This window comes from Lepidochelys kempii, chromosome 6, assembly GCF_965140265.1.
Source record: "Lepidochelys kempii isolate rLepKem1 chromosome 6, rLepKem1.hap2, whole genome shotgun sequence".
In the NCBI taxonomy this organism is placed as follows: domain Eukaryota; kingdom Metazoa; phylum Chordata; order Testudines; family Cheloniidae; genus Lepidochelys; species Lepidochelys kempii.
Genome location: NC_133261.1, coordinates 14625644 through 14696813, shown reverse-complemented (window position 1 = coordinate 14696813; position 71170 = coordinate 14625644). Strand labels below are relative to the sequence as shown.

General features: G+C 50.0%; 1 protein-coding gene and 1 pseudogene across 2 annotated transcripts; one reads left to right on the top strand and one right to left on the bottom strand.

Moving 5' to 3' along the window:
* The first annotated feature begins 14042 nt into the window (after positions 1-14042).
* POLD4 (DNA polymerase delta 4, accessory subunit) lies at positions 14043-20818 on the top strand. 2 transcript variants are annotated; one of them, XM_073346843.1, is made up of 5 exons: positions 14043-14183; positions 15863-16067; positions 17651-17758; positions 19379-19490; positions 20537-20818. In XM_073346843.1, the coding sequence occupies exons 2-5, from the start codon at positions 15872-15874 to the stop codon at positions 20559-20561; spliced, it is 441 nt and encodes a 146-aa protein (XP_073202944.1). In that variant the 5' UTR covers positions 14043-14183; positions 15863-15871; the 3' UTR covers positions 20562-20818. The 2 variants fall into 2 exon arrangements, with proteins under 2 accessions (XP_073202944.1, XP_073202943.1); XM_073346842.1 differs by lacking the exon at positions 14043-14183 and having other exon boundaries at positions 15700-16067.
* A 2387-nt stretch (positions 20819-23205) lies between these two features.
* Positions 23206-70759, bottom strand: LOC140912441 (MLX-interacting protein-like; annotated as a pseudogene).
* Positions 70760-71170: the final 411 nt, after the last annotated feature.

Here is a 71170-nt window from a genome sequence, read left to right as displayed (position 1 = left end):
GCCACTTTCTGTACTCTGCTATTGTGTCCCTCCACACAGTCTGCTGAGCTCTGTCAGTGCCGGACTACTGCATGAGCTCAGAGAACATGTCATCGCGCGTGCGTTTTTTTTTGCCAGCTTATCTGAGATAGCCTTTGGGATGGAGGAGGGAGGCTTGAAACATTTGCAGCTGCTGGAGGAAAAAAGGGAGTGAAGTATTTAAAAAGATACATTTTACAGAACAATGGCTATACTCTTTCACGGCGAACAACACTATTCACATTACATAGCACATGTGAATTTGGTACAAGGTCTCATTTTGCATCTTATATTGAATGCCTGCGGCTTTGGTGTTAGAGATCACACACGCAGTGCCGGGCAACAAAATTCGGCTTGCAGGCGGCCATGGTAAGCCATAGTCTTTCGGCTTCTGCAACCTTCATAACAGCAGCGCCCTCCTCTCCCCTACCAAGCAAAGCACATTGAGTTGGCCATTTAGTGCTGCAGTTTTCCTGTTAATGTGCAGCAGCAAAAACCAAACTAACCCCCCCCATCCAATTCTCTGGGATGATTGCTTTACCCCTCACACCACCGCGTGGCTGGTATCAGGGAAGATCCCTGCTAGCCAAACGCGAACAGCTCAGCACCAATGGCCTCCCCCCCACACCGCGTGGCCAACTGCAGGGAACATTTCTGTTCAGCCACAGGCAAACAGCCCAGTAGGAACGGGCACCTCTGAATGGCCCCTTAATTAAATTCCCCTATTTCAACCAGGTTACCATGAACGATATCACTCTCCTGAGGATAACACAGAGAGATAAAGAACGGATGTTGCTTGAATGCCAGCAAACACCGGGACCATACGCTACCAGGCTTTGTCATGCAATGATACCAGCTTACTTGCTACTAGCATGGCGTGATAAAGTGTCCTACCATGAAGGACAGAATAAGGCTGCTCTCCCCAGAAACCTTATGCAAAGGCTTTTAGAGTACCTCCAGGGAGGTACTCTAAAAACCCAAGAGGATTTCCGCTCCATCCCCAGACATAGACTTATAGAATCATAGAATCATAGAATATCAGGGTTGGAAGGGACCTCAGGAGGTCATCTAGTCCAACCCCCTGCTCAAAGCAGGACAATCCCCGACAAAATCATCCCAGCCAGGGCTTTGTCAAGCCTGACCTTAAAAACCTCTAAGGGGCTGGTGATGCGCCCCCCCCTCCAATATATTTGAGGCCTGGAGCCATGAAGGGAGGCAGAGCTACCCAGCTCCCTGACTGGCTGCCATGGCGGAGCTTGCTGGCTACGTTGAGTGAGCAGCAGAAATTTGCTGGGTTTGACTTTGGGAGACAGGAGATGCGAGTGGAAAGGGGGCGGCTGGGAGAGCAGCCAGCACCTGGGGGGAGGAGCCTGTCCCCCCAGCCAGCCCTTGACCCAGAGATTGGGGATTTCCCCCAGCCAGCCCAATCTCCACCCCATCACCTTGGGGAGAGAGAACTTTCTGCTCTGCTCCCATCCCCATGCCAGGAAGTGGCAAGTGGGAAAAAAGATGGGTCCATGTCACTGGCAATGTATTGGGCAGGGCCCTCCATAGTGTCCCCTCCAGCAGCCGCAGCTTGGAGGAGCAGCTCAGGATCAGCATCTCTGGTGGGGATGGGCCCTCGGCAAATTCCAGCCAGGATGGTACGGGATGCCCTGTGTGAGAGAGACCTATCAGTTCCTGTGACCTTCCCCCCTACACTCCCTCTGCACACACCTTCCCGGTGACACAAGGGATGTCTGCAACATTCCAGCCCTGCCAAAATAACAAATGCTGTGGTTAGACCCTACAATAACAAACCAGTCTGGTTACAACACCTGTGCCCACCAGAGACCTCAATAACAAACCCAACATGTATACATGTTGTTCGTGCTATGGCACCAATGGCTGTATTCTCAGTGTAGCATTTCCTGTGGATTTTCCTCTCCCGCTAAGTATCAGCATTTCCTTGCAGTTTTGATGAGAATTTGCACAATTGGTGCTTAGATATTCCCAGAGCACAAGGAGTTGCAGGTCAGGACCTCAACTAAGTCTAATTTCTCTTGTGAGGGGCAACAAATCTTCACAACACGTTTTCCCCACAATTTGCTAAGCTGTGTTTGTGAGTCAAGATCCTACAATAACAAACTAGTCTGGGTGCAGCCTCTGTGATCACTACAGACCCTACAGTAACAATCTCTGTTTGTGGCCCCAGCTATGCCAGGGCTGGCATGTACAGGGCGAACGCGGTCCCAGTAGCTCCCACATACCTGGGCAGTCTCTGCTGGGATAATGGGCATCCCCAGAGAAGTTGGAGGGACGTGGTGCCCTTGGGGCAGTGAGGTCCCTGGCTGGTAGCAGCTAGTCCTGTCCCCGGGTCTCTCCCTTGTAGGCAGCTCCAGCCTCTTATCCCTGAGTGAATGAGCCATTAACAGAATCTGTGCCTGGCCAGGAGCTGGGAGAGCCACATCCCTGCAGTTGCAAGGCATGATCGAGCTCCTTCTGTGGGCAGGGAGGGGTGAGAGCATTGGGTTTAAGCGGAGTGGGACTAACACACACAGGGCAATACACACCAGGATATGCCAGTCCCAGCCTCTGCCAGCAGGGGGCGCTGTAGGGAACAGGACAGGAGCCCTCCATTTCTGTTTCAGCTGCTGAAGCATTCTGTTGTCACACAGGATGACATGAAGCTGCTTCCAAGCAGAGTGCCCTGGAACATCCCTCTGTGGTGAAAGTATTTGTGGACTCCCAGCATCCTGCAGACAGGCCTGAGCCAGCAAAGAATAAACACCAACTCGGCTTGAGCATAGGCAGCTAGGGAACTCATGCCCCAAACACAGAAAAACATTCTATTCCCAGCTTTGCTTCTAACCTACCATGTGACTGTGGACATGTCCCTGGTCTCCTTCTACTTCAGTTTCTCCACGCACCCTGTGTCTGGCTTGTATATCTCCAATGTGACTGCTTTAGGGTGGGGAGTGTCCCTCCTCCCTGGACGGGGAGAACTGGGACCTTTGCACTGAGATGGATAAATCAAGGGTATACAAGGTGAGTGAGCTAGTATCTTTGATTGAACAACTTCTGTTGGGGAGACAAGCTTGCAAGCGCCACGGAGCTCTTCTTCCAATCTGGGAAAGGTCCACAGAGCATCCCAGGCACATATAGGGTGGAGTGAGCACATTGCAAGCGACCGGTCACGGTAAAGTTGGCAGTTAACAGGTCTGCAGGACACAGGAGGCTTGGTAGTTTCCAGATTGTTGTAATGAGCCATAAATCCAGTGTCTCTGTTCAGTCCATGAGTCTCCGTGTCTAGCAGCATTATGACTCTAAGCTCCCAGGCTTGCCTTCGGAAGGCATCGTGCAGGTTTCCTTTGAGGATGAGGACTGAGAGGCCAGATACGGAGTTTCAGAGTAACAGCCGTGTTAGTCTGTATTCGCAAAAAGAAAAGGAGTACTTGTGGCACCTTAGAGACTAACCAATTTATTTGAGCATGAGCTTTCATGAGCTACAGCTCACTTCATCAGATGCATCGGGATTTGAATGGTACAATTTAGATAGGGGCAGACTTGGCGCTACCAAGAGGGCAAAGGGGACATTTCTCCCACCCTCCAATTATCTTCAGGGAGCCTCACCTGCAAAGACAAATACAGGCCAACTTCCCACTGATAACCAGTGGAAGTGACAATGACAAAATACTGACACAGGAGCCTCATTGTACCTTTTTAAACTAAAAATCCGAGATTTCCCAGGGGTCAAACTAAGCCCTGGGAGATTTCTTGGTTGTTTAATAAATAGCAACATCCAGGGACCCCAATATACCCCTTTCCCCCAATAACGGGACGCTAGCACTGGCTTAATTATAAGCAACAGGCACTAATTTTTAAAATATGCACAGTTATTACCTACATACACAACTATAAATTTATTTGCAAATGGATTTATAGAATAATGGTTCTCGTTATTTTTAAATTGTAGATTTTTGGGGGACTTGGGGCTTTTGAAGTGCAGGGCAAAGTAACTTCCCACTCCCCTCCTGGTGTTACTACCCAAAACCTTGCTTTTTAAAAATATATATTTAGTAGGGCTGTCGATTAATCACAGTTAACTCACGTGATTAACTCAAAAGTTAATCATGATTAAAAAATGAATCGCGATTAATTGCAGTTTTAGTCTCACTGTTAAACAATTGAAATTTATTAAATATTTTTGGATGTTTTGCTACATTTTCAAATATATTGATTTCAATTACAACACAGAATACGAAGTACTGTGCTCACTTTATATTACTATTTTTGTTACAAATATTTGCACTGTAAAAATGATAAACAAAAGAAATAATATTTTTCAATTCACCTGATACAAGTACTGTAGTGCAATCTCTTTATCATGAAAGTGCAACTTACAAATGTAGATTTGTTTTGTTACATAACTGCACTCAAAAACAAAACAGTGTAAAACTTTAGAGCCTACAAGTCCACTCGGTCCTACTTCTTTTACAGCCAACCACTAAGACAAACAAGTGTGTTTACATTTACGGGAAATAATACTGCCCGCTTCTTATTTACAATGTCACCTGAAAGTGAGAACAGGCGTCAGCATGGCACTTTTGTAGCTGGCATTGCAAGGTATTTACGTGACAGATCTGCTAAACATTCATATGCCCCTTCATGCTTCGGCCACCATTCCAGAGGACATGCTTCCATACTGAAGTCACTTGTTAAAAAAATGTGTTAACTACATTTGTGACTGAACTCCTTGGGGGAGAATTGTATGTCTCCTGTTCTGTTTTACCCACATTCTGCCATATATTTCATGTTGTAGCAGTCTCGGATGATGACCCAGCACATGTTGTTCATTTTAAGAACACTTTTGCTACAGATTTAACAAAATGCAAAGAAGATACCAATGTGAGATTTCTAAAGATAGATACAACACTCAAACCTAGGTTTAAGAATCTGAATTGCCTTCCAAAATCTGAGGGGGACGAGGTGTGGAGCATGCGTTCAGATGTCTTAAAAGAGCAATACTCAGATGCGGAAACTACAGAACCCAAACCACCAAAAATGAAAATCAGCCTTCTGCTGGTGGCATCTGACTCAGATGATGAAAATGAACACGCGTTGGTCTGCACTGCTTTGGATCGTTATTCAGTAGAACCAGTCATCAGCATGGATGCATGTCCTCTGGAATGGTGGTTTAAGCATGAAGGGACATATGAATCTTTAGCACAACTGGCATGTAAATATCTTGCAACGACAACTACAACAGTGCCCTGTGAATGTCTGTTCTCACTTTCAGGTGACATTGTAAACAAGAAGCAGGCAGCATTATCTCCTGCAAATTGTAACCAAACTTGTTTGTCTGAGTGATTGGTTGAAGTAGGACTGAGTGGACTTGTAGGCTCTAAAGTTTTACATTGTTTTATTTTTGAGTGCATAATTCTACATTTGTAAGTTCAACTTTCATGATAAAGAGATTGCACTACAGTACTTGTATTAGGTAAATTGAAATATAATATTTCTTTTGTTTTTTACAGGGCAAATATTTGTAATCAAAAATATAAAGTGAGCACTGTACACTTTATATTCTGTGTTGTAACTGAAATCAATATTTTTGAAAATGTAGAAAACATCCAAAAATATTTAAATAAATGATATCCTATTATCATTTAACAGTGCGATTAATCATGATTACATTTTTAATTGTGCAACTAATCACGATTAATTTTTTAATTGCTTGACAGCATTAGTATTTTTTATTAACAACATGAAATCCGCTCTTGGAAAGTCTGGAGGGGTGAGGGAGGTGGCGGCATTCATTTTGTCCCAGTGACGAAACATGCTGAGAAAACATTGACAGCATTGTTTCCTGCTTCCTGGGGTTTTCCAATTCACTTTTTATTTTTTTTTTGCATTGTTTATTTTACATTTCACAATTATTCATGAATTGTTTCCCCGTGCTGCAGATGTATTTCTGACTTATATTACCAGAGGAATAGGCCTGTGACTTGAATGCCAGTGAAACAGCACACAGGTGTGCATTATTTTTAATATTTGCACTATTAATAATTTGAAATACAAAGCACAACAAAACTTTTTCCCTTCCTACGTAGTGGGAGGTACTAATATACATTTAAACAACAGCACTAACTTAGACTCATTTGAATCCAAGTAGATTTTTACCAAACTGGGGGCTTTGGAGCTTTTAACTGTGCTTCAAGCACCTATTCGGTGTTTAGCAAATTTATTAATTTTGGATTGCTTGGGGTTTGATTATTTTACTAGGACCCCTTGGCTTAAGAGCCTATTGTGGTGTGGTTTGTTTGGTTTTTTGGAGGGGAGAGGCTGACTTGCCTTTTTTAATACCTGTACTGCTTCTGGGGTTGGACATAAGGGGCACCTGACTCTACCAATAAATTGTATTTTAACACCTCTTCTTTAAATCTTACATAAACTCTGAACCTTTCCCACCCATCGGTGTCCAAATGTGCCACTATTGGACAAACGAGAGGTGCCCAGCCTCCCTATAGGGAGACAATGGGTGGCGCACTCAGACTCGGGGTTTCCTTCGTGCCCCGTCAACTTTCACAGGAAGTTTGGGGAGGCAGCCCATTTCTTTATTTTGTTAGCTCTTACCCTCCAGTGTTTTTTTGCAATTACAAGAACTTCTATTTAGGCCACTTCAGTTCTTCAGATGCCTTAAGGGCTGTGAGCCAAAATCTCCACCAGTTCTCAGGGTGTGTCGGGAGCATCTTCCATAGAACCCTGTCAGTGAAGTCAATCAGCACTTTCAATTCTTTTAAAGCATTAATTTTTAAGATTCCTACTTGGACAGCATAAAGGGAGCCTGCAAAGTCCTTTGCTTAATGACAGGTTTCAGAGTAGCAGCCGTGTTAGTCTGTATCCGCAAAAAGAAAAGGAGTACTTGTGGCATGTTAGAGACTAACAAATTTATTTGAGCATAAGCTTTTGTGAGCTACAGCTCACTTCATTGGATGAATGTAGTGGAAAATACAGTGGGAAGATTTTATATACGCAGAGAACATAAAACAATGGGTGTTACCATACACACTGTAACGAGAGTGATCAGGTAAGGTGAGCTATTACTAGCAGGAAAGCGGGGGCCGGGGGGGAGTGGGAAACTTTTGTAGTTATAATCAAGGTGGGCCATTTCCAGCAGTTGACAAGAACGTGTGAGGAACTGTTGGGGGGGGGAATAAATATGGGGAAATAGTTTTACTATGTGTAACGACCCATCCACTCCCAGTCTTTATTCAAGCCTAAGTTAATTGTATCCAGTTTGCAAATTAATTCCAATTCAGCAGTCTCTCGTTGGAGTCTGTTTTTGAAGTTTTTTTGTTGAAGAATTGCCACTTTTAGGTCTGTAATCAAGTGGCTAGAGAGATTGAAGTGTTCTCCTACTGGTTTTTGAATGTTATAATTCTTGACGTCTTATTTGTGTCCATTTATTCTTTTACGTAGAGACTGTCCAGTTTGGCCAATATACGTGGCAGAGGGGCATTGCTGGCCCATGATGGCATATATCACATTGGTAGATGCGCAGGTGAATGAGCCTCTGATAGTGTGGCTGATGTGATTAGGCCCTATGATGGTGTCCCCTGAATAGATATGTGGACACAGTTGGCAACGGGCTTTGTTGCAAGGATAGGTTCCTGGGTTAGTGGTTCTGTTGTGTGGTGTGTGGTTGCTGGTGAGTATTTGCTTCAGGTTGGGGGGCTGTCTGTAAGCAAGGACTGGCCTGCCTCCCAAGATCTGTGAGAATGATGGGTCGTCCTTCAGGATACGTTGTAGATCCTTGATGATGCGTTGGAGAGGTTTTAGTTGGGGGCTGAAGGTGATGGCTAGTGGCGTTCTGTTATTTTCTTTGTTGGGCCTGTCCTGTAGTAGGTAACTTCTGGGTACTCTTCTGGCTCTGTCGATCTGTTTCTTCACTTCAGCAGGTGGGTATTGTAGTTGAAGAATGCTTAACAGAGATCTTGTAGGTGTTTGTCTCTGTCTGAGGGGTTGGAGCAAATTCGGTTGTATTGTAAGAGCTTGGCTGTAGACAATAGATCGTGTGGTGTGATCTGGATGAAAGCTGGAGGCATGTAGGTAAGCATAGCGGTCAGTAGGTTGCCGGTATAGGGTGGTGTTTATGTGACCATCGCTTATTAGCACCGTAGTGTCCAGGAAGTGGATCTCTTGTGTGGACTGGTCCAGACTGCGATTGATGGTGGGATGGAAATTGTTGAAATCATGGTGGAACCTCAAGGGCTTCTTTTCCAGATGATGAAGATGTCATCAATGTAGCGCAAGTAGAGTAGGGGCATTTGGGGACGAGAGCTGAGGAAGAGTTGTTCTAAGTCAGCCATAAAAATGTTGGCATACTGTGGGGCCATGCGGGTCCCCATGTTTATTTCCCCCCCCCCCAACTGTTCCTACACGTTCTTGTCCACTACTGGAAATGGCCCACCTTGATTATCACTACAAAAGGTCCCCCCCCTGGCTCTCCTGCTGCTCACCTTACCTTATCACTCTCGTTACAGTATGTATGGTAACACACATTGTTTTATGTTCTCTGTGTATATAAAATCTCCCCACTGTATTTTCCACAACATGCATCCGATGAAGTGAGCTGTAACTCACAAAAGCTTATGCTCAGATAAATTTTTTAGTCTCTAAGGTGCCACAAGTACTCCTTTTCTTTTTGCAAAGTCCTTGTGGGTCATACATTTTCTGGTCAAGGCCACTACATCTGCCAGAGTGAGACGGGGGGTATCAGCTATCCTCATCAGCTATCCCAAGGTTGTACTCTGGTTTGGCAGACCTACCCATTTTCCCTGTGGCCCTAACTTGGTCAGGGGAGAAAGGCCTGATCTTTACCCTTTCCTTTCATCCTTGGCTACACTCTTGGGGACCAGTTTTGCTGACTGTGGTGTTTACTATTGGGGTTATGGGCAGGGGCTTCCGCAGCCTTCTAGTATCTGGAGCAAAGGGCCATATGGGTACTGCCCAAAAGGGCCCAGGGGCAAATCATTAATCTTCCCTTTCATAGTTATAACAAAGAAGATACAAATCAGGGTCCCCCCGCCCTATTTCCCCCCAGACTATGAGCCCCCTTTATCACAGCCACTATTCCCCTTTGCCTCCCAACTCTGCTTTAAGGGCACAACTGTGTCTCTTGCATTCCCCATGGTCTGCCTGAGTCTTATTATGGGAGTCCTTTAATAAGGCTGTAACCACTGCCTCGCTTTCCTCTGTCTGCCTTTTCAATTCATATACTTCCCGCTCCAGCCTTTCACTCACTTTTTTTACTACTACACATTTCCTTCTGCATTGCCACTCTCTGTGCTGCCTGACTCAGAGTCATAGCTCTAAGGGTATCTGACTGCCTTTAGGCTATCTGCTTTCTTTTCTAACTCCTTTACTTTTGCCTTTAACTGATCTAGTTTTTTATTTACTATTATTGCAACCATTTGCTTACAGAGCTGCAGGAATGCCCCAGGGCTGGTGAAGGCTCCAGGCTTCCAAAGACTATTACTGTTTTCCTATACAAAATTTGTCAAGCTGTTACCCAAAATTATTTCCAACGTTTCCATTTTTTCAGATGTTCCCTTTTCTTCTGAAATATTTTTTTAATAGATCAGGCTACCAGCTTGTGTCCTAGTAATGGATTGTAGTCTGTGAGTCAATTTACAGATACAACATGGGAATTACAGGTTGGGACCCTGTCCCACCATCCTCTAGTCCCTGTTGCAACAAACTTTGTACCAATCGTCCCCTTCCTCTCCACCATTCCTGGCTGGCTCACCAAATTTGTTATTAGGACTTATTTGAACATGATACTCTGGTAACTAATTTTTGTCTTCCAAACAGTTTCAGGAATTAAATCAATGGGGACACAGAACCTCCCTCTGATAAATGATTGGTACAAACAAGAGTGCTTTCACTTAAAGCTCCTTTTTTATTAAGGCTCAAGCACACACACATATGCAACAGCAATAGTCTAGAGCACCCCAGATATCGTTACCCAGAGTCTGATGTGGTATCAAGTGTTCAGCGGCAGGTTTCCAGTGACCAGCCATCCTTCCAGCTGCTGGGGAGTAAGATGTCAGTCTGCTAGGTCTTAGAAATCTTCCTTGAATTGCTCCAGATTGCACACTTTTCAACTAATGTTTTTAAGTTACTCAAAACAAAGTACATATTTATAACTTATAGTAACCTCTACTAGGCTAACATTTTCCTAGCAACAGCAAAAAACAAAACAAAAAACCCACTCCACACCTCATAATGTTATTTATCAGCAAAGTAACTCCTAGTCATAACAGTAAGATACACAGATCCAAGGTAAGTTATTTACACTCTTTAAAAAAAATTAAATAAATTTGTACAAAGGTGCAACTGTACAGCTATTTGTCTGCTTTACTTAGGCAACAACCACATTATTTCTAACTATGTAGTGTTCTCATTTTTAACTAATCATAGCTGAGTACACAAAATGGCTGCGGTTGTATCAAGTACAGGTTACTTGAAGTCCACATTCTTGTAACAGCAGAACTTGTCCCAGCTGAGAGTTCCTTAAGTGGAGAGAGATGTTGGTGACGCCACGATCTTTCCATGCTTTTCTAACAGTTCCAGATTGTATTTCCTCTCCCTCTTCGGTTCACTTCTGGGCTTCAATTTCTTGATGCTTTGGCTCCATGGCACTCCTATGGGAGGCTTCTTCAGCTTACCATGCAGCAGCTGCCTCTGTCTCCTTCAGCTTCTTTCCAACTGCTTCTTTCAGTCTCCTTTCTACCTGCCACTTTTGGAATTTGTGTTCTCTCTCTCTTCTGCCTTCAATCTGGCCAGATCTAACTTTGCAGTTGTTTCACTGGTGTTAATTTTTATGCTTTCCTGTTTCTATTTCCCTCACCCCAAATAAGCAAATAGAAAACAACAAACAGCAACTTCTCTTTGACGGTTTCCAGCCACCATACTTGAGATGCTCTTAAAATCACTGTACCAGTGCTTAACGTATACACTTCATTTAAAATAATGATCTGTGCATATATCCTGCCAACTATACCATTATGACATTGTAGTGGGGCAGTTGCCCCACTTTGGCAGAGGAGGGGTTAAAGCAGGCTGGTGAGATCCTATGCTGAACCTGGCCAATCAGAGAAGGACAGAAAGGCAGCCAATTAGGGCCAGGCTGGGCCCTATATAAAGACTGCAAGGCAGACGAGATAGCAGTCTCTCTCTGATAAGCAAGGAAGGAGGACTGGCTTCTAGGGATAGCACCTTAGCTAGAGCAATGCTGGGTAGGCTCAGGGGAGCAGAGCAAAAGCTCCAGCCTGATACCTGCCAGGCTGAAACCCCTGAAAGAAAGGGCTGAGAAGGTGCAAGGGCCAAAGGGAAGTGGCCCAGGGAGCATGAGCAGTAGATGGGAGAGAAGAAAGGCAGGACATGGCCGGGACCCAGAGTAGTGGGTGGGCCTGTGTCATGTCCTCCCCAACACACACACCTTATACTGCACCTGGCTGTGGCCTGATACAGACTGTGGCTGGCCCCTGTGGCAAAGGGCTAGACTTTGGGGCTGCAGTTGGCCACGAGGGCAGGTGCAGACTGAAGGGTGCTGATACCCCCATTTAGTTCTCTCTCCTTCTGGGGCACGGCCGGAGGGCTGTGTCCAGAAGAGGATGCCGCAAGCCAGGGAGCAACGCGAGTTCCAGACAGCACAGCAGGGCAGACAATGGGTGAGACACCACCTGCAGAGGGTGCTCCACAGCTGGACAGAGCCAATTCTCAGCGCAACGAGCAGGAAGCGCTGCAGTGGTGAGTGTGTGCTCCGTTACAGACATTATGAAGGGTACTGATGTACAGCTGTGTCCCCTGAATTCTCTAGCCTGAGGTGCCTTTTACGCTGCTTTGCTGTGAGAGCAACCACTCCTGGACTGCTCTCACACAGCCTCCAACATGTAAATCACTCCCACCTATACTACATGAGTGGTATAGCTAGTAATTTACAAATTACACAACAGGGCAACATCATCAAACTCCCAGTCCCGGACATGTGCCCAGCACCCTCCTGGACAAAACAAGCTCATATAAAGTCCATTTATGAATAGAAAATGATGTGCACAAATCTTGTTATCCCGACACTTCAATCCAAACACACTGATCTAGATAAAACAACAAAACATCTTAACTACAGAAAGATGTATTTTAAGTGACTACAAGTAATGAGGCATAAAAGTCAGAATTTGTTACTTGTGTTTTGCCTTTTATTTTGTTGTAACAGCTAACTTAACAAACGAAGTGAATACAAAGCAAAGGTATCTCTCACAACAGGTTCCAGCAGTCTTACTGGACAAAACCTTTCAGTCAGGATCTTCCCCCCACCGACCCGAGTCCACTGCTGCTTCTTTTGCTCTTCTGGTGTTGATGAGGCTGTGGGTAGAGAGTAAGGGAGAGATGATTTGGGGCATCTGCCCTTTCCCTTGCACAGTAATTATCTCGAGCTGATGTTCAGGAGTCAGAGTCTGTGTGGCCAGGAACCTGAAGCTGCTTCTTTGTTAAAATGTTTCTTGACTTTAGCAAAGCTTTTGACACGGTCTCCCATAGTATTCTTGTCAGCAAGTTAAGGAAGTATGGGCTGGATGAATGCACTATAAGGTGGGTAGAAAGCTGGCTAAATTGTCGGGCTCAACGGGTAGTGATCAATGGCTCCATGTCTAGTTGGCAGCCGGTATCAAGTGGAGTGCCCCAAGGGTCGGTCCTGGGGCCGGTTTTATTCAATATCTTCATAAATGATCTGGAGGATGGTGTGGATTGCACTCTCAGCAAATTTGCGGATGATACTAAACTGGGAGGAGTGGTAGATACGCTGGAGGGGAGGGATAGGATACAGAAGGACCTAGACCAATTGGAAGATTGGGCCAAAAGGAATCTGATGAGGTTCAATAAGGATAAGTGCAGGGTCCTGCACTTAGGACGGAAGAACCCAATGCACAGCTACAGACTAGGGACCGAATGGCTAGGCAGCAGTTCTGCAGAAAAGGACCTAGGGGTGACAGTGGACGAGAAGCTGGATATGAGTCAGCAGTGTGCCCTTGTTGCCAAGAAGGCCAATGGCATTTTGGGATGTATAAGTAGGGGCATAGCGAGCAGATCGAGGGACGTGATCATCCCCCTCTATTCGACATTGGTGAGGCCTCATCTGGAGTACTGTGTCCAGTTTTGGGCCCCACACTTCAAGAAGGATGTGGATAAATTGGAGAGAGTCCAGCGAAGGGCAACAAAAATGATTAGGGGACTGGAACACATGAGTTATGAGGAGAGGCTGAGGGAGCTGGGATTGTTTAGCCTGCAGAAGAGAAGAATGAGGGGGGATTTGATAGCTGCTTTCAACTACCTGAAAGGGGGTTCCAAAGAGGATGGCTCTAGACTGTTCTCAATGGTAGCAGATGACAGAACGAGGAGTAATGGTCTCAAGTTGCAGTGGGGGAGTGCTTGAAGCAGGACCAATTCCCAGTTAAATCATCCCAGCCAGGGCTTTGTCAAGCCTGACCTTAAAAACCTCTAAGGAAGGAGATTCTACCACCTCCCTAGGTAACGCATTCCAGTGTTTCACCACCCTCTTAGTGAAAAAGTTTTTCCTAATATCCAATCTAAACCTCCCCCACTGCAACTTGAACATGAGTCCCTCTCCCCTCTTATCCAGAGGGGATTGCTTGGGATCCGTTCCCTGCCTCGAGATGGGGGAGAGGGAAGGTCATGCCCACCCTGCCCTATGCCCCTATCCCTGCTGTGTTCACCCCCACCCCTTCCCCCCATCCCTGCGGTGTGAGCCCCCACAACTCCCTATCCCTGCTGTGTGTGCCCCCACGTTCCCCATCCCTTCCCCCCTCTGCTCCCAGCCCTGCTGTGTGCGTGCCCTATGTCCCCCACCCGTGCTGTGTGCCCGCGTCTTTTCAGACCGGCCACCCCTACCCCGTGCCCGCAGCTCCGCCACTTCCCCCCCTCTCTCCCTCCCCGCGCGGCGCTGTGCTCGCCCTTTTAAGGCGAAGGGAAAGCAGCGGCCCCATTGGCTGCCGGTCTGGAAGGCGGGCCCCCTGGGGGCGCGGGGCCTCAGGACCCCCGCTGGGCTCTCGGGTGGCGGGTCCTGTCGCCGATCGCAGCCGCTGCCCGGGAAGGCGGCCACGGTATCGTATCGTCCCGTCCCCGCTCCCCAGAGCTGGGAGCGCAGGAAGGGGAGCCCCCAGCCCCTCCCTGCGGACGGAGGGGGCGGGGCTCTGGTTTGAGACTGGCCTGGCCGGACTCCTGGGTTCTCTCCTGGCTCTGGGAGGGGAGTGGGATCTAGGGGTTACAGGGGAGGGGGCTGGCCTGGCCTGGCCGGACTCCTGGGTTCTCTCCTGGCTCTGGGAGGGGAGTGGGATCTAGGGGTTACAGGGGAGGGGGCTGGCCTGGCCTGGCCGGACTCCTGGGTTCTCTCCTGGCTCTGGGAGGGGAGTGGGATCTAGGGGTTACAGGGGAGGGGGCTGGCCTGGCCTGGCCTGGCCGGACTCCTGGGTTCTCTCCTGGCTCTGGGAGGGGAGTGGGATCTAGGGGTTACAGGGGAGGGGGCTGGCCTGGCCTGGCCTGGCCGGACTCCTGGGTTCTCTCCTGGCTCTGGGAGGGGAGTGGGATCTAGGGGTTACAGGGGAGGGGGCTGGCCTGGCCTGGCCGGACTCCTGGGTTCTCTCCTGGCTCTGGGAGGGGAGTGGGATCTAGGGGTTACAGGGGAGGGGGCTGGCCTGGCCTGGCCTGGCCGGACTCCTGGGTTCTCTCCTGGCTCTGGGAGGGGAGTGGGATCTAGGGGTTATAGGGGAGGGGGCTGGCCTGGCCTGGCCTGGCCGGACTCCTGGGTTCTCTCCTGGCTCTGGGAGGGGAGTGGGATCTAGGGGTTACAGGGGAGGGGGCTGGCCTGGCCTGGCCTGGCCGGACTCCTGGGTTCTCTCCTGGCTCTGGGAGGGGAGTGGGATCTAGGGGTTACAGGGGAGGGGGCTGGCCTGGCCTGGCCGGACTCCTGGGTTCTCTCCTGGCTCTGGGAGGGGAGTGGGATCTAGGGGTTACAGGGGAGGGGGCTGGCCTGGCCTGGCCGGACTCCTGGGTTCTCTCCTGGCTCTGGGAGGGGAGTGGGATCTAGGGGTTATAGGGGAGGGGGCTGGCCTGGCCTGGCCTGGCCGGACTCCTGGGTTCTCTCCTGGCTCTGGGAGGGGAGTGGGATCTAGGGGTTACAGGGGAGGGGGCTGGCCTGGCCTGGCCGGACTCCTGGGTTCTCTCCTGGCTCTGGGAGGGGAGTGGGGTCTAGGGGTTACAGGGGAGGGGGCTGGCCTGGCCTGGCCGGACTCCTGGGTTCTCTCCTGGCTCTGGGAGGGGAGTGGGATCTAGGGGTTATAGGGGAGGGGGCTGGCCTGGCCTGGCCTGGCCGGACTCCTGGGTTCTCTCCTGGCTCTGGGAGGGGAGTGGGATCTAGGGGTTACAGGGGAGGGGGCTGGCCTGGCCTGGCCGGACTCCTGGGTTCTCTCCTGGCTCTGGGAGGGGAGTGGGGTCTAGGGGTTACAGGGGAGGGGGCTGGCCTGGCCTGGCCGGACTCCTGGGTTCTCTCCTGGCTCTGGGAGGGGAGTGGGGTCTAGGGGTTACAGGGGAGGGGGCTGGCCTGGCCTGGCCGGACTCCTGGGTTCTCTCCTGGCTCTGGGAGGGGAGTGGGGTCTAGGGGTAGTTAAGTGTAATGGTCATTAGTTTTGCCACCATGGGGCATCTCCCTCAGGCTTTTCTTGGGAGCTGCCCCAGGGCCCAGCCCTCTTTCTCCACTGACCAACCTTCCCCCTCCTCCCTGCAGCTGGGAGCCATGGGCAGGAAGCGGCTTATCACCGACTCCTTTCAGGTGGTGAAGAGGCAGCAGCGGGACCCTGACACCAAGGAGGGGACCCTACAGCCAAGTGAATGCCTGGCCCATGGAGGGGCAGGGCCCCCAGAAGATGGGCTCATACCCCAGCCTGGCAAAGCTGGGGCCCTGGATGGCACAGCCGGATCTCAGGATGCAGGTAGAGCAGGGATTGGAAGCGGCTTGGGGGTGGGTGTGGAGCCGTCTCAAGCTGGGGGATGCAGAACTAGGGTTTGCCAACTGTCCACTTGCACAAAACCAAACGAACTTGCCCCGCCCCTCCTTCGAGGCCCCGCCCCTGCTCACTCCATCCCCCTCTCCCCACCCTCACTGACTCATTTTCACTGGACTGGCTCAGGGGGGTGAGGGCTCAGGGTGGGGCCAGAAATGAGTTGAGGGTGTGGGAGGGGGCTCCAGGCTGAGGCAGTGGGTTGGCATGCAAGAGGGGGTTAGGGCTCCAGTTGGGGGGTGTGGGCTCTGGGGTGGGGCCAGGGATGAGGGGTTTGGGGTGCAGGAGAGGGCTGGGGGGTGGAGCCGAGGGGTTTGGAGTATGGGAGGGGGCTCCAGGTTGGGGCAGGAGGTTGGGGTACACAGGGTGAGGGTTCCGGCTGGTGATGTGGGCTTTGGGGTGGGGCTGGGGATGAAGGATTTGGTATGCAGGGGGTGCTCTGGGCTGGGACCGAGGGGTTCAGAGGATCGGGGTGGGGTAGGAAGTTGGGGCCCAGAAGGGGGTCAGAGGTGCAGGTTCTGGGCAGTGCTCACCTCAAGCAGCTTCTGGAAGCAGCAGCAGCATGTTTCCCCTCTGGCTCCTATACAGAGGCAAGGCCAGGTGTCTCTGCACGCTGCCCTTTCCTCAGGCACCACCCCCACAGCTCCCATTGGCTGCAGTTCCCAACCAAAGGGAGCTGTGGGGGTGGCACTCAGCACAGGGACAGTGTGCAGAGCCCCCTGGTTGCCCCTACATGTAGGAGTTGGAGGTGGCGACATGCTGCTGCTTCCGGGAGCCACATGGCACAGAGGCTAACAGGAAGCTTGCCAGCCCCGTTACATAGCGCCACCAACCAGACAGTTAATGGCCTGGTCAGTGGTGCTGACTGGAGCTGCCAGGACTCCTTTTCAACTCAGTGTTCCAGTCGAGAACTGGACACCTGGTTACCCTCAGCAGAACCGCTTCAATAGCTGCAGGGTATTGGGGGGGGGGCGGAGCTGTTTTGGGAGGTGCAAAGGAGTGGAGCTGTCTCGGGCTGGAGGAGTGCAGGGGACAGAGCTGTCTCAGGGTACATTGCGGGGGTACAGGAGCGGAGCAGTCTCCAGGGGTGCAGACTGGAGCCTGTTTCAGCCTTCCAGCTTGGGGCTGCTCAGTGACTCAGACCGAGTGGGCTGTGCTCTCAGAGCCGGGGCTGGGTTCAGTCCTGGGGAGGGGCGACGTCGCTGCAACATACCCCACCATCCGGGTTGTGGGAGAGCCAAGCATCTGGGTGGGGGAGATGGACAGACCTGGAGCCATGGACAGACCCATAATAACCATTGCCACTCCATCTCCCCCTGGCCACTGGGAGCTGGGCCAGCTGCAGTTACTGGCCTGTGTTCTCAAGCCATGACCCCTCTGACTCGGCCCTGGGGGGAACTGCTGGGCCCGGGGTTTCCTGGCTTGCACTGTGTTGTGGGGGGGGAGGGGGTGCTGGTGGGCCTGGGCCTATTTCCACAGCAATGCTGATCTGTCTGTCCCCATCTGCTGTTCAGAGGCAGTGCCGGTCCCAGCTGATGTCCCCCCAGGTGGCTCCCTGCACCCAGCCCAGCTGGAGATGCTCAAACAGTTCGACCTCAGCTGGGAGTATGGACCCTGCACTGGTGAGAGCCCCGCCCCCTCCATCCTGAACCAGTGAGAGCCCCGCCCCCTTCCCCCCCCACACCAGTGACAACCCCACCCCCTGAACTGGTGAGAGCCCCACCCCTTCCATCCTGTACTGATGAGCCCCACCCCACTCCATCCTGAACCGATGTGTGTCCCTACCCTTTCCCCTCCACAACGACAGCCCTGCCCCTTTTCCCCCCCACATGGATGATAGCCCGACCTCCTTCCCTCCCTCCACACACTCATGATTGCTTGGTCCCCTATCCCTGCACTGACAGAGCTGTGCCCTGACCCCACTGCAGTGTGGACCACACAGGGCCTCCCCATAAGGCCAGCCAGCTCCTGCTGAGGGGTTGCCTCGCCAGCTCACTGCTTGGCCCCTTTTGGGGCAGCATGGGGGGAAGCCCCTGGATTATCCTAGTCACCCTGTGCCTTGCCCACTGGGGCTGCTTCCTTCCCCATCCCCAGGTGGCCAACGAGGCCATATGCTGGGAGACGTGGTGATGGGAGCCTGGGCCAGTGGGAAATGAATGCCACGCCACCTGGCCCACTGCTGCTAAACAGCACTGGAGGCCTGAATTCTGGGGTTGGGCTGGATTGGAGCTGGTGTCCTATTCTCTGCCCTCCTGAGCCAACCAGCCCTCCAGCCTGAACAGAGCCAGCACCCCCTATAGGAGAAGGCCCCACATCCCTTCTGTCACAGATCCACAGGGTGAGCACTACAGCCCAGCTTTGAAATAGTCTGTTGGAGGACCCCTGTCAATGTGCCTGACCCCCAAGGGGTCCCAAGCTTCCTCAAGGCCTTAGCGCCTCCGAGATGCTGGGTTCTGGACTCCTGCTTTGCACCATGAACTCTGCCCAGCAAGTCCAACTGAGCCAGATGCCTGGTCAGAGATTGTCCCCCTCTCCAGGGCCCCAGGACATGCCAGTGACATGGGGCAGCTTTTCCAACTAGGGCAGGGTTTGTTAACCTGCTGGCATGCGGCACGGGGAGTCCTCAGTGCAGCACAGAGAAGCAAAGGTCACAGAGCTGAGCGCCCAGTCAAGCTGTGGTGGAATCCCGTTTGGCTCTGGCTCTTAGCCCAGCTGCCTGGCCCATCAGTCCGATGCCAGAGCCATGCTGAGTTCCTGGGTTCCGCCTGCCGGGAAGGAGGTGTCAGGTGCTCAGTCCTTGGGGTGCCCGTTGTCTTTCCAGACCCCCCGTGGACATGGGCCAGGCCTTTCATGGCAGCACCCAAACACCAAGTTTCTGCTTTTTGGTTCAGTTGTCTGGGGATCCCTGGGGGGAGGGGAGGAGCTACAGCTTCCCCCCATTTTCTCAGGGCTGGCCCCCCGATCAAAATTGAGGGGGCAGCACTCCCATCCTCCCTGCTCAGGGCTGAGCCTGTTCTGCCATTTTAAAATGAAGTTCTATAGGGAAGGATCTGTGCAGCACCTGGCACAATGGGGGCCCTGATCTGGGTCAGGGTCTATGTAGCACCCAGCACAGTGGGGGCCCTGGTCTTGGTCGGGCTCTGTGCAGTGCCTGGGACAATGCGGAGGGCACCTGGGCCTTCAGCTGTCTGCGCCCTCCTGCCACCCTACCCCCCATTAACCTTTCACTCTCTTGCTGGCAGGGATCACCCGGCTGCAGCGATGGGAGCGGGCTGAGTCCCTGGGGCTGAGCCCCCCTGTCACGGTGCGGGAGACACTGCTGGAGCATGAGGGAGACGCCAGCTTCATGCACTGGTTGGTTTGGGGCCCAGCCCCTTCCCAGGGGGCTGCAGGGCATCTGCAGATGTGTGTGTGGTGCTTTCCCAGCTGCTGCCCAGCAGCGTCAATACCCTGGGATAGTAAATCTCCCTGAAATGAGCCCTGCTGCATGTGTGTGAGGAGAAACATGATCAGTCTCCTGGGTGCATCAGCTGGAACTCAGCCCCACCCCCTTTGCTCCCAGCAGTTTGGCTTGGAAGGAGCTTTGTACATAGATCTGAGGAACAAGAGGGCTCCACAAATGAACATTGCAGATCTAGGGCATCTCCACACCCATTGCAGGCTCAGGATCTGCTTCCTCCCCCCAACTCCCAGTGGAAAAATGAACCCTCTTCCCTCGAAGTTATGAAGCAATGCTCCTTCTGCAGTGACACCTGCCGGAGTCTGCAGAGAGCCTAGACCCACAGCTCCCACATAGGAGTGTTGGGGCAGTTCTCCTATGTGGGGCATTAATCCTGAAACCTATTGAGGGTGATTCAAAGGTCAGTACAGTTGGTGCCCGCACTGACTGAGAAGAGAGCCCCCTGTCTGAGCCCCTCACCCTGCTCCCTACAGCACAGCACCCTCTAGTGCTGCACTAGAGCATTGGTGCCAGCAATGACTACGAGGGGAGAGTGCCACAGCTGAGCCCTGCTCCATGCAGCCCTGGGGGTTTCTTGGAAGTTCTCCCAGACGGTGCCTACCCCCTCCCAGCCCTGCCTTGGGGCTCAGAGCCCTTGGGCTAGGCAAAAAGAAGGAAGAAATGAATGGGTTTGAGGGGAGAGTGAAAGATCTGGGCCCCCCTTCCCCGGGCTGCAGGCAGGCCATCCCTGAAAGCCAGTAGTTGTGGGACCCAGCCGCATCATTTCCCTAAGTCAACCGTAAAATTGTCTCCTGCAGACCGACCACAGCAGCGCTGCGCGGAACCAGCTGCATTCCGGACCTTCCAGCCCTGGCTGGGCCCAGTGGAGGGAGTGGGAGGGGCGGGATGCAGAGCCAGGGACCCTGGGGAGTAACCACATTCTCTCTGCCTTCCTCTGCAGCCTCTGGCATGACTACCCACTCTGAGATGAGGCAGGGCTGGCCTTGCCATACAGCGAGGAAGGGGGAATCATGCTGCCGCTTGGACTCCGCAGCACTTTACTCTGGTTCCTGATTGGAAAATAGCTCTGTGCTTGTATTGGGGGGGCTGGTGATTGCAGTATGGGGTGCCCAGGGCTGACATTGGATGGGCAAGCCCAGGTCCTGACAACCCAAGACCAAGCCGTGCTTTGTCCCATCAGCTGGAGAGGGCCATATTCCAGATTAAAGGGCCTGTTTGAGAACCTCTGAGGCCTGGTGAATTCTACAGCCTAGGGCAAGGCAGGTGCAGGAGAGCCATTGTCTCTTCTGAAAAGTGTGGGCATTGTGGGGAAAAAGCTGATTTCAGTGCATACAGAGTCCCTCTAGAGATGGGCAGGCCAAGCAGCCACCTTTTGGAGCCCTCTAGTTATCTCTGCTCCAAAACACTGAAGCTTGCATCTGGTCTGGACCCTTATGTCTAGCTAGCATTGTGCTGTAGAGCCTCCTAGTATACAACTAGTACTGCCATGTTGGAACCATGGTGTCTCCTAATGTTCACTCACCTTGTGTTGTCTAGCTTGTGCAGTTAGAACCATGGCATGGTATGCATTTGAGAAGCCAGTCGCAGCTAGTTAGGGCATGTGCAATCTAGGCCCACAGTGCATGTTCTAGAGCGATGGTGTGACCAAGTAAGGCATGTGGTCTAGAACCATTTGGTTATGCCATCTGCTCTGTAACACCATCTTGCTAATGCACATATTCTAGATCCATTTGGCACCAGGCTTGCCTAGCTGACTTTGAGCTGTTGCTAATCAGTTCCAGAAGCAGATTTTTCTCTATCCAAGGCACCAGCTCCAGAACATCAGTGCACCTGTCTGGTCTAGAACGTTTTCCTGTGTGGGTCAGTTACAGCACACAGCTGTTCAGCTCTACCTCCTGTGAGTCTGGAACCACACTGTGGTGTCTTGTGAGAGCCTTTGTGGGCCTGGAGCACAACCAAGTCATGGCCTGGGGCCTGGCCCTATAGGAGTGACAGCCCACCCAGCAGCTGCAGGGGCAAGTGAGCCTCAGTGCATGAACCCCTGCCCCACACATAGGCCAGCAGGAACCCCCAGGGAAGAAGCACTCATCAGCCCAGGCTACTTGGAGCAGCCCATACCTCACAGTGCACAAAGAGCATTGTCATCCGGGGAGGGGGGGCGGCGAGTGATAGCTCAGTGGTTTGAGCATTGGGCTGCTAAACCCTGGGTTGTGAGTTCAATCCTGAGGGGGCCATTTAGGGATCTGGGGCAAAAATTGGGTACTGGTCCTGCTTTGAGCAGGGGGTTGGACTAGATGACCTCCTGAGGTCCCTTCCAACTCTGATATTCTATGATTCTATGCAGAGTGGGTGACGGGCTGGCTCTGGGGAATGGGAAACAGAGGCTTTCCCTGCTGGGGGCCTGGACTGTGCCTGCAGGGTGTAGCACATGGAGGGCCCCCTGTGCCAGCAGGCCTGGGGGATGGTTGCTGGCTCTTGGCTTTGCCCAGTGCAGCTCCATGGGCTGAGCTGGGCTGAAGCTAGAGCAGGCTGGGCTTTTTGGGGTTAAACATTCCCCAACCTCTGCCCTCTGCATCACAGGGAAACTGAGACAGTGAGCAGGCTTCCCTCCCTTCCTCCCCAGGTCTGCCAGTCCCCTAGCCACTGCCATCAAGCAAGAATCATGGGGTTAGGTGGGGGGTGGGGGAGGAAGGCGCTTCAGAGCTGGGTGAGGGGAAGGGGGGTAGAAGGATCCAGCACCCTAGAATGGTGGGCTCAGCAACAAGGGAGTCCTGGAGGGGGGCAGGGTTTGGGGATGTTGCCAACCCCAGCAGGGAGCTGTTGCCCTAGTGCCCAGGGCTCAGAGCTGGGTAGCTGCTGGCCATGGGCCCATGTGGGTAGCCAGCAGCCGCAGCACCTCGGTGGGGCTGAATCTCTGACCAGAGTGGTTGTGTCAGCAAAGGGCAGGGGCAACCCCAGAGAGACATGCAAGGAAACCAGAGCAACCCATCCTCCTGGGGCCAGGCCAGGCCCATTAGCACTGCCTGGTGCTACCTGCCCACCTGCCACACCCTGCAGCGCCCTCTGCTGGGACTGGTGTAGCCAGGAGCTTCCCCCCACAGCCAGTGCTCCTGCCCCACTCCCTGCAGTGCCTCCTGCTGGGAGCCACATTCCCATGAGGCAAGGCAGCTATCACAAGTCAATCACTGAGATTAGTTCCTTGTGTGCCCTCCTCCCCCAGGCCTGGGGGCCTATCAAACCTCCACCTGGGGCTAATGGTTCCGAAGGGGGCAGGGATGGGGCTTTGCTCTGGCAGGTGACTGCTGCTGCCTGGGGGCCCAGGAGCAGGGTTGAGACACTGGGGGTGGGGAGAGCAGGTAGGATGCAGTAGCTGGGCCCCCACCCCATAGACATTGACAGTTCCTAGGGCAGGGGCTGGCTGAGACTAAAGGGAGAGCCCAGGTTAATCGCTGGCAGACCCCTGGCTGGCCCACTTCCTTAGCAGCACTTTAGTGCCTTCTGGCGAGCGAGCAGGGGAGGGCAGGTGTCTCCAGCTGCTCCCTGCTTGTCCATTTCCCCCCCATTTTCCCCTGCGAGGAGAGATCTGAGGCACTGGCTAGTCCCACATGCTGGGGGTTTAATACAGCTCCTGCTATCGCTGTCCAAACAGAGCCACAACCTGCCAGCATCCCCCTGCCCTCATGTGGGGGTGCTAAAAGGAACCCTCTACTCATCCCTCCAGCTCCCCTTTACTGGAGGTGTATAGGGGAATCCCCAGCTCTGAGAGATCCCCCTCTCTATGGGTGCTACAGGGGATCCCGCTCTGAGCCACCCCATTCCCATGTCAATGGGGGCTAAAGCGATCCCCAGCTCTGAGGGGCCCTCCTATTTCACTCTCTAGTGATGCCCAGCTATGAGCCCCCCAATTCCACCTTCTCTGTGGATCAATCAGCCTCCCCCATCTAGGGCTGTTACAGAGGGCCCGCTGTAGCCCCTGCATGTCCATCCAGGCACTTCTGGGCCCATGGTGGGGTGGAGCACCACCCAGGAGGCGAAGATGTCCGAGTCCTTGCCATCCTCTCTTCTCTGCAGGTAGGCGGCATCGGGATGTCCTCGTGTGGCACGGTAGGGCCCACTAGCTGTGGCCCTTGCCATGCGAGGGGCAGCAGATGGCCTGCAGGGCCTGCTTGGGGAGGCGTGAGGGCTGGGTGAGGATGGCTGTGAGCTTGCTGAGCTGTAGGAGGGAGCTGGAGATAGCTGGGGCGGGGGAGGGAGAAATTAGCACCAGCTCCAGATGGAAGCCGCCCACCCACAACCTTATCCCAAGCCTATCAGCCCGAAGACCCTGAGCTGGGTTTGGCGGGCTAGGCAGAGGAGGTGGCTCAGAAAGCCCTGCCCAGTGATCAGGTTGTGAGGGAATGCCTGGGGGTGACTGGGGATTGGGGGTGATATTGAATCCAGGCCAGGCACATTCCAAAGCAACCAGTGATTCCGGAGCCAACCTGATTTAGAGTTTGGACCCCAACTGCAGGGATCTGATTCAGAAAGGCTTGGGCTAGAGGAGTGGTGTCTAATGGGTAGAGTGGGGAGGGAAGCTGGGAGCCAGGACTCCTGGGTTCTAGTCCCAGCTGTGGAAGGGGAGTGGGGTCTAGTGGTTACAGCAGAGGGGTGTCTAGGAGCCAGGACTTCTGGGTTCTATCCCCATCTCCACCACTGATTGGCTCTGAGGTGGGTTACTAAATCTCCTCTGTGTGCCTTGTGGATAAGGACACCCCCGTCAGGCAGGCAGGATGAATAAGTGCCCATCTCTTGGAGCTCAGGGGGCCCTAACTCAGGAGATGGGGTTTTCCTGGAGGTTGAGGGGATCACAGAAGCTCCTTAAGAGGCTGGAATCCTTTTTCCCTGGAGTGGGCCCTTCCCCGAGCTGCTGGGGGTGTGGGGACGTACCGGGGCACAGCATAGGCAGGGCGCAGTGCTGCTCCAGCCAGCCCAGCACTGACTGGCAGAACTCCTTGGCACTGCGGGTGGTCACCGCCACCCTGTAGCTCTCAAATAGTGGCTTGATGAGCATGCTGAACTGTGGGCAGAGGGGGGTTAAGGAGAATCCCCCTGCCCCGGAGCTAACTAAGGGGACCAAGAAGGGCTGGCTTAGCCTCCCACCCACCACCTGTAGGGCCATCTGCTCTGTCCTGCCCTCCCTAACCCAGGAAGGAACACCCCAACTCTTCAGGGATTGCCATTGGCCCCAAAGCCCCTGTCCTGTCCCACCCCCAGAGACCCATCCACTCTGCCCTGAAGAGCCATCCCTGCCCCCTCCCAGCCAGGGCCCTGCGGTGTCCCTGCCCCCCAGGATGCCCTGGTAGGATGACCAGCTGCCCTGATTTTATAGAGACAGTCCTGATTTTTGGGTCTTTTTCTTATATAGGCTCCTATTACCCCCCACCCCTGTCCTGATTTTTCACAGTTGCTGTCTGGTCACCCTATGCCCTGGCCACAATCATGCCAGTGGATACGAGCCAGAAGCGCCAGTTCTGCAGGGTGCGGCGCACACAGTCGCCATACAGCCGGGCTGTGGGGTCTGAGCACAGAGGGGGGACCGGGATCCCGCTGGGGGGCAGCTGGCGCTGGATCTCCCTGGGGTGAGACGGGGGAGAAGGTAAAACTAGTCCAGGGCACAGCCCCACCTCATCCCTGCACTCACCCAATGGCAGCGCTCCGCTCCTTGACCTCACCCCACAGGCCCTGCCCCTCCCCCTGCACTCACCCCATGGCAACACTCAAGCTGCTCGGTCTCACCCTGCAAGTCCTACCCCCTCTCTGCGCTCACCCAGTGGCGCTGCTCAGCCCCTCGATTCCACCCCACAGATCCCGCCCCTTCTCCGCATTCACCCAATGACAGAGCTCAGCCCCTCAATCTCATTCCACAGGCCTCGCCGGCTCCCTGCGCTTACCCAATGGCGGTACTCAGCTCTTCAATCTCACCCCATAGGTCCCCGCCGCTTCCTGCACTCAGCCAATGACAGCAATCAAGCCCCACCCTCATCCCGCACTCACCCAATGGCAGCGCTCAGCTCCTCAATCTCACCCCGCAGGCGCTGGGCCGCCTCCTGCCCCTGCCGTGCTCCCGCTGCAGCTGCCCCGCATACACCACGCTTCTCCGCAGCAGCGTGGCCTTGCGGAGCTGGGGGAAACAGGCGAGCATGAGACACAGCAGCCACCAACGGGCAGAGAGGGATGAAGGGCAGGGATGGACATGGAGGGTACAGGGAGCAAGGGACAAGCCGAAGGGGAGACGGGGAGGGAGGGACGAGGACCAGGGATGAGCAGAGAAGGGGGAAGGACAAGGGTGAGGGATGGATGAGGACTGGGCTGGCACAGCAAAGTGGAGCCAGGTGTTCTAGCACCCCTGTTGGGGAGAACAGGGCTGCGCAGTGAAGCGAAGTGGGATCGGAAGGCTGGATAGCAGGCATGGCTGGGGGCACCACGTGGCATGTACCTTAACAGTGGGCTGGGCCAAGCCCGGCAGCACCAGGCTGGCAAGGGTGTTGAAGGCGCAGCTGATGTTCATGCGCCGGGCGTGGTCGGCAGAGGTAAAGCCAGCTCTTCGGTTGCCCTGCAGGATCCAATCGAAACTAGGCTGTGAGCCCTGCCCCAGGGATCAGGGCTGATCCCTCTCCAACAGCGCAGAGACAGGAGCTAACAGAAGGGGCAGTGATGCCTATCCACCTCACACACGGCACCCCTGGGGCACTGGGATCAGCACTGAGTATGAGGGGAAGCACCCCCCTACCAAGTCCCCCACCCCACTTCCGGCAGCACAGCACTCACTAGTGCCACACTGGAGTTAACACTGACAGTGAGGTACAGGGCCCTCTACTGAGCCCTTACCCTGCTCCCCGCAGCACCCTTGGCTTTCCCTGGAAAGTCTCCCTGCCGCCCCACTCAGCAGGGAGGGGCCCAGGTGTGGGTGGTTTGGCAAGGGCCCATGTTACCTTGGTGCTGGGGAAGCTGCAGGGCTGGTGGAAAGTGTGGGGTCCAAGGCGCTCAGCTCCATCTTCGGACTTGGCATCTGGGGGAATCATAGACTTTAAGGTCAGAAGGGACCATTATGATCATCTAGTCTGACCTCCTGCACAATGCAGGCCACGGAATCTCACCCAAAAACTCCTGTAACAAACCCCTAACTTATGTCTGAGCTACTGAAGTCCTTAAATCATGGTTTAAAGACTTCAAGGTGCAGAGAATCCTCCTGCCCCACGCTGCAGAGGCAGGCAAAAACTCCCCAGGGCCTCTGCCAATCTGCCCTGGGGGAAAATTCCTTCCTGACTGCAAATATGGCGATCAGCTAAACCCTGAGCATGTGGGCAAGACTCACCACCAGACACCCAGGAAAGAATTCTCTGTAGTAACTCAGATCCCACCCCATCTAACATCCCATCACAGGCCCTTGGGCATATCTACCGCTAGTAGTCGAAGATCAATTAATTGCCAAAATTAGGCTATCCCATCATATAATCTCCTCCATAAACTTATCAAGATTTGTCTTGAAGCCAGATATGTCATTTGCCCCCTCTGCTTCCCTTGGAAGGCTGTTCCAGAACTTCACTCCTCTGATGGCTAGAAATCTTTGTCTAATTTCAAGTCTAAACTTCCTGATGGCCAGTTTATATTCATCTGTTCTTGTGTCCATATTGGTATTGAGCTTAAATAATAATGCTCCTTCCATGGTATTTATCCTTCTGATATATTTATAGACAGCAGTCATATCTCCTCTCAGCCTTCTTTTAGTTAGGCTAAACAAGCCAAACTCATTGAGTCTCCTTTCATAAGACAGGTTTCAGAGTAGCAGCCGTGTTAATCTGTATTCGCAAAAAGAAAAGGAGTACTTGTGGCACCTTAGAGACTAACAAATTTATTTGAGCATAAGCTTTCGTGAGCTACAGCTCACTTCATCAGATGTATCCTGTAGCTGTAGCTCACGAAAGCTTATGCTCAAATAAATTTGTTAGTCTCTAAGGTGCCACAAGTACTCCTTTTCTTTTTTCATAAGACAGGTTTTCCACTCCTCGGATCATCCTAGTAGCCCTTCTCTGTACCTGTTCCAGTTTGAATTCATCCTTCTTAAACATGGGAGACCAGAACTGCACACAATATTCCAGATGAGGTCTCACCAGTGCCTTGTGTAACAGTACTAACACCTCCGTATCTCTACTGGAAATACCTCGCCTGATGCATCAAGGGATCACCAGGGAAGAGTATAAAAATATTGCTCGGGCATGTAGGAATGATATCAGGAGGGCCAAATCGCACCTGGAGCTGCAGCTAGCGAGAGATGTTAAGAGTAACAAGAAGGGTTTCTTCAGGTATGTTGGCCACAAGAAGAAAGCCAAGGAAAGTGTGGGCCCCTTACTGAATGAGGGAGGCAACCTAGTGACAGAGGATGTGGAAAAAGCTAATGTACTCAATGCTTTTTTTGCCTCTGTTTTCACTAACAAGGTCAGCTCCCAGACTGCTGCGCTGGGCATCACAAAATGGGGAAGAGATGGCCAGCCCTCTGTGGAGATAGAGGTGGTTAGGGACTATTTAGAAAAGCTGGACATGCACAAGTCCATGGGGCCGGACGAGTTGCATCGGAGAGTGCTGAAGGAATTGGCGGCTGTGATTGCAGAGCCATTGGCCATTATCTTTGAAAACTCGTGGCGAACGGGGGAAGTCCCAGATGACTGGAAAAAGGCTAATGTAGTGCCAATCTTTAAAAAAGGGAAGAAGGAGGATCCTGGGAACTACAGGCCAGTCAGCCTCACCTCAGTCCCTGGAAAAATCATGGAGCAGGTCCTCAAAGAATCAATCCTGAAGCACTTGCATGAGAGGAAAGTGATCAGGAACAGCCAGCATGGATTCACCAAGGGAAGGTCATGCCTGACTAATCTAATCGCCTTTTATGATGAGATTACTGGTTCTGTGGATGAAGGGAATGCAGTGGATGTATTGTTTCTTGACTTTAGCAAAGCTTTTGACACGGTCTCCCACAGTATTCTTGTCAGCAAGTTAAGGAAGTATGGGCTGGATGAATGCACTATAAGGTGGGTAGAAAGCTGGCTAAATTGTCGGGCTCAACGGGTAGTGATCAATGGCTCCATGTCTAGTTGGCAGCCGGTATCAAGTGGAGTGCCCCAAGGGTCGGTCCTGGGGCCGGTTTTATTCAATATCTTCATAAATGATCTGGAGGATGGTGTGGATTGCACTCTCAGCAAATTTGCGGATGATACTAAACTGGGAGGAGTGGTAGATACGCTGGAGGGGAGGGATAGGATACAGAAGGACCTAGACCAATTGGAAGATTGGGCCAAAAGGAATCTGATGAGGTTCAATAAGGATAAGTGCAGGGTCCTGCACTTAGGACGGAAGAACCCAATGCACAGCTACAGACTAGGGACCGAATGGCTAGGCAGCAGTTCTGCAGAAAAGGACCTAGGGGTGACAGTGGACGAGAAGCTGGATATGAGTCAGCAGTGTGCCCTTGTTGCCAAGAAGGCCAATGGCATTTTGGGATGTATAAGTAGGGGCATAGCGAGCAGATCGAGGGACGTGATCATCCCCCTCTATTCGACATTGGTGAGGCCTCATCTGGAGTACTGTGTCCAGTTTTGGGCCCCACACTTCAAGAAGGATGTGGATAAATTGGAGAGAGTCCAGCGAAGGGCAACAAAAATGATTAGGGGACTGGAACACATGAGTTATGAGGAGAGGCTGAGGGAGCTGGGATTGTTTAGCCTGCAGAAGAGAAGAATGAGGGGGGATTTGATAGCTGCTTTCAACTACCTGAAAGGGGGTTCCAAAGAGGATGGCTCTAGACTGTTCTCAATGGTAGCAGATGACAGAACGAGGAGTAATGGTCTCAAGTTGCAGTGGGGGAGGTTTAGATTGGATATTAGGAAAAACTTTTTCACTAAGAGGGTGGTGAAACACTGGAATGCGTTACCTAGGGAGGTGGTAGAATCTCCTTCCTTAGAGGTTTTTAAGGTCAGGCTTGACAAACCCTGGCTGGGATGATTTAACTGGGAATTGGTCCTGCTTCGAGCAGGGGGTTGGACTAGATGACCTTCTGGGGTCCCTTCCAATCTTATATTCTATGATTCTATGATTCTATGATCAAGACCGCATTAGCTTTTTTGACTGCCATATCACATTGGCGGCTCATAGTCATCCTGTGATCGACCAGTACTCCGAGGCTCTTCTCCTCCTCTGTTACTTCCAAGTCATGCATTCCCAGTTTATAACAGAAATTCTTGTTATTAATCCCTAAATGCATGACCTTGCACTTTTCACTATTAAATTTCATCCTATTACTATTACTCCAGTTTACAAGGTCATCCAGATCTTCCTGTATGATATCCCGGTCCTTCTCTGTATTGGCAATACCTCCCAGCTTTGTGTCATCCGCAAACTTTATTAGCACATTCCCGCTTTTTGTGCCAAGGTCAGTAATAAAAAGATTAAATAAGATTGGTCCCAAAACCGATCCCTGAGGAACTCCACTAGTAACCTCCTTCCAGTCTGACAGTTCACCTTTCAGTGTGACCCGCTGAAGTCTCCCCTTTAACCAGTTCCTTACCCACCTTTCAATGTTCATATTGACCCCCATCTTTTCCAATTTAGCTAATAATTCTCCATGTGGAACCACATGAAATGCCTTACTGAAATTGAGGTAAATTAGATCTACTGCATTCCCTTTGTCTAAAAAATCTGTTACCTTCTCAAAGAACAAGCCGTGTTAGTCTGTATTCACAAAAAGAAAAGGAGTACTTGTGGCACCTTAGAGACTAACCAATTTATTAGAGCATAAGCTTTCGTGAGCTACAGCTCACTTCATCAGATGTAGCTCACGAAAGCTTATGCTCTAATAAATTGTTTAGTCTCTAAGGTGCCACAAGTACTCCTTTTCTTCTCAAAGAAGGAGATCAGGTTGGTTTGACACTATCTACCTTTTGTAAAGCCATGCATACTACAGATGTCAAACTAACAGGCCTGTAGTTACCGGGATCATTTTTTTACCTTTCTTAAAAATAGGAACTACGTTAGCAATTCTCCAGTCATACGGTACAACCCCTGAGTTTACAGATTCATTAAAAATTCTTGCTAATGAGCTTGCAATTTCATGTACCAGTTCCTTTAATATTCTTGGATGAAGATTATCCAGGCCCCCCAATTTAGTCCCATTAAGCTGTTCGAGTTTGGCTTCTACTTCAGATGTGGTAATATCTACCTCCATATCCTCAGTCCCATGTATCATCCTACCATTATCCCTAAGATCCTCATTAAAGACTGAGGCAAAGTATTTGTTTAGATATTGGGCCATGCCTAAATTATCCTTCACCTCCACTCCATCCTCAGTGTTAAACAGTCCCACTTCTTTCTTTCTTTTCTTCTTATTTATATGGCTATAGAACCTTTTACTATTCTTTTTAATTCCCTTTGCAAGGTCCAACTCTACATGGCTTTTGGCCTTTCTCACTTTATCCCTACATATTCTGACCTCAGTAAGGTAGCTTTCCTTGCTAATTCCTCCCATCTTCCACTCCTTGTAGGCTTTCTGCTTTTTCTTAATCACCTCTCTGAGATGCTTGCTCATCCAGCTTGGTCGACAACTCCTGCCTATGAATTTTTTCCCCTTTCTTGGGATGCAGGCTTCTGATAGTTTCTGCAACTTGACATGAAGTAATTCCAGGCCTCCTCCACCTATAGATCCACAAATTTTTCAATCCAATCCACCTCCCAAAGGAGACAGGGAAACGTCTAGGGCAGATGGTACCAAACTGGGAGGAGACGTAGATACGCTGGAGGGTAGGGATAGGATACAGAGGGACCTCAACAAATTAAAGGATTGGACCAAAAGAAATCTGAATAGGTTCAACAAGGACAAGTGCAGAGTCCTGCATTTCGGACGGAAGAATCCCATGCACTGCTACAGACTAGGGATTAAGCAGCTAGGCAGCAGTTCTGCAGAAAAGGACCTAGGGGTTACAGTGGACGAGAAGCTGGATATGAGTCAACAGTGTACCCTTGTTGCCAAGAAGGCTAACGGCATTTTAGGCTGTATAAGTAGGAGCATTGCCAGCAGATCGAGGGACATGATCATTCCCCTCTATTTCGCATTGGGTGAGGCCTCATCTAGAGTACTGGAGGAACCAACTAGGGGCAGAGCTCTTCTTGACCTGCTCCTCACAAACCGGGAAGAATTAGTAGGAGAAGCAAAAGTGGATGGGAACCTGGGAGGCAGTGACCATCAGATGGTCGAGTTCAGGATCCTGACACAAGGAAGAAAGGAAAGCAGCAGAATACGGACCCTGGACTTCAGAAAAGCAGACTTTGACTTCCTCAGGGAACTGATGGGCAAGATCCCCTGGGAGAATAACATGAGGGGGAAAAGAGTCCAGGAGAGCTGGCTGTATTTTAAAGAATCCTTATTGAGGTTGCAGGGACAAAGCATCCTGATGTGTAGAAAGAATAGTAAATATGGCAGGCAATCAGCTTGGCTTAACAGTGAAATCCTTGCTGATCTTAAATATAAAAAAGAAGCTTACAAGAAGTGGAAGATTGGACAAATGACCAGGGAGGAGTATAAAAATATTGCTTGGGGATCCAGGAGTGAAATCAGTAAGGCCAAATCACACCTGGAGTTGCAGCTAGCAAGAGATGTTAAGAGTAACAAGAAGGGTTTCTTCAGGTATGTTAGCAACAAGAAGGAAGTCAAGGAAAGTGTGGGCCCCTTACTGAATGAGGGAGGCAACCTAGTGACAGAGGATGTGGAAAAAGCTAATGTACTCAATGCTTTTTTTGCCTCTGTCTTCACAAACAAGGTCAGCTTCCAGACTGCTGCACTGGGCAGCACAGCATGGGGAGGAGGTGACCAGATCTCTGTGGAGAAAGAAGTGGTTCGGGACTATTTAGAAAAGCTGGACGTGCACAAGTCCATGGGGCCAGATGCGTTGCATCCGAGAGTGCTAAAGAAGTTGGCGGATGTGATTGCAGAGCCATTCGCCATTATCTTTGAAAACTCATGGCGATCGGGGGAAGTCCCGGACGACTGGAAAAAGGCTAATGTAGTGCCAATCTTTAAAAAAGGGAAGAAGGAGGATCCAGGGAACTACAGGCCAGTCAGCCTCACCTCAGTCCCTGGAAAAATCATGGAGCAGGTCCTCAAAGAATCAATCCTGAAGCACTTGCATGAGAGGAAAGTGATCAGGAACAGTCAGCATGGATTCACCAAGGGCAAGTCATGCTTGACTAATCTAATTGCCTTCTATGACGAGATAACTGGCTCTGTGGATGAAGGGAAAGCAGTAGACGTGTTGTTCCTTGACTTTAGCAAAGCATTTGACATGGTCTCCCACAGTATTCTTGCCAGCAAGTTAAAGTATGGGCTGGATGAATGGACTATAGGGTGGATAGAAAGCTGGCTAGATTATCAGGCTCAACGGGTAGTGATCAATGGCTCCATGTCTAGTTGGCAGCCGGTATCAAGTGGAGTGCCCCAAGGGTCGGTCCTGGGGCCGGTTTTGTTCAATATCTTCATAAATGATCTGGAGGATGGTGTGGATTGCACCCTCAGCAAGTTTGCAGGTGACACTAAACTGGGAGGAGAGGTAGATATGCTGGAGCGTAGGGATAGGATACAGAGGGACCTAGACAAATTGGAGGATTGGGCCAAAAGAAATCTGATGAGGTTCAACAAGGACAAGTGCAGAGTCCTGCACTTAGGACGGAAGAATCCCATGCACCCCTACAGACTAGGGACCAAATGGCTCGGCAGCAGTTCTGCAGAAAAGGACCTAGGGGTTACAGTGGACGAGAAGCTGGATATGAGTCAACAGTGTGCCCTTGTTGCCAAGAAGGCCAATGGCATTTTGGGATGTATAAGTAGAAGCATTGCCAGCAGATCGAGGGACGTGATCGTTCCCCTCTATTCGACACTGGTGAGGCCTCATCTGGAGTACTGTGTCCAGTGTTGGGCCCCACACTACAAGAAGGATGTGGAAAAATTGGAAAGAGTCCAGCAGAGGGCAACAAAAATTATTAGGGGACTGGAACACATGAGTTATGAGGAGAGGCTGAGGGAACTGGGGATGTTTAGTCTGCGGAAGAGAAGAATGAGGGGGGATTTGATAGCTGCTTTCAACTACCTGAAATGTGGATCCAAAAAGGATGGCTCTAGACTGTTCTCAGTGGTAGCTGATCACAGAACAAGGAGTAATGGTCTCAAGTTGCAGTGGGGGAGGTTTAGGTTGGATATTAGGAAAAACATTTTCACTAGGACGGTGGTGAAGCACTGGAATGGGTTACCTAGGGAGGTGGTGGAATCTCCTTCCTTAGCCGTGGTCTACACTTGGAGTTGAGGTCGAATTTAGCAGCATTAAATCGATTTAACCCTGCGCCCATCCACACGGTGAAGCCCTTTTTTCAACTTAAAGGACTCTTAAAATCTGTTTCTTTACTCCACCCCTGACAAGGGGATTAGCACTGAAATCGGCCTTGCCGGGTCGAATTTGGGGTACTGTGGATGCAATTAGATGGTATTGGCCTCCAGGAGCTATCCCAGAGTGCTCCATTGTGACCGCTCTGGACAGCACTCTCAACTCAGATGCACTGGCCAGGTAGACAGGAAAAGGCCCGCGAACTTTTGAATTTCATTTCCTGTTTGGTCAGCGTGGCAAGCTGCAGGTGAGTGCAGAGCTCATTAGCAGAGGTGACCATGCAGAGCTCATCGCAGAGGTGACCATGATGGAGTCCCAAAATCACAAAAGAGCTCCAGCATGGACCGAACGGGAGGTATGGGATCTGATTGCTGTATGGGGAGAGGAATCCGTGCTATCAAAACTCCGTTCCAGTTTTCGAAATGCCAAAACATTTGCCACAATCTCCCAGGGCATGAAGAACAGAGGCCATAACAGGGACCCGAAGCAGTGCCGCATGAAGCTTAAGGAGATGAGGCAAGCCCACCAGAAAACCAGAGAGGAAAACAGCCGCTCTGGGTCAGAGCCCCAAACATGCCGCTTCTATGTTGAGCTGCATGCCATTTTAGGGGGTTCAGCCACCACTACCCCAACCGTGTTGACTCCTTCAATGGAGATGGAGGCAACATGGAAGCAGGTTTTGGGGATGAGGAAGATGATGATGATGAGGTTGTAGATAGCTCACAGCAAGCAAGCGGAGAAACTGGTTTTCCCAACAGCCAGGAACTGTTTCTCACCCTGGACCTGGAGCCAGTACCGCCCGAACCCACCCAAGGCTGCCTCCCGGACCCGCCAGGCGGAGAAGGGACCTCTGGTGAGTGTACCTTTTTAAATAGTATACATGGTTTAAAAGCAAGTGTGTTTAATGATTAATTTGCCCTGGCATTCGTGGCCAGTACAACTACTGGAAAAGTCTGTTCACATGTCTGGGGATGGAGCGGAAATCCTTCAGGGACATCTCCATAAAGCTCTCCTGGATGTACTCCCAAAGCCTTTGCAAAAGGTTTCTGGGAAGGGCAGCCTTATTCCGTCCACCATGGTAGGACACTTTACCACACCAGGCCAGTAGCACATAGTCGAGAATCACTGCAGAACAAAGCATTGCAGCGTATGTTCGCTGGCTTTCAAACAACATCCGTTCTTTATCTCTCTGTTATCCTCAGGAGAGTGATATCATTCGTGGTCACCTGGTTGAAATAGGGTGCTTTTCTTAAGGGGATATTAGAGGTGCCCGTTCCTGCTGGGCTGTTTGCCTGTAGCTGAACAGAATTGTTCCCCACTGTTAGTCACGGGGATAGGGGAGGGTTTAGCCAAGTGGTCGGGGGAGGCAAAATGCGACCTTGTAACGAAAGCACATGTGCTATGTATGTAATATTAACAGCAAGGTTTACCATGAAAGAGTGTACCCATTGTTCTATAAAATGTGTCTTTTTAAATACTACTGTCCCTTTTTTTTTCTCCACCAGCTGCATGTGTTTCAAGGATCACAGGATCTTCTCCTTCCCAGAGGCTAGCAAAGATTAGAAGGTGAAAAAAACGCACTTGCGATGAAATGTTCTCTGAGCTCATGCTGTCCTCCCACACTGACAGAGCACAGACGAATGCGTGGAGGCAGATAATGTCAGAGTGCAGGAAAGCACAAAATGACCGGGAGGAGAGGTGACGGGCTGAAGAGGGTAAGTGGTGGGCTGAACAGAGGGCTGAAGCTGATAGGTGGCGGCAGCGTGATGAGAAGAGGCAGGATTCAATGCTGAGGCTGCTGGAGGATCAAACAAATATGCTCCAGTGTATGGTTGAGCTGCAGGAAAGGCAGCAGGAGCTCAGACCGCCACTACAGCCCCTGTGTAACCAACCACCCTCCTCCCCAAGTTCCACAGTCTCCTCACCCAGATGCCCAAGAACACGGTGGGGGGGGGGGCCTTCGGCCACCCAGCCACTCCACCCCAGAGGATTTCCCAAGCAACAGAAGGCTGGCATTCAATAAGTTTTAAACTTTTAAAGTGCTGTGTGGCCTTGTCCTTCCCCCCTCCACCACCCCTCCCGGGCTACCATGGCAGTTATCCCCCTATTTGTGTGATGAATTAATAAAGAATGCATGAATGTGAAGCAACAATGACTTTATTGCCTCTGCAAGCTGTGATCAAAGGGAGGAGGGGAGGGTGGTTAGCTTACAGGGAAGTAGAGTGAACCAAGGGGGAGGGGGTTGTTCATCAAGGAGAAACAAACAGAACTTTCACACTGTATAGCCAGTCATGAAACTGGTTTTCAAAGCTTCTCTGATGCGCACCGCACCCTCCTGTGCTCTTCTAACCGCCCTGGTGTCTGGCTGCATGTAACCAGCGGCCAGCGATTTGCCTCAACCTCCCACACCACCATAAACGTCTCCCGCTTACTCTCACAGATATTGTGCAGCGCACAGCAAGCAGTAATAACAGTGAGAATATTGGTTTCGCTGAGGTCTAAGCGAGTCAGTAAACTGCGCCAGCGCACTTTTAAACGTCCAAATGCACATTCTACCACCATTCTGCACTTGCTCAGCCTGAAGTTGAACAGCTCCTGACTTCTGTCCAGGCTGCCTGTGTATGGCTTCATAAGCCATGGCATTAAGGGGTAGGCTGGGTCCCCAAGGATAACTACAGGCATTTCAACATCCCCAACAATTATTTTCTAGTCTGGGAAGAAAGTCCCTTCCTGCAGCTTTTGAAACAGACCAGAGTACCTGAAGATACGAGCGTCATGTATCTTTCCCGGCCATCCCACGTTGATGTTGGTGAAACATTCCTTGTAACCCACCAGTGCTTGCAGCACTATTGAAAAGTACTCCTTGTGGTTTATGTACTTGCCAGCTTCGTGCTCCAGTGCCAAGATAGGGATATGAGTTCCGTCTTTGGCCCCACCACAGTTAGGGAATCCCATTGCAGCAAAGCCATCTAGTACAACCTGCACATTTCCCAGGGTCACTACCCTTGATATCAGCAGATCTTTGATTGCATGGGCTACTTGCATCACAACAGCCTCCACAGTAGATTTGCCCACTCCAAATTGATTCCCGACTGACCGGTAGCTATCTGGCATTGCAAGCTTCCTCAGGGCTATTGCCACTCGCTTCTCAGCTGTGAGGGCTGCTCTCATCTTGGTATTCTTGAGCCTCAGGGCAGGGGAAAGCAAGTCACAAAGTTCCATGAAAGTGCCCTTACGCATGCGAAAGTTTCGCAGCCACTGGGAATCGTCCCAGACCCGCAACACTATGCGGTCCCACCAGTCTGTGCTTGTTTCCCGGGCCCAGGATCGGCGTTCCACCGCATGAACCTGCCCCATTAGCACCATGATGCCCACATTGCCAGGGCCCGTGCTTTGAGAGAAGTCTTCGTCCATCTCCTCATCACTCTCGTCACTGTGCTGACATCGCCTACTTGTCCGGTTTTGCTTTGCCAGGTTCTGGTGCTGCATATACTGCTGGATAATGTGCGTGGTGTTTAATGTGCTCCTAACTGCCAAAGTGATCTGAGCAGGCTCCATGGTATGGCGTCTGCACAGAAAAAAGGCACGGAACGATTGTCTGCCATTGCTCTGACGGAGGGAGGGGTGACTGACGACATGGCTTACAGGGTTGGCTTACAGGGAATTAAAATCAACAAAGGGGGTGGCTTCACATCAAGGAGAAACAAAAACAACTGCCACACAGAATGGCCCCCTCAAGGATTGAACTCAAAACCCTGGGGTTAGCAGGCCAATGCTCAACCCAATGCTCAACCCACTGAGCTATCCTTCCCCCTGGTATTTCAGGCAGGACTGAATCCCCATTCAACTTTTCAAGGTGCCCCTGACAGACCTCACCGAAACGATTGTTGGCCGTTGATTTCACGGAGGGAGGGAGGGAGGGGGGAACAAATGAATACAAAACAAAGCTGGTGTATTTCTTGTTTTGATCCACTCCATCTATCTTTTACTTTTGGCTGGTAGCAGACGGTGCAGTAGGACTGCTAGCCATCCCCATCTCCTGGCTGCTCAGCAGAAGATGGTGCAATAGGACTTCTAGCCATCCTCATCTCCTGCCTGCTTGGCAGAAGACAGTGCAATAGGACTGCTGGCAGGACTAAAGAGAATGACCTGGTCGAGTCACTCCTATTTTAGTCCCTGCACCCATATCTGCCCAGGTGCTCCTGACTGACCTTACCGAGGAGGCCAGGAGCACCTCGGACATGATGACGATGGTCATCAGGCCTATTGCACCGTCTGCTGCCACAAGGCAATGGGCTGCTGCTGTGTAGCAATGCAGTACCGTGTCTGCCAGCACCCAGGAGATGTATGGTGACAGTGAGTTGAGCAGGCTCCATGCTTGCCGTGATATGGAGTCTGCACAGGAAAAAAGGCACAAAACGATTGTCTGCCATTGCTTTCACGGAGGGAGGGAGGGAGGGCCTGATGACATGTACCCAGAACCACCAGCGACAATGTTTTTGCCCCATTAGGCCTTGGGATCTCAACCCAGAATTCCAATGGGTGGTGGAGACTGCGGGAACTGTGGGATAGCTACCCACAGTGCAACGCTCCGGAAGTCGACACTAGCCTCGGTACTATGGAAGCACTCTGCCAAGTTAATGCATTTAATGCACTTAGAGCATTTTGTGTCGGCACACAATCAACTATATAAAAACGATTTCTAAAAACCCGACTTCTATAAATTCGACCTAATTTCGTAGTGTAGACATACCCTTAGAGGTTCTTAAGGTTAGGCTTGACAAAGGGGGGAGGGATAGCTCAGTGGTTTGAGCATTGGCCTGCTAAACCCAGGGTTGTGAGTTCAATCCTTGAGGGGGCCATTTAGGGATCTGAGGCAAAAAAAATTGGGGATTGGTCCTGCTTTGAGCAGGGGGTTGGACTAGATGACCTCCTGAGGTCCCTTCCAACCCTAATATTCTATGATTCTAAGACCTGGTGGGGATGATTTAGTTGGGGATTGGTCCTACCTTGAGCAGGGGACTGGACTAGATGACCTCCTGAGGTCCTTTCCAACCCTGACATTCTATGATTCGGGTCGCTCGTGTGGGCAAGATCCTGATGCTGCTCCCCAGAGCCCAGTAGGGCACCGTGGGTGAGCCATCCCACCCCAGCACTTCTGGGCACATGTGCTATTGAGGGAACCTGTCAGACACTGCCCAAGTGGGTTCAGCTCCCAGTCCCCTTCTAGGAGCAGAGGTCTGTTCATGTGGAGGAGAGAAGGCTCTAGGCCCCACACTCCCACGATCCACCCCCAGATCAGTGATGCCGTGAACCCTCCCCAGCGCCACCCTCGCCATGGGGAGGAGCCTAAAACTGCAGGCTCCCCACTTCGTCCCCAGAATGGCACATTCCAGATCAGCCCCAGGCAGTGCCAGTCTGGGGCCAAACCAGCCTCTGACCCACAGACCTGGCTTTCTTGGATGTGATCACCCATTAGTGCCACTGAGCTGGCATCCCCAAATTTGGACAGTCCGGGCCCCACACCAGCAGGCAATGCAGGGTGAGCCACCCCCTAGTCACCCCATTCCCCGGAGCCAACCCCCTCCACACACAAACAGGTGTCCCAGCCAGCCCCCCCGAGCCAACCCCCCAGATCCCCCAGCCAGCTCCCACCTTGTCATCACCCCAGATCCCCCATCCAGCCCCCAACCTTGCCATTACTCCAGATCCCACAGCCAGCCCCACACCTTGCCATCACTCCAGATCCCACAGCCAGCCCCCCACTTTGCCATTCCCCCCGATCCCCCAGCCAGCCTCCACCTTGCCAGCCCTTCAGGTCCCCCCAGCCAGCCCACCAACCTTCCTGTCCCCTCAGAGTCTCCAGCTAGCCCCCACCTTGCCATCACCCCAGGTCCCCCCAGCCAGCCCCACAGATCCTCCAGCCAGGTCCCCCCAGCCATCCCTCCAGGTCCCCCCCCCAGCCAGTCCCTGATCTTGTCATCCCCCCAGTCAGCCCCCCATCATGCCATCCCCTCAACACGCCCTCTCTTCAGCCACCTATGAACCCACCAAGTTCCCACTCCCTAGATACTTATGAGCCAACCACCACCCTGCCCCTTCCCTCTTCGTACCCACCCCAGCCTGATGCTCTTCCCCAGCCCCATCACCTCTGTCCCGTCACCCCTGAGAGCCAAGCACCCACAGCGAGAGCCCATGTGATGAGGGGCCTGACAGCAGCACCCCCCATCTTACCCGTGCTGGAGGAGGCAATGACAGAGCGAGGGTGGATGGGATTCTCCATCAGCAGAACACCTGCAGGGAGCTCCAGGGGGGCGCAGACCTAGAGGGGAGAGACGAGGAGGGAGTCAGCAAGGGAGGACAGAAATCTGCCTCAGCCACAAGCACTGGGGGGGAGAGTAAGGCACCACTAAACCCAGAAGCGTTAGCGGAGTGATTCCTATGTGGATTTAAATTGTATGACTCATCATCAGGAGGTGCTGTGACATCAGGGAGGGGGAGGAGCTTATAGATGCCCAGCCCAGCCCTCCACAGCAGGGGGTGCTGTGACACCAGAGAGGGGGAGGAGCCTGCACTGCCCAGCCCCACCCTCTCCAGCAAGAGGTGCTCTTACCTGGGAAGAGTCCCTGGCTGGAGTGAGGGGCTGTGGCGATGGGCCTGGGGGGAAAAGAAAGTGGGTAGAGGAGGAGTGAGGCTCACCCACAGAGACCACAGCTCCTAGGTAGCCACCCAGGGCAGTGTCTCTCCAGCCCTGGGTCTTGCGATGGCCATCTGAGGGGGGCGGGGGGAGAGGCTCCCCTGTACTGTGGACACCCCCACCCACTCCTCCCACCAGCAACTCCATTGTTTCTCCCCCACCCAACAGCCCTCCCCTGTACCCCCACACCAGCAATACCCCTTATGTTCAGCCCCCTGCCAACTCCCCCCACTCAGTGCCTGGTCCCGCACCCCGACAGCAACCCTCTGTGCCCAGCCCCCCAGAGCAATTTCCCCCCACACTGACCTGTGACAGCAACACCCGCAGGCATGCCAAGTTCCCCTGCCCCACGCACCCATCCCCACCTGCCTGCCCCTAAAAGCAATGCCCCTGTGCCCACTCTTCCCACATCCACTCCCCTTCATCCCACCACAACAGCCCCTCCCCAAGTGCCAGGCAGGCAGGCTGCGCTGCCCACACAAGCACATACCACAAGGAAGGCACTGGGGACTGCTGGGGGGTGGGTGGCAGTAGGCGCTGGGGCAATGGGCTGCAGTTGCCGGGACCTTGCCCTATTGGGCATGGCATGCAGGCATGGCAAAGGTGCCCCCAGGTGAAGGAGGGTGTCAGGTGGGTGAAGGGGGCTTTTCAGCAGCTGTGTGGGTGATGACGGAGAAGACAAGGGTGGGCTGGGGGTGCTGCGTGGGAGGGCTGGGCGGGGGCAGGCTGACCCGCAGCGGGGAGGTGGGGAAGAGCGGCAGGAAGGTCTGGTGCCCGTTCAGGGGTGTGAGGGGCTCCAGATCCAGGGGGAAGGAAAGGGAGGTGAGAGAGCTCCTGTGGAGAGGCAGCTCCTTAGTGCTGGTGGTCACGTCCAGGTCACAAGTGCTGGACAGAGAGACCAGTGGGGCAGCAGCTGGCAGCAGCGTGGAAGCCTGGGGGAAAGAGGGAGAGAAAATCAGCCTTGCCTTCCTCAGCAGGGGGCCTGCAACACTAGGCCAGGAGGAGGGGCCTGTACCGCCCAGCCCTGAACTTCTAGCAGGGGGCCTGTGACAGCAGGCAAGGTGGAGGGGCCGGCTCTTCCCAGCCCTGCCCTCCCAGCAGGGGGGGCTGTGACACCAGGGAGGGGTCTGCACCACCCAGCCCTGCCCTCCCCAGAGGAGGGGTGCTGTGACACCAGGGAGGAGGTCATAGACCTTGCAGTGAAGGCAAAGCATAGGCTGCAATGTGGTGCCAGCTGATCTCTACAGACAGAGGGCGGGGGCATTGCTGAGCAGTCAGAGGGCAGCTGCTACTTCTATTCACCTGGGTCACAGGCTGGGGGCGACAGGCAGCAAAGAAATCTGTGAAGGGAAAGAGAAAAAGCATGAACTGTTTGTGACAAAGAAGAAAGGCTGAAAGGGGGTGGAGAGATGAATCATAGAATATCATAGAATCATAGAATATCAGGGTTGGAAGGGACCCCAGAAGGTCATCTAGTCCAACCCCCTGCTTGAAGCAGGACCAATTCCCAGTTAAATCATCCCAGCCAGGGCTTTGTCAAGCCTGACCTTAAAAACCTCTAAGGAAGGAGATTCTACCACCTCCCTAGGTAACGCATTCCAGTGTTTCACCACCCTCTTAGTGAAAAAGTTTTTCCTAATATCCAATCTAAACCTCCCCCACTGCAACTTGAGACCATTACTCCTCGTTCTGTCATCTGCTACCATTGAGAACAGTCTAGAGCCATCCTCTTTGGAACCCCCTTTCAGGTAGTTGAAAGCAGCTATCAAATCCCCCCTCATTCTTCTCTTCTGCAGATTAAACAATCCCAGCTCCCTCAGCCTCTCCTCATAAGTCATGTGTTCTAGACCCCTAATCATTTTTGTTGCCCTTCGCTGGACTCTCTCCAATTTATCCACATCCTTTTTGAAGTGTGGGGCCCAAAACTGGACACAGTACTCCAGACGAGGCCTCACCAATGTCGAATAGAGGGGAACGATCACGTCCCTCGATCTGCTCGCTATGCCCCTACTTATACATCCCAAAATGCCATTGGCCTTCTTGGCAACAAGGGCACACTGCTGACTCATATCCAGCTTCTCGTCCACTGTCACCCCTAGGTCCTTTTCCACAGAACTGCTGCCTAGCCATTCGGTCCCTAGTCTGTAGCTGTGCATTGGGTTCTTCCGTCCTAAGTGCAGGACCCTGCACTTATCCTTATTGAACCTCATCAGATTTCTTTTGGCCCAATCCTCCAATTTGTCTACGTCCTTCTGTATCCTATCCCTCCCCTCCAGCGTATCTACCACTCCTCCCAGTTTAGTATCATCCGCAAATTTGCTGAGAGTGCAATCCACACCATCCTCCAGATCATTTATGAAGATATTGAAGAAAACCGGCCCCAGGACCGACCCTTGGGGCACTCCACTTGATACCGGCTGCCAACTAGACATGGAGCCATTGATCACTACCCGTTGAGCCCGACAATCTAGCCAGCTTTCTACCCACCTTATAGTGCATTCATCCAGCCCATACTTCCTTAACTTGCTGACAAGAATACTGTGGGAGACCGTGTCAAAAGCTTTGCTAAAGTCTAGAAACAATACATCCACTGCTTTCCCTTCATCCACAGAACCAGTAATCTCATCATAAAAGGCGATTAGATTAGTCAGGCATGACCTTCCCTTGGTGAATCCATGCTGGCTGTTCCTGATCACTTTCCTCTCATGCAAGTGCTTCAGGATTGATTCTTTGAGGACCTGCTCCATGATTTTTCCAGGGACTGAGGTGAGGCTGACTGGCCTGTAGTTCCCAGGATCCTCCTTCTTCCCTTTTTTAAAGATTGGCACTACATTCGCCTTTTTCCAGTCATCCGGGACTTCCCCGGTTCGCCACGAGTTTTCAAAGATAATGGCCAATGGCTCTGCAATCACAGCCGCCAATTCCTTCAGCACTCTCGGATGCAACTCATCCGGCCCCATGGACTTGTGCACGTCCAGCTTTTCTAAATAGGGTTGGAAGGGACCTCAGGAGATCATCTAGTCCAACCCCCTGCTCAAAGCAGGACCAATCCCCAATTTTTGCTCCAGATCCTTAAATGGCCCCCTCAAGGATTGAACTCACAACCCTGGGTTTAGCAGGCCAATGCTCAAACCACTGAGCTATCCCTCCAGGGCAGGGGGAAGAGAGAGAGAGAAAATGCAAAGGACCTGGATAAATCAGAGCAGAATAACCATAATAGGAATGATAATTACATCACAACACTTGGTACAAATGGCAGCTACAGAGCTCAGACTTGGGGGACCCCGGAGCTGGGATTGCGGGAGCTGTGGGTCAGGACTGAGGGGCATCGGCAGAGCTGGGGGTAGGCGGAAGCTCAGGACTAGGTTAGCAGGGGGCTGCGGGTTGGGATTGAGGGGCGTCAGCAGAGCTGTGTGGCTGCAGGGTACACAGGATTCCCTGCTGCGCAGTGGCTGGGGCCGTAGCAGTGGTGACTAGGGTGACAGCTGTGGGTTGGTGTGGTGTGTGCATGGTAGTTCTGAGCGTATGGGCAAACCCCTTGATGAAATGGTGACTCACTGGCCCAATTACCTCATTTTGAATATGGGGAGGTGGCCTGGAGACACTACATATCCCAGAATGCACAGCTTCAATTTGACCTGAGATACTTCACTGGGTCCATGCAGGGACCCAAAGTCTCGGCTGGCTGCCCCTTGGCATCAGGGACGTTCGCAGTTGGGGCGTGGCCATCCAGCTAGCCTGGGCAGCATCTGGGCCCAGCCCCAGGACCAGAAACAGGAAAAACAGACTTGGAGGGCCTGCTCTGAACCTTTCTTGGCAGCGGCTACATGAGCAACAGACAGGAGGAGTTTCAGGGAGTCAGAGGCGCTAGAGGTGACAGAGGAGGCACAGCTGAGCCCCTGGAGGCTGGGGCTGGCGGCCCCCAAGGGAGAGCTGGCCGGGCTGTCTGTTGGGTCCAAGCGAGGAGCAGGGAGAGAGACAGAAAAAGACTGAGATAAGGCTCCTTGGCGTACAGCCCCGGTGTCCTGCCAAGGCCCTGCAGCAGAAAGTTCCACTGGTGTGTCCCATGCTGCGGGGGCAGCTCTCTGTCCACAGTCACTTCACAATCTCCCTGCCACTTCCCTTTGATGAGCCCATCAGACAATGCCAGGCCTGCAGAGCCAAACCCCATTCCCCACCCCCGAAGCCTGCCAGCACTCAGCTGCACAACCAATTCCTCCCAGCAACAGATTAACAGTGTGCTCCAGCATGGTGGGGAGGGGACGCCCCCAGCCTGACCCAGGGCGGCAGGGGAGGGGACGCCCCTGGCCTGACCAAAGGCGGCCGGAAGGGGATGCCCCGGGGGGGCGGCCGGGAAGGGACGCCCCTGGTCTGACCCAGGGCGCCTGGGAGGGGACACCAGGCTGATTCCCTCTATCACCAGGCAGCATGGTGTTTGGAACCCCCCGCCGTCGCTGTGCGCCAGGATAGCCAACCTCACCCCAGACGGGATCCGTGCACAGTGGCCAGTGCAAGTTACCATGAATGGGGTCCAGGGTGTCCATGAAATCCTCTCCAAAGTTAGGATGCAGCTGGGTTAGGGTGGGCTGAATCATGTCCGCGTTGCCTTGGTGAGCTGGGGAACACAGTATGGTGATGCGGGTCAGACACAGCACCAGCCGCTCCCATCCCGCCCAAAGCAGAGCCCTGCCCAACCCACCTCGCTCCCCTCAGGCACCAGACTGCCAGGCAGCGAATGAGGACTCTAGGGGGGCCCATTCACACCCCTAGATAGAGAGAGGCAGATATCCGGAGACAGGAATGCCTGGGGGATACGGGGGTGAGGGGGGTCAGAGCTCAGGACCATCCCCTTTTAGCACTTGGGGGGCAGGGGATGCAAATGAGAGAAGGAAGCGCCTATGAAGCATGGGGGCAGGGCAGAGATCCAGAGAGGGGAATCCCTCTGGGAAGGGGAAGAGATCCAGAGACAAGAATTTCTATGGAGAGATGGGGAAAGGGGGCTGAGACCTGGAGAGGGGAATGCCTATGGGGCACGGAGAGGGGAATCCCCTGTGTTAGGAACGCTGATCAGTGCTCACCAAGGCTGCGGGGGTTGGGCCCCACATACGGGTTGCGGCTGTAGAAGATGGTGTCGGCCAGGTCAGAGATGAGGCTGTCCAGGGTATCCAGGTCGAGCTCCATGGGGCAGTTGCCCTTGGCCTCACTGCTAAGCCCCTCACCCGGGACAGCATGAGCCACTCCCTGCCCGCAGGGGGGGGGGAGAGAGACACAGACTGATAACTGGTGACCCAGATCCTGTGACAGATGGGACAATAATCGGCAGCACCCTGAACAAACCTTGCTGAGTTAAGGTGAAGTGTCTTGGAAGGTTGCTGTATTATTAAAGCTGTGTCCGGATTACTGTGGGAGGATGTAACTCCTTTAAGGGGAACACAAGACTAATGCAAACCCTGGGAAGTGGCACGTGCTCAAAGGACTCTCTAAAATGATGGGCTAGACTAGACTGATCTTTTAGTTAAGTGGGTTGCCTAGGAAATACTTGGGTGGGGGGGGATGCAAGTTAGCGGAGTTACCATTTTGAAGTGGCGCCTTGGGGAGAAACCCATTGCCTGGCTGATACCCATTCATGGTCTCTTCAAAGGGGATAAAGGAGGGACTCCCTAACTCCTGGGGGAGCTAGTTCTGATTGACAGCTGCTATGAACTGGTGACCACAGAAATATCCCTGGGTGAGGTCTAGAGGACTGATCATCGGCCAGAGCCCTTGCTGGAGTTGGGGTGATCTCTGGTAAGCTTATTACCAGTGTGTAACTTGTGTTATTGTTTTCATGTTTTCTCTGTAATGATTTTACCTTAAGAATAAAAGTGCCTGCTCAGAAAAGCCATGTGATCACTTGTAACTGCTAGCAATGTCATTGTTATTCGTCTCTAATGAGATTGCCCAGCACAGATGCTGGCCTGTTTAGACAGTCTGCTTTGCTGGGGGATATCACAGCACAGTCAGGGGACTGCACAGCCTGGAAATGCCCTAGGCAGGGCAAGGGAGATATGTGTCTCCACCCAAGATAGGCGGCATCTGAGAAGCGTGCAGCTGAGAGTGGGTGCCCTTGCAGGACCACAGAGGGGAAACACAGGTGCAGATGCATCTTACACTGGGGCTTTGGAGTGCCATTTAAAGTGGATGGGGGCAGCAGCACAGATTTGGTCCTCCTGCCACTCCTCTTCCCTTCTCATGTGCTTCCCCCGCCCCCCCCCTCCACCAGCCTGACCTCCCTGGCCTATGAACCAGTCCATCCACCACCTTCAAATCTGAGTTTGATGCACCAGGTTGCAGTGCCACTCGTGGCTAGGCCATGGCCCAGGTGGTCCCCCACCTAGCTCTGCAGCCGATGCCATGTACCAAGGCAGGGTCAGGAGCTCGGGCTGTGGGGGAGAGCTCCCAGCTACCTCAGTCCTAGCTTCTCCCAGCAGGGGGTGCTGTAGGGAGCGGGGCAGGAGTGCTGGGAAGGGGGGGAACTCCGGGCTACTCCAGTGCCAGCCTCTCCCAGCAGGAGGTGCTGCAAGGTATAGGGACAGAGCAAGGAATCCTGGGTGGATAAAGACTCAGGTTTATCTTTCTTCTTCTGGACCTAAACATTAAACAAACAGGAGCTTTAAAACCAACACATGGTCCTTGCCCACCAGTCCAGGGCATCGTGTCCTCTGGCATGGGGCTGTTTGCCCATTCACTCCCCATCCCCAGCAGGCTGGGATTTCACTGAGCCAGCCTTTGCTTTCTCAATCACGGAGGTAAATTTGGGTGATCTGAGAGGGAAGTGGGGAATCGTGCAGGAGCCGGGGGGTCCCACCAACTTAGTATTATAGCAGTTGGGGAGATCTACAGAGGGCTGCGGGCAGGCAGGGGTGGCTGCTGGCAAAGATGACAGCCAGCTGTCCAGTAATGGAGGGATGGGGAAAGGGACTGATGGATGGATGGAGTACGGATTCCAGGGAAGCCCAGAGTTTGGCATTGAGTCACCCCTAGACTGCAGGGCAGTAATGGCAGTTTCTCTCTACCTAGAGACTGCTCAGTGCCCTCTTCCCCTTACTTGGCATAGAGATCTCAAAGCATTTTACACCCGAGAGGGAGGGGGGCTCAGTTTTACTCCTGATGGGCACGCCACAGAACCCAGCCCCCACTGCTGCCAACTTTTCCCTCGATGGCAGTGGCAGCAGACAGGCTGAAGACTGAGCAGCTCTGGGGGCCACAGCATCTACTGCTGCCTGGGCTGTATCTGCTTTGGCATACAGGACAGCAGCTTCTGGGCCTGCTAGCAGAGCAGGGCACTGTTCAGAGCAGTGGGAGGACACCAGAGATGCAGGGGTGGTGGTGGTGGGGTCTTACCCGTGTGCAGAAGTATGTCCGCCACTTGTGATACTCCCGAATGACCACTCCAATCTGGCGCTTCCAGTATTTCCCTTCCATTATCACGGCCTGCAAGGCAAGGGCAGGGTGGGGCTAGGGCCAATCAGAAAATGGGGGTGGGAGGGAGTTTCCATAGAAAATTCAGATTTTTCAGCAGAAATTCAAAAACCAAAAAAATCTCAGATATAAAATTAAATATTTCAATTAATAAATGCTATGACCATGCCTCACGAGAGCTGTAGTTTGATTGCCCCGTGCTTCCATTCTCCCTTATCAACTGGCCTTCCTGGTTGGACTACATTTCCCATGAACACCAAAATCTTCCCTCTTGGCAAAGGAAGCAGTGCATTGTGGGCATCCCTGACCACAGTGCATCATGGGAGATGTAGTCCCGCTGGGGAGCACAGCCCAGAATGGAGACTAGGGACATGAGGAAACCGAATCACAACTCCCATGATGCATCACAACCTGACCTCTTGGAGACAGGAGTCTGTGCATCATGGAAGTCCCTGGCCCATGGTACATAATGGAAGATGTAAGCCAGCTGGGGAGTCCAGCCAATGGAGGAGACTGACGGACAATTCCTACAAGGCACCGCGGCATCATTGCCAGATCACATTTTAATTTTTGGGCATTCCATTTTTCAATGAAAAAATCAGAATTTCCCTGCAAAGCAGAGAATTTTTTTGGAAAATTCTGTTTAGTGGAAAACCCATCTTCTGCCAAAGGTAGTTTGGATGGAAAAATGTCAGAGAGCCCTTATGAGGACCCAATCTGGGGAGAGTGGAGCGGAGAGGTGACCCTAGGACTATTGGTCAGAGTCCTCTTGGAGGGGAGGGGCAGGGTAAGTGAGGGGCACCCCTCACGGGGGAGGGGGCAGGGAGGACCTATGAAGTAGTCTGCGTCACTGGTGCAATAAAGTCTCTTGCAGGAGAGGAGCCCCTTGCAGTGCCCCTCATCAGGGCCGGTGCAAGGAGGTTTCATGCCCTAGGCAAAACTTCCACCTTGTGCCACCCACCACCCCTGCGCTAGCTCCCCCCCCCCCCGCCCTCAGGCACCCCCCCCCTGCGGCAGATCCCCTCCACCCCCTCCCTCCCCTCGACCCGGGCAGCCCCCCCGTGGCAGCTCCCCGCAGCCCCCTCCCCTCGGCCCAGGGAGCCTTGTGCAGCAGCTCCCCACCCCAGCTCATCTCTGCTCCACCTCCTCCCCGAGCACGTGGCCGCTTCTCCCGCCTCCCAGGCTTGGAGCGCCAATCAGCAGTTTGGCACGCAAGCCTGGGAGGGAGAGAAATAGAGCGGGGCGGTGCTCAGGGGAGGAGGCAGAGCAGAGGTGAGCTGGGGCAGGGAGCGGTTCCCCTGTGCGCCGCCCCCGTTACTTGCTGCAGGCAGCCCTCCCCGCGCCCCCTTGCCTCAGCTTACCTCCGCTCCACCACCGCCCCCAACCACTTGGCGCCCTAGGCGACAGCCTAGTTTGCCTAGTGGTTGCGCCAGCCCTGCCCCTCATCCCCATTCGCTCACTTCTGGTTTGTGGTGATCGTCCCCGTCACTGCACTCCAGCGGCGTCACAAAATTGCACACAGGGTTCTTCCTCCTCTCCACATCTGCAGGGGGCAAGAAACAACAGTTGCCTTTGCTATAGCCTCCTCTGCCACAGACCAGGGAGCACTCCCATGGGGATTATGCAATAGGACATGGGGCCTTTCCCCTCGAAGGGCCCACGTACTCTGATCTGGCCCCAGGGCAGGGAGACTGGCTGTCTTGGGGGTGGGGGGAGGGAAATGGACATGGGACCTTTCCCCTCTAGGGTGGGGCAGTGGCTGAAAGCTCCTTATGTGGTGCTCTGTCTAGTGAAGCAGGTTCTTGCCTCGCCCACTCAGCTCAGAGCCCTGGAGACTGAGCAGCCCCTCTGGTATGATGAGCTGCTCTCCTTGGTCAGCACACCCTACTAGGGAGACTATGCTAGGCTGGGGAGGACGCTTAAGGAAATTGAGGCTCAGGTGATCTTTAGTGGGATTCTGCCTGTTCCTAGAGAAGGGCAACAAAGGTGTGACAAGATTATGACTATCAATAGATGGCTTAGGCAGTGGTGCTATAAGGAGGGCTTTGGGATGTATGGCCATTGGGAGGCATTCATGGATAGAGGACAGTTCTCTCGGGATGGACTTCATCTGAGTAGGGAAGGAAATAGACTTCTAGGATGGAGGCTGGCACAACTGATTAAGAGAGCTTTAAACTAGGAATTTGGGGGAGATGGTTGGGAGATGTCCAGGTAATCTCCACGCCAGAATTTAGCATAGAGTGGAAAGAAAATGAAGTAAGAGTGGATACAGCTGTAGGTAGGAGGAAGGGCAGTGTAGATACAAGTCTAATAGGTTATACTGGTAGTAAAATAACCGTGCCTAATAGGGTACAGAATGTGAGTGAGGCCAAACAGCAAAAATTAAGATGTTTGTACACTAATGCAAGGAGCCTAGGTAACAAAATGGAGGAACTAGAGTTACTGGTGCAGGAAGTGAAACCAGATATTATAGGTATAACAGAGACCTGGTGGAATAGTCGTCATGACTGGGCTACAGGTATTGAAGGGTCTGTGCTGTTTAGGAAAGACCGAAATAAAGGTAAAGGTGGTGGAGTAGCATTGTATATCAATGATGAGATAGAATGTAAAGAAATAAGAAGCGATGAAATGGATATGACTGAGTCTGTCTGGGCAACAATTAAATTGGGGAAGAAAACTATTAGAGCCTCCCCTGGGATAGTGCTTGGGGTGTGCTATAGACCGCCGGGATCTAATTTGGATATGGATAGAGCCCTTTTTAATGTTTTTAATAAAGTAAATACTAATGGAAACTGTGTGATCATGGGAGACTTTAACTTCCCAGATATAGACTGGAGGACGAGTGCTAGTAATAATAATAGGGCTCAGATTTTCCTAGATGCGATAGCTGATGGATTCCTTCAGCAAGTAGTTGCTGAACCGACTAGAGGGGATGCCATTTTAGATTTGGTCTTGGTGAGTAATGAGGACCTCATAGAGGAAATGGTTGTAGGGGATAATCTTGGCTCAAGTGATCATGAGCTAATTCAGTTCAAATTGAATGGAAGGATTAACAAAAATAAATCTGCAACTAGGGTTTTTGATTTCAAAAGGGCTGACTTTCAAAAATTAAGGAAATTAGTTAGGGAAGTGGATTGGACTGAAGAATTTATGGGTTTAAAGGTAGAGGAGGCCTGGGATTATTTTAAATTAAAGCTGCAGAAGCTATCGGAAGCCTGCATCCCAAGAAAGGGGAAAAAATTCATAGGCAGGAGTTGTAGACAAAGCTGGATGAGCAAGCATCTTAGAGAGGTAATTAAGAAAAAGCAGAAAGCATATAGGGAGTGGAAGAAGGGAGGGATCAGTAAGGAAAGCTACCTTATTGAGGTCAGAATATGTAGGGATAAAGTGAGACAGGCTAAAAGTCAAGTAGAGTTGGACCTTGCAAAGGGAATTAAAACCAATAGTAAAAGGTTCTATAGTCATATAAATAGGAAGAAAACAAAGAAAGAAGAAGTGGGACCGCTAAAAACTGAGGATGGAGTGGAGGTCAAGGATAATCTAGGCATGGCCCAATATCTAAACAAATACTTTGCCTCAGTCTTTAATAAGACTAAAGAGGATCTTAGGGATAATGGTAGCATGATAAATGGGAATGAGGATATGGAGGTAGACATCACCATATCTGAGGTAGAAGCGAAACTCAAACAGCTTAATGGGACTAAATCGGGGGGCCCAGATAATCTTCATCCAAGAATATTAAAAGAATTGGCACAAGAAATTGCAAGCCCATTAGCAAGAATTTTTAATGAATCTGTAAACTCAGGGGTTGTACTGTATGATTGGAGAATTGCTAACATAGTTCCTATTTTTAAGAAAGGGAAAAAAAGTGATCCAAGTAATTATAGGCCTGTTAGTTTGACATCTGTAGTATGCAAGGTCTTGGAAAAAATTTTGAAGGAGAAGGTAGTTAAGGACATTGAAGTCAATGGTAAATGGGACAAAATACAACATGGTTTTACAAAAGGTAGATCGTGCCAAACCAACCTGATCTTCTTTGAGAGAGTAACAGATTTTTTAGATAAAGGAAACGCAGTGGATCTAATTTACTTAGATTTTAGTAAGGCGTTTGATACTGTGCCACATGGGGAATTATTAGTTAAATTGGATAAGATGGGCATCAATAGGAAAATTGAAAGGTGGATAGGGAATTGGTTAAAGGGGAGACTACAACGGGTCCTACTGAAAGGTGAACTGTCAAGTTGGAGGGAGGTTACCAGTGGAGTTCCTCAAGGATCAGTTTTGGGACCAATCTTATTTAATCTTTTTATTACTGACCTGGGCACAAAAAGTGGGAGTGTGCTAATAAAGTTTGCAGATGATACAAAGCTGGGAGGTATTGCTAATTTAGAGAAGGACAGGGATACCCTACAGGAGGATCTGGATGACCTTGTAAACTGGAGTAATAGGAATAGGATGAAATTTAATAGTGAGAAGTGTAAGGTCATGCATTTAGGGATTAATAACAAGAATTTTAGTTATAAGCTAGGGACGCATCAACTAGAAGTAACGGAGGAGGAAAAGGACCTTGGAGTATTGGTTGATCATAGGATGACTATGAGCTGCCAATGTGATATGGCTGTGAAAAAAGCTAATGTCATCTTGGGATGCATCAGGAGAGGTATTTCCAGTAGGGATAAGGAGGTTTTAGTACCGTTATATAAGGCACTGGTGAGACCTCACCTGGAATACTGTGTGCAGTTCTGGTCTCCCATGTTTAAGAAGGATGAATTCAAACTGGAACAGGTACAGAGAAGGGCTACTAGGATGATCCGAGGAATGGAAAACTTGTCTTATGAAAGGAGACTCAGGGAGCTTGGCTTGTTTAGCCTAACTAAAAGAAGGTTGAGGGGAGATATGATTGCTCTCTATAAATATATCAGAGGGATAAATACCAGAGAGGGAGAGGAATTATTTAAACTCAGTACCAATGTGGACACAAGAACAAATGGATATAAACTGGCCACTAGGAAATTTAGATTAGAAATTAGACGAAGGTTTCTAACCATCAGAGGAGTGAAGTTTTGGAATAGCCTTCCGAGGGAAGTAGTGGGGGCAAAAGATCTATCTTGCTTTAAGATTAAACTCGATAAGTTTATGGAGGAGATGGTATGATGGGATAACATGGTTTTGGTAATTAAATATTCATGGTAAATAGGCCCAATGGCCTGTGATGGGTTTTTAGATGGGGTAAGATCCAAGTTACCTGGGAAAGAATTTTCTGTAGTATCTGGCTGATGAATCTTGCCCATATGCTCAGGGTTTAGCTGATCGCCATATTTGGGGTCGGGAAGGAATTTTCCTCCAGGGCAGATTGGAAGGCCCTGGAGGTTTTTCGCCTTCCTCTGTAGCATGGGGCACGGGTCACTTGCTGGAGGATTCTCTGCTCCTTGAGGTCTTCAAACTACAATTTGAGGACTTCAATAGCACAGATATAGGTGTGAGGTCTTTTTTAGGAGTGGTGGGTGAAATTTTGTGGCCTGCATTGTGCAGGAGGTCAGACTAGATGATCATAATGGTCCCTTCTGACCTAAATATCTATGAATCTACCACTGCCTGCACTGTGCCCACTCTGGGGAGACTCCAGAGCCCCGTGTGCCCCTGGGCAGCCCCAGCCCCCACTCACACTGCAGGTACCATGCCCTCCAGGTGGCATTATTGAGCCGAATTTTGTCACGTGGCAGCAGCTTCAGGCCTTTGAACGTTTTCCATTTGGGGGACATGATTTTCCCACTATGAAAAACAAAAGGAATAAAATCCTTTAATGATGCAGGTCCAGAGAGAGGGGGACGGGGGCAGAGAAGAGCAGAGCCAATGACAGAAGAGAACAGAGATGGAGAAGGGACAGGAATCCTGTACAGAGCAGGTCAGTATCCCACCAACCAGGCACCCCATGGATCCCCTACAGAGCAGGTCAGTATCCTCCACCAGATACCCCCGCTCTCCCCATACTCCACCTCATGGATCCCGTACAGAGCAAGTCCATATTTCACACCGGACACCCCCGCTCACCCTATACACCACCCATGGATCCTGTAAAGAACAGGTCAGTATCCCCCACCAGACACCCCGGCTCATCCCGTATACCACCCCATGGATCCCGTACAGACCCCAATTTCTCCCCATCCACACACAGGAAAACCTCTGACCTGCGTTTGGAGATGCTTCAAGCCTAGGCTAGCTGATCCAACTATGGGAATAAGTTAGAACCCAGGCTCTGGTATAATTTGGGCTGGAACCCACCCATTTTGCAGTGAGGATGCAGGCTAAATAATTTGAGTGCTGATAGTCCTCCAATGCCTTCACACAATTCCCCACAAAGACAGACAAATTCTGCTGCAACTGACACACCTGACTTGGAAAGAATCTGAGTGTCTCAGCACAAAGAACCAGGGGATACTCAATCTGACATACACAGGCAAGTGCAGAAACAGTTAGGACATGACACCTGGGCCAAGCCAACCTGGGTGCCAATCACCCAGAGCTAACTGTGCAGTGAAGACATGCCCCAGGAGATGAAGGGCATTAAGAAATGCAAAGACTCTCAGGGCTTCTCCACGTGGGGATGTTTCTTTGATGGATCTAGTTTTTTTGGCACAGACTGCCTTGCATCCAAACACACAAGTTCTTTTTTCATCATTATCTGATGTCTTATCCTGTGCTGGAAGTTATCATCATCCACATCATAAGGGTAAGCCACAAAGGCAAACTGCATGCCACTTAGCTCAGTCTCTACCTAGGTCCATAAGACCGTCTAGCTGTATGTTCAGTCTGTGTCCATCATCAGAGGTCTTCCTGCGCCACCAAACCTTTTGGTGTCCATGTGACCGCTGGCCATGTAGTGACATTCCTTGGTAAACACACTTAATAATTTGTTGGTCTTCCATCCTAGTAATATGTCTGTATCAAGAAAGCCACTGAGCCTGAACCTGCGCTGATGGTGACAGTTCAACTATGAATCTCCCTATTGCTAATCTTGCCCTGCCACTTGATATGGAACAGCTGACGAAGACAACAAGAATCAAAAACATCCTTCTGCTGCTCTTCAGCCTTCCTCAGTGCCCACATTTCACTGCCACAAGTTTCCTGGACTGACCCTGGAGAGCCCTGCTTTGGAAGTGACATAACTGTATTCCAGAATGAGCTGTAAGGTTTGTGTGGATGCATCCCAATTTTGGATTATCTACACTGCTTCAGATAGCCCTCCCATAATGAATTACTTCACATGATCTAATGGTCCCTTCTGGCCTTAAACTCTATGACTTGTATGCCCTCCACTGCTCCAGGAACATATTGACCATATGTCACACACACACACCTAGGTTAAATACCAGCACCTTTGCGATCACAGATCAAATATGCACCTTTGCGATCACAGCTCGTGGCAAGCTCACATCCCCCAATCCATTATAGCAAGCTATGCCCTGTACTTCCATACATCCCGTACAGAACAGGTCAGTATCCCCCATCAGACACCCTGGCTCACCCCATACACCACCCCATGGATCCGTGTGGTGCCATCCAGAGGTCTGGGACTTCTATGGGATGGAAAGCATGTCCAGTTCCATCTACCCAAGAATCACCATAACGCAGATCTAGGAGTGGCTATGGCAGCATATGCAGGAGAAGGGGCACTCTTGGGATAAGGCCCATCACCAGGAGCTCCATCAGAATTGCAAAACCAAGACCTCCCAGGACATGCACTCACTGTGAGGAGCTGGACTGGATTTTTGCCAGGGTACCCACTGCGGAACCCCTGTATGCTGGATTGTTTGCCCATGCCATCAAGAGGCACCCTGTCTATCACGGACTCTCAGGAGATTCCCCCAGACAGCCAAGATCTCTTTGGCACACCAAGCGCTGAACCAAAGACCTACGGAAAGCCAGTGCTGGAGATAGCCCCTGAGATCCAGCTTGACAATGCGGAACGGGCCTCAACCATTAAGGGTTATGTGCTGTGTTACAATAATCTGTCTAGGTTCCGGCTCTATAGGGGGATGTAAACAACTCCTATCCATGTACTGGCTGGGTACTGCCATGTTAGGCAGACAATGTTCTGCGGGAGGACAGATGTGTCCATTCCTGGCCAGCATCCTTAGTTCTCTGCCTGCTTGGCTTTATTCCTGACATGCTCAAAATGGCATGAGCACCACAAAATTGAAGCTAGCAAGGGTTTATGTCCTGAAATAATGAATCCCACATCCATGGCCCAAACGTGCCAGTCCCCACTCCCCTTCCAGTGCTGCTTGATGCTCCCTCCTGGTGGACCGGGGCAACCCCCATCTCCTCCCAGTGTCATGTGGTTCAAGGTGGCAGCAAACTTTGATGGAGCTCAGTGACAAATCCAGGATTTTTAATTCAGCAAGTACTTGAGTATGTCAGTGAGGTACCAATGTGGACACAAGAACAAATGGATATAAACTGGCCATCAGGAAGTTTAGACTTGAAATTAGATGAAGGTTTCTAACCAACAGAGGAGTGAAGTTTCCTATACCAGAAACCTACTGACCGCTATTCCTACCTACATGCCTCCAGCTTTCATCCAGACCACACCACACGATCCATTGTCTACAGCCAAGCTCTACGATACAACCACATTTGCTCCAACCCCTCAGACAGAGACAAACACCTAGAAGATCTCTATCAAGCATTCTTACAACTACAGTACCCACCTGCTGAAGTGAAGAAACAGATTGACAGAGACAGAAGAGTACCCAGAAGTCACCTACTACAGGACAGGCCCAACAAAGAAAATAACAGAACACCACTAGCCATCACCTTCAGCCCCCAACTAAAACCTCTCCAACGCATCATCAAGGATCTACAACCTATCCTGAAGGACGACCCATCACTCTCACAGATCTTGGGAGACAGGCCAGTCCTTGCTTACAGACAGCCCCCCAACCTGAAGCAACCACACACCACACAACAGAACCACTAACCCAGGAACCTATCCTTGCAACAAAGCCCATTGCCAACTGTGTCCACATATCTATTCAGGGGACACCATCATAGGGCCTAATCACATCAGCCACACTATCAGAGGCTCGTTCATCTGCGCATCTACCAATGTGATATATGCCATCATGGGCCAGCGATGCCCCTCTGCCATGTACATTGGCCAAACCAGACAGTATCTACGTAAAAGAATAAATGGACACAAATCAAACGTCAAGAATTATAACATTCAAAAACCAGTCGGAGAATACTTCAGTCTCTCTGGTCACTCGATTACAGACCTAAAAGTGGCAATACTTCAACAAAAAAACTTCAAAAACAGACTCCAACAAGAGACTGCTGAATTGGAATTAATTTGCAAACTGGATACAATTAACTTAGGCTTGAATAGAGACTGGGAGTGGATGGGTCATTACACAAAGTAAAACTATTTCCCCATGTTTATCCACCCCACCCCCACCCTCCACTGTTCCTCAGACGTTCTTGTCAACTGCTGGAAATGGCCCACCTTGATTATCACTACAAAAGGTTTTTTCCCCCCTGCTCTCCTGCTGGTAATAGCTCACCTTAAATGATCACTATGGTTACAGTGTGTATGGTAACACCCATTGTTTCATGTTCTCTATGTATATAAATCTCCCCACTGTATTTTCCACTGAATGCATCCGATGAAGTGAGCTGTAGCTCACGAAAGTTTATGCTCAAATAAATTTGTTAGTCTCTAAGGTGCCACAAATACTCCTTTTCTTTTTGCGAATACAGACTAACACGGCTGCTACTCTGAAACCAGCCTTCCAAGGGGAGCAGAGGAGGCAAAAGACATATCTGGCTTCAAAACTAAGCTTGATAAGTTTATGGAGGGGATGATATGATAGGATAGCTTAATTTTTGGCAATTAATTGATCTTTGACTATTAGCGATAAATATGCCCAATGGTCTGTGATGGGATGTTAGATGGGGTGGGATCTGAGTTACTACAGAGAATTCTTTCCTGGATGTTTGGCTGGTGAGTCTAGCCCACATGCTCAGGGTTTAGCTGATTGCCATATTTGGGGTCGGGAAGGAATTCTCCTCCAGGGCAGATTGGCAGAGGCTCTGGGGTTTCTTTGCCTTCCTCTGCAGCGTGGGGCATGGGTCACTTACTGGAGGATTCTCCGTACCTTGAAGTCTTTAAACAATGATTTGAGGACTTCAATAGCTCAGACATAGGTTTGGGGTTTATTACAGGAGTGAGTGGGTGGGTGAAATTCTGTGGCCTGCATTGTACAGGAGGTCAGACTAGATGATCATAATGGTCCCTTCTGACCTTAAAGTCTATGACTCTAGGACTCTGTGAGATTGCGAGGCAGGCGTTTTTACTGCAGCAGCAGAACATGAGAAAGCATTAGAAACTATATTTTGAATCCCAGTTTGATCAGTGCCCTGGGCTTGTTCTCCAAGCACCTGGCACTGCACAGCCCTCGCAGAGAGAGGGGCTATCAGTGCTAAACACCTGGCAAACCTCCAAGGAAGAACACATTTGCTAGATCCCAGCAGAGGGCAAAAAGAGTGGAGGGAAGGATTCACAATGCAGAAGAACAAGAAAGAGAGAGGAGCACAGGGAGCAGTCTGAAAGAATGTCAGATCATAAAAACCACTTGGGAATCATGCTAACAAAACTCAGAAATGCACGTCTCACTGTGAAAGTATCAAAATGCAAAATATGAACAGTCAAAGTCCCTCGTTTGGGGCATTGGGTAGGAGGGTCAAATTTCACCAGATCTCTTGGAAGTGGAATCCATCATTGCCTGGCCTATACCCCAGTCTAAAAGACAAGTCCAGTCTTAATATAGATGTGGGGTAATAAATAGTGATAATATAGTGGCAGACTCATTGTCCAGACAAGAGGCTTCTGAACCAACCAACCTACTGCATCAATGTAAGAGGAGAGGTGTGAGCCATGAACCTCTTCATGCCAACTGGCATGGGGCACAAAGGGAGTACACAGGTGTTACAAGAATCTCCTTTGTCTGGTATGTACGTTCTGATTCACCAAAGAACGTCATGTGACGTCTCAAATAAAGGCTGGTGTCACAGTGGTTAACGATATCATGATGAAACGCATGTACAGATTGTTGACCTACAACCCTGTCCTGAATGTTTTTGCTATATTGCTTAAAAGTTATATTATAATGACGTTAAGCGGCAAAATGGGTCAGTCATCAGAAACCTAATTATGGTCACCTAGACCACCACACCTGGACAAAAGGCAGGTTTAAGTTTATTATGGTCATGGAAAGATCCATGTGGGTTATATAACTTAAGGGTATAAAGATCTAAAGATTTACCCTAAGCCAGCAATAGTCAATTATTTTTTTGTCAAGGTCCAAATTTCTTGGTCAAGGTATAGTCAGGATCCAACCTCCAGAGAAAATAATAAAAAATAATAACAATAATGATGATAATAAGTAAATACAAATATTTTGGGGTCCGTTCATAAATGTCTGGCAGTCCAGATTTGGCTCACGGTCTGCCTATTGACTACTCGATCCCTAAGCCCTTGGATAGATGGGCTTCCCAAAACGATGTCAACTGAAACAGGACCTGTTCTCTGATGTGCTCGATGATTCTTTCGATCTTTGTTTTCCTCCATTTTAGGAATATATGAGTTTGTTCATAATCCTAAAAGCTATCTCTCTGTTTGGAGGTTCATGTTGTTTTGCTATATTAATGAATGGACTTATTTGGATGTTAAATAAAGCATTTATCTATATCTGTTGTGTGTCTCATGAATCCCATACTCAAAAACAATTGGCTGTGTAGCTGCCTGAAGGGAAGAACCTGTGATAATAATAAATATTATTGGTATAACTCTGTCGCTCAGGAGTGTGAAAAATACACATCCCTGAGTAATGAAGTTAAACTGATCTAATCCCCGGTGTAGACAGTGCTAGGTCAACAGGAGAATTCCTAGCTACTGCCTCTTGAAAAGGCAGAGTACCTACATCAACAGGGAGAACCTCTCCCAGTTGGTATAGGTATCATCTTCATTGAAGCGCAACAGCTGTGCCACTGCAGTATTTTAAACACAGGGAAGCCCTCAGGAGCGTGACTTTTTCACACCCCTGAGCAATACAGCTAGATCAACCTAAATTTTAGGCACAGACCAAGCCTAAAAATCCTTAGTGGAGAGGTTTTATATGTACACTGGAATTTGGAGCTGTCATAAACATACAGCTAAGGGTAGCACAAAATCCCTCCTTTACCTGTAAAGGGTTAAGAAGCTCAGATAAACTGGTTGGCACCTGACCAAAAGGACCAATAAGGGGAGAAGATACTTTCAAATCTGTTGGGGAAGGTTTTTGTTTTGTGTTTCTGTTGTTCTCTCTGGAGACAGAGAGACCAAGCAAGTAGTCCAGCTCCTACTGACTGATACATCTAAAATTACAGAAATAGTAAGTAATAGCAAGGAAATGTGTTAGAGTATCTTTCATTTTAGCTTGTGAATTTTCCCTATGCTAAGAGGAAGGTTTATTCCTGGTTTTTGTAACTTTAAAGTTTTGCCTCGAGGGGAATCCTCTGTGTTTTAAATCTTATTACCCTGTAAAATTATTTTCCACCCTGATTTTACAGAGGTTTCTTTTGCTTTTTTTCTTTATATTAAAAGTTCTGTTTTTAAGAATCTGATTGGGGTTTTTTATGTCCTAAAAACCCAAGGGTCTGGTCTGTGCTCACCTGGTTTACTCTCAAGCCTCCCCAGGAAAGGAGGTAAAGAGGCTTGGGGAGATATTTTGGGGAAACAGGAACTCCAAGTGGTCCTTTTCCTAAATCTTTGTCTAACTCACTTGGTGGTGGCAGCGATACTGTTCCAAGGATAAGGAAGAATTTATGCCTTGGGGAAGTTTTTAACCTAAACTGGTAGAAATAAGCTTAGGGGGTCTTTCATGCGGGTCCCCACTTCTGTACCCTAGAGTTCAGAGTGGGAAGGGAACCCTGACAGGAGCTTTCTTAACAATTTACAAGTGATGAGCCTATTAATAGGCCTATGTCCCATCTTTGTAAACTGCCTTTAGAGATGTTTTTCTTCTGTTGGGCTTTTCTATATATTGGGCATTTCATTTAGGCAAAACTTTAAACCCAAGCAAATACCATTGTTTAAAGTTTGGGACAGTGTAGATTTTAAACACTGTAATTTCTATTGCACTATATCTCTTCCTCTTTGATTAAGACAAAAGCAAAATGTTTTTGAGAGGTGAGGTGGGGACAGGGGTGGGATTGATAGAGGTTACAGTTTTAAAGGCACTATGCATATTCGTAGAGCAAAGCGCAAGCGCAGAATTAATGTCCCCGCAGATTATTTTTCCCCACAGAATAATTGATTCTGATGGGGAGGTGAAGGAAAGCTGCAATTACACCCTTCACCCACCAGGGGCTGATGTGGCACCAGAAGAGAAGTCAGCTGACTCACAGGCTGGAGCAGCCAGCCGCAGAGAAGGACAGGGCAGAGGCTGCCTTCCTCACAGCACTCTGCCTGCAGGGCCAGGTGAGGAGGCACGGGATATGAGGGGACAGACCAAACGGGGCACACAGGGCTGCTGGGGGGTCACACAGATGGGGATGCAGAAGGGCTAGTGGGGGAATAGACTGGGGCAGGGGCACAGAAGCTAGTGGGGTGACAATACTGAGCCAGGAGCTGAATGGGAGAGGAGGTGCAGGACCACATGGGGACAGGAGGAAGCAGGGACACATGGGGACAGGAGCATCTATGCCTGGATGAATGGGAAGTGGGGGTGCAGGAACACATGATGATAGGGGCAGCTATGCCTGGCTGAGTGAGGGTGCAGGGATACCGGGGCATAGGGTGGAGGTGCAGGGCTACATGGGGACAGGGGAAGATGTGCCTGACTGAATGGGGGAGGCTAGGGGTCAGCCAGGGTCTGCCTGGGAAGGCTCCCCAACTCCCTAACAATCGTTTCCCCTAAAAAAAAAAAACAAAAAAAAACTGTTCCATACTTCTCCCACCCACACCCAACAACCTCCATGTTCACTCCCAGGCTCCTTCCCAGCAATTACTTCCCTCTCCCTCAGCTCCTCCATTATCCCTGATTCCCCCAAACCTTTGCACTGCTTCTGAGGGCTGCGAGAAATATGTTTCTGTATTGTAGTTTAAATGAATTATTACTCAGAGTTCTGTATTAATATGCCTAGTAAGGAATTTATTTGTCAAAAAACATTTCTTGAATCTTACTTGCTGACAGGTATTTTGAAATAAATTACCAAAATAATTGAAACTGGCATGATTAGATTGTGTTATTTTGACAAATAAAATATGCTGAATGTTAAAATACTGTGCATAAAAACATAAGTACATACGAGTGATTGTGCACAGAATTAATTTTTTGGCACATAATTTTTAACTTTTTGGCACAAAATTCCCCCAGGAGTATATACAATGCAGAGTTTTGTGTAAGGGCAGGAAAATTTAATTATTTGGAGCTACTTCAATGTGATAAATAAAATGGGGAAAAAAGTATTTGTTTTGCAGAAAGTTCTATAAAAATTGCTACAAAAGTGAAGACACTGATGCATTTTGATTATATCAGAGGACTTTTTTATCAATCAGAAAAAAGTTTACACTTGAAGTTTGCACCTCTGTAGTTGCACAGTGTAGCCATTGGCTTCCCTCTCACCATCAGTCTTTTTATGCTTCATGTTTAGGTACTGAAATTCTTTTAGAGCCCCAATGTGTGTCTTGGGGTACTAACAAACAAAAGTTTTTGCTGCTTTTGAGGTAATTCTATAAAATATCACTAAGGCTGTAAAGACAAGGATATTGATTATGTTCTAATGTTTTTCCATCTCTGTCAGAAAGGACCAGTCTCGCAGTTTTGCCCTAGTATGGATATTCATTCCTCCTGAGGCTTTTGTAAGTGTTATTTATTTACTCTTTCTGACTGTGAAAAGTACTTAGAAATTTTTTAAAAAGGGATAACATAATGCCTCATGAGGTTGGGAAGAGTTTCTGTATGACACGTGTTCACCCTTGCTAAAGCACAACAACTAACAATGAACAGATACAAAATTATTTGAGCATAAGCTTTCGTGACCTATGGAGTGAGCTGTAGCTCACGAAAGCTTATACTCAAATAAATTTGTTAGTCTCTAAGGTGCTACAAGTACTCCTTTTCTTTTTGCAAATACAGACTAACACGGCTGCTACTCTGAAACCAGATACAAAATTGTTTCAATAAATAAAGATTTCAAACAGTTGTTAAAATGTCGCTCAAAATCCAGACCACCTCTCTTATCCTAATGCTCCGTATTGTCATGTTACCGTTAACATGGGTTACTCTGTGGGTGTGTTTTGTGACTTTTAATTTTGTTTGTTTTACTAAATGTGTCATATGAGTTAATAATACAAAATATTTACTGCTAAGGCATGTCACATACATGGTATTTTAAGAATATTTTGTTTGTATCCACTGCCTCTCAAATACAAAAATAGTTTTCCCTAATACCCAGTTTCTGCTTTTATTTTACTTATTAAATCCAAGTTTAATCAATTTATTTAATCGACATTCCATACCATATATTCTGAAAGAGTTACAACAAAAAAGGCATAGTTTGTGGAAAAAGTAGTGAAGTGTTATCAACTCTTTTTACATAAAACAGTTTAAACTAGTTCTTCATTTTGTCAACGCCATTAGATTTCCTGTTAGTTAGCTCTGTCTGTGTGTTGTCTAAAACAATGCTGAAAAACAAGTATGAATGTGTGTGACTTATCTATAAAACAAACATAACTGGAATTATGCTTAAGGTAGTTTATCTATAAAACAGTTTCCAATTTGGTTTGAATCTATGATTCTATGCTTAATTGTTTTGAGAAAGGGGAGGGAAGGGTAGATGTAAGTGCTCTGTGCTGGGGTGGGGGGAGAAATAGCGTTCTTATCTTTGACTAAAAGTTATCTTTTTACGTAAAATAGTTTAAACTAGTTGTGCATTTTGTCAACACGGGCTGTATTAACCAATTTTAGACCACTCAATTTCTTTTACGTTAGGCTGTGTGTATTTTGTGTAAAATAATGCTGACAAAACAAGTATGAAAATGTGTGTAGGAAGGTGACTTATCTATAAAATATAAAACTGGTTTGAGTATGCTTACAGAAGTTTATCTATAAAATCGTACACAAGTTGGCTTCATTGTATATTTAATTGTTTTTGGGAAGCAGGGTGGCAGGGAGGGGTGAGTGGTGCTGTGTGTTTGTGTGTTGTTTGCCCTTTATTTTATTTATTTATTTATTTATTTATTAATAAGTCCTTCAAAAAGTTTACAAAATTTAAGAGGCCTCTAATTCAACTTAAGTCAACAGGCTCAGTCTTCCATTTTTTAAAGACAAATGCTAAAGGCATTACCAAGAAAGAGAAAATTTTATTCCTGGTACAGGGTTCAAACCAAATAAGGCTAATTGCTAAATTTATGGCTAATTGCAAAAGAAATCTACACGCATGCTCTTTTGACTGGTATTTTACCTCTAATTTACATTTTAATATGTTACAACCAGTAAAGTACTGTGTTCACCATGACAGGAAAATATGGGTCAATTAAATATCAGTGGATAAATCCATAAAGTGCTGTGCTCAGCGTGATTCTGGAAAATGGGATGCATTTTAATATTTTATGCAATATGTTTCCTTAAGACACCCCGTGATTAAAGAATATCTTTTGATTGGCTCAGCCAACGAACTTTTGTGCCATTTGGACAGAAACAGTCTGTGGGGTGAGATGCTTTTCTCTATCTTCTTTCCTTTCATTCTGTTTTAAAACTTTCTTGGTTATCTCGTGTCTGTCCCTTGGAGTATGTAACAAGCTATCTGGGTATAGTTTCTCTCTCTATCGCTAATACTTTATGATGTCTGTGCAATTGTTTTATCAACTTTATTTAGAATTGTACTAACTGCATACAATTATTTGTTTTAAAAATGTATGCTTATGTGTATTAATACGTCTCCTTTATTCCTCTTTGTACAATTATTTAATGACTTTATTTAGAAATGCACTAACATAAAAAGAATATTTTCCTCTAAAAATGCATGTTTTTATATATACACACATACTTCTTTATTCTGTTGTTACTGAGATTTTTTAAATTATGTAATGACTTTTAAAAATACAATAAATGCATAAAACCATATTTTTCTCTAAAAATGCATTATTCTATATAAAGCTTTCCCTTTATTCCTTTGACCTTAAGGTTTTATTTAAAATTGACTAACTGCTTATAAAATATTTTTCTCTAAAAATGCCTGTTATACAGAGAGAGAGAGAGAATTCTGTCATTACTGTACTAAGATTTTTGTAAATTATGTAGTGCCTTTATTTAGAAATATACAGTGTTAAAATTATTTTTCTCTCAAAATGCAAGTTAACACTTCTCTATTATCTGTCATTCAGACTTTGTATACCTGTTTACTTGATAGTATTGAGAATTGCACTAAATGTGTAAAAAAACATCTTTTCCTCTAAAAATGAGGAAAAGACATCAAAGCTATATTTTCACTTGTTCTAATGCATTAAAGACAAATTAAATTAAAAAAAAATTAAAGCCTTTTTTTCAAAATGGCCAACCACGCCAAAAATGCACGCATCCAAAAACGAGAGCTAGAGGGTAGGTCATAAAGAAAAAAGGGGGTGTGTGGAAACCTGTCAACATTTATATGATGCAAAAGGTATAGAGATAAAAATTACTTTAAAGGTAGAGAAAATTCAGTGGCAGATACACTGTCCAGGCAAGAGGATTCTGCACTGATGCCTATGGATCAGCAGTTGGCTGACCCTACTGGATCAATGAAAGAGGGGAGGTGTGACCCAAAGACTTCTTCATACCAACTGTCGGGGGCACAGGAGCACCCAGGAATACAGGGATCCCCTGGGTTCATCAAAAGAATGTCATATAATGTCTCTAATGAAACCCTGTGTCACAGTGGTCTTGCCAATCATTTGTGAGATATATGTACAGAGAATATGTGAAGAGCTATGTACATATACTAAAAATTATGTTGTCTACGACTTAAGACAGTTCACCAAAAGGTAACCCACATACTCATGGCAGGCAGGAGGGAAGAGATGCTTATCTCACCCTGACTAGACGTTTTCAAATTGAGGATTGTATCATTGGCAATGAATGTCCATTTAAAATCTGAACAAAATGCTAATCCATAGTTTACGGAGATTTGAGCAGGAAATTAACAGGAAAAGGTGAACAGCAAGGGTGGAACACTATCTTCAGATGAGCATTGAAGGTCTGATTGGATGTACTTGGGGGTACAGAGAGACACCCTGGCATTACTTCAACCTGTGAGGACAAGCCACCAGTGAGTTTGATTTTATGAGAAAGGGTCTCAGCCAAACTAGCTGAAAACGCCGGGGTAAGTGACCATGTAGGAGATAGGGAAACGCCTTGTTAGTTAAGATCAGTCTCTAGAAAATGTGTTATGACTTTGTTTTATATGTCGGTTTGTTTCCAGTATTCTCTCTCTGTCACATGAATCTCAGTTCTTTGAGGGATAGCCCAGTGGTTTGAGCATTGGCCTGCTAAACCCAGGCTTGTGAGTTCAACCCTTGAGGGGGCCATTTAGGGATCTGGGGCAAAAATTGGGGATTGATCCTGCTTTGAGCAGGGGGTTGGACTAGATGACCTCCTGAGGTCCCTTCCAACCCTGATATTCTATGATAATAAGCTTATTCTTGTTTTCACCATATTTAAGTGCTATGTGTTATGTAGAGTGGAGATCCTGAGTTGAATCTGACAAGCTGCTGTGTATTATTCCTTCTGGAACAGTGAATCTAACCTGTGCAGAGAGAGTGAGGCCTGCCGATGCCTGGAAGGTATTGCAGGCGTTGCCAGAGGCTGGTGGATTCAGGGAGCTGCTCTACAGCAGGCACCGACAAGCTTTCCTCACCCACCTTCCTTTCCCAAGCTGGAAATTCCCTGTAAGTGGAATTTTAGCTCTCAATCTGCTAGGGGAGTGGGTTCCGGCTAAATGAGGCTCCCCTCACCCAAACTGCAGTGGATTCACTAAGCAGCTGGCAAAAGGATGCCTGGGAAAATCAGAGGCTGATCAAAGTCATCTGATTGTTCTTAAAGCACTTGTATGGCTTTAGATTTGATCTCTCTCTGGTCCAGGAAGTGGGGGGGGATGGGACAGCACAGTGGATTGTAACATGAGCCCAGTAGAGACGAACTGAGAGGCACCAAGCTTCTGAACTCCATTGTGAAATTTTCCAAGTTGTCATACCTGTAAATAGGAAGCTGGCACCATGCCCCCTAGCGAGGTTTGTAGGGAAGGGGAGCCACAGATGCTCGCAGATATGTGGCTGGGACCCCAAGAAGTTAAGAAAAACTTCAGGCAATGGCATCATGCATGCTGGTTGCTCCATTGGTCTCCTACTGGCTTCGGGAAGCTAGTGAACAGATGGCCCAGAGGACACCTCCCTGAATTTCATGCAGGAGACCTGGATGAGTAAAGTTTCTCTCTCCCAACCCCTCCACCTCCTCTTAAACCCTTGACCAGATCCACAGTGCACTATGTAAGAGTTCCCAGGGCATGGAGCCTGTCTTCTCCAGGCCAGCTCCACACTCTCACAGCTCCAGGAATGCAGACTGCAGGTTGTCTGTGTGTGGTAGTGTTGGTCATGGTATATGACTGGCAGGGGGTTAGCCTGTGTAGGGGTGATATATGACTGGCAGTGGGCTAGGATGTGGAGGGTGGAAAGTAAATGGCAGTGGATAAGGCTGTGGAGGGATATGGGGGCGGTATGTGACTGGCAGTGGGTTAGGCTGTCTAGCGGGCGGGGGTGGTATGTGATTGGCAGTGGGTTGGGCTGGGGAAGCATGTGGGGGATGTTATGTGACTGGCAGTGGGTTGGGCTGGGGAAGCGTGTGGGGGGTGGTATGTGACTGGCAGTGGGTTAGGCCATGTAGGGGGTGGGGATGGTATGTGACTGGCAGTGGGTTAGGCTGTGTAGGCAGTGGGGGTGGTATGTGACTGGGAGTAGGTTAGGCAGTGTAATGGGATGGGGTGGTATGTGTCTGGCAGTGGGTTGGGCTATCTAGAGATATGGGGGGTGATATGTGACTCAGTGTGCATTAGCCTGTGTAGGAGGGTGGGCGTGGTATGTGATTGGCAGTGGATTAGGCTCTGTAGGGGATGGAGGTGGACTGTGACTGGCAGTGGGGTTAGGCTGTGCACGGGGTTGGGGTGTTATTTGTCTGGCACTGGGTTAGGCTGTGGAGGCGTGTGGGGGTGGCATGTGACTGGCAGTGGGTTAGGCCGTGTAGGGGGTGGGGGTGGTATGTGACTGGCAGTGGGGTTAGGCTGTGCACAGGGTCAGGGTGTTATTTGTCTGGCACTGGGTTAGGCTGTGGAGGAGGTGTGGGGGTGGTATTTGACTGGCAGTAGGTTACGTTGTGTAGGGGGTGGGGGGAAGTATGTGACTGGCAGCGAGTCTGTGGGGGTGTAGGGGGTGGCTAAAAAGTAGTGGATCAGAGAGATATTCCACCCTTCAGCCCTCCCATCCAGAGGATCTTAGGGCATGATCAAATACTTCAGATGTTTTGGGGGGTGGGAGGGAAAAACAGGGGGTGCTAACTGGCCAATTAGCTGTAATTCACAGTCAATTAACACCCGCAAAGTCATTCCCTGTCTCTCAGATCCCAAACTGTGCCTATGCTCCCAGTGCAAACTGAGATAATCCGGCTAAACAGTCCTCTAAATTTGCACTGACACCGTACACAAAAATCAAATACTTCGGGCTCTGGAGGATGGAGGAGGGATTCAGGGCTGTTAATTAACTGTAAATTACTGCTATTTTCAAAATTAACACCCCTGGCTTCTCACTGAGTACCTTAGGCTTATTTATAAAATTATGGAAATTTCCTGACCAAAATCTCTGTTACGGTTGAGGGTTTCCAGTGGTAACTTAACAAACACCCTATAAGGAATATTGTAGTATAAAAAAACCACAAGCCAAGCATAGCGATTGCAGCAAATTCAGAGTTAAGCTTAAACTTAAAGCAAAAGCTTTGAAAGGGTGGAAATGTACAGTCAGGCTCAGCACGGGGGGTGCCCTGAAGAAATCTAGCAGACAGAACTGTTTGCATCTGCACCAAAGATTTCCTTCCCTCTCAGGAGTGCCTACAAATGCTGTCTGACTTATCCAAGCGTTGTGCAACCACCTATACAGCCCCGTGAAAGAGATGCTCTTTCCCACTTCCTGATCTGACAATGGCAGAGCAAAGGCAGCCCTTCTTCAGTACAGTGCCATGTGCTGCCATATATGCAAGCCAGTGCAGATACTAATGCAAAGCTGATGTATTGAGTGTATACAAACCACAGAGGCCTGGAGCAGGAAATTACAGCACTAGCATGATGAAGAGAGCAAAGGTTAGAGCAGTGAGGAAGTGTCACGCTTACAAATGGCTTCCTCTGTATAGATTCATAGATTCCAAGGCCAGATCATTCTAGTCTGATCTCCTGTTTAATATAGGCCAGAGAACTGCCCCAAAAATCACTCCTAGATCAGAGCTTTTAGAAAAACATCCAATCTTGATTTACAAATTGCCAGCGATGGAAAATCCACCACTAGCCTTGGTAAATTGTTCCAGTGGTTAATTATTCTCACAGGCAAAAATTCAGACCTTATTTCCAGTCTGAATTTGTCTAGCTTCAACATCTAGCCACTAGATCATGTTCTACCTTTCTCTGCTAGATTGAAGAGCCCATTATTAAATATTTGTTCCCCATGTAGGTACTTATAGACAATAATCAACTCACCAATTAACCTTTTCTTTGTTAAGCTAAACAGACTGAACTCCTTGAGTCTCTCACTATATGGCATGTTTTCTAATATTTTAATCATACTTGTGACTCTTCTCTGAATGCTCTCCAATTAATCAACATCCTTCTTGAATTGTGGACCCCAGAACTGGACACAGGATTCCAGAAGGTCACACCCATGTCAAATACAGAGGTAAAATAACCTTGCTACTCCTACTGGAGAGTCACACTCCCAGCTCCCCCTCCCCACTGAGATCCAGGCTGTGAGGCACTACAGTGAGAGAACTCACCCTCTCAGCTCCTGTCCACAGTGGGATCTGTGCCCCGGGGGCACTAATACCATGATTCACACCCCCAGCCCTCCCGAGCAGGATCCACACCCCGGGGCACTAGCACCAGGGTTCGTTTTTCCACCCTCTCACCTGTAGGCGAGCATCATGCATTCAAAGAGCTTGGTGAGAGAGGCGTCGATGCTGAGGGCACTGCTGCTACGAGGGCCATAGCGGTAGGTCCGGCACGTGCAGGCGTTGACTGTGTTAAAGTCGTAGGCGTCCCTGGGCACTGCGGTCCCCTTGCCTGCCCCAGCCCTCTCCCGCCGGCCACTAGCCCCCAGCTCCACAGCCCCCACCCGCTCCGCCATGCTCCCCACCGCAGTCCTGCCCCCCGGATCCAGCTCGGGGTCAGCATGCGGCTCCGACACCATGAAGTGGCCACTGTGGATGACCTGGGGTCGCGACATCCTGGGCAACCAGGGCACGCCCCTAGCAACAACCTGGCAATGCCACAATCACCAAGGCACCACGCCCCTGTTGCCAAGGCAACCAGACTGTTGGTAGGGGCTTAATCCTTGTGGCCGCAGGCGGAGGAAAGGGGTTCTGTGTGCCTGAGCCCTGCAGGCTGTGAGACGCAGTGGAGCTGGGGAGAGGGGCCAGTCTGACCAAAGCCCCTTTCCACGCCCCACAGCCTCGTGCAAGGGGCCCTGGCATAGGGTCCACTCAGCACCATGCCCCTGGGTTAGTGGATTTAGGGGATGGAAGAGGCTTCCCCCACCCAGAACCCCTGAGTCAGGCCCCTTTGTGCAGGGAGTTAAGAGGGACAGAGTTCATGGAGTGTTAGCTCTGGAACCTAGTGACAGTGTTAATTATTTCAC

Excerpts from the sequence above, each read along its gene's own strand:
- POLD4 (XM_073346842.1), top strand. The coding sequence starts at position 15,752 with ATGGTCATTAGTTTTGCCACCATGGGGCATCTCCCTCAGGCTTTTCTT. Across the intron at positions 16,068-17,650 it reads AGCCGGATCTCAGGATGCAG|AGGCAGTGCCGGTCCCAGCT; the intron begins GTAGAGCAGGGA and ends TCTGCTGTTCAG. Across the intron at positions 17,759-19,378 it reads GGAGTATGGACCCTGCACTG|GGATCACCCGGCTGCAGCGA; the intron begins GTGAGAGCCCCG and ends TCTTGCTGGCAG.